The sequence below is a fragment of the Zingiber officinale genome, chromosome 1B (assembly GCF_018446385.1).
Source record: "Zingiber officinale cultivar Zhangliang chromosome 1B, Zo_v1.1, whole genome shotgun sequence".
NCBI classification, from domain to species: domain Eukaryota; kingdom Viridiplantae; phylum Streptophyta; class Magnoliopsida; order Zingiberales; family Zingiberaceae; genus Zingiber; species Zingiber officinale.
This window is the reverse complement of record NC_055986.1, coordinates 131,235,213-131,307,301: the sequence shown is the minus strand read 5'-3', so window position 1 is coordinate 131,307,301 and position 72,089 is coordinate 131,235,213. Positions and strand designations below refer to the sequence as shown.

Genomic DNA, 72,089 nt, shown 5'->3' with positions numbered 1-72,089 from the left:
ATAACCTAGCTTTAGACGCCAAAGATATAATTGGTTCATTTCCGAATGTTGCTTTCTCTTAAAATTAGAAGATGTGTTACTAATTTCCATTTGTTGCATCGTGGGAGTTATTGGATTATAAATTGTCAACCATCATACCAGAATAGATAACTTCCCTATTTTTCTTGATAACAACTTTGTTATCAAAATAGACACAATATCTATAATAGTTTAGAAACTGAAATCAGGTTCTTTCTAAACTTGGTACGTAAAGACAATTACTTAAAATCCATATTTTATTCTTATCAAAGGATAAACATCTCCCACTGCAACAACTACCACTTTTACAGTAGTGCCCATGTGGACGGTGATTTACCTTTCATTTAGTTGTCGGGTTTCCTGGAACCCTGCAATGAATTGCAGACATGATTAATGGCATCTTGTATCTACACTCCAGGTTCTGGTAGATAACACCACTAGACATGTTTCAACTAATGAATTAAATACACCTAAATTGTTCTTAGTTCTTAGAAGACAGTCTACCTTAATGTCCAAGTCCTATTTCCAATCATTACAATTGGGACTACTAAGTCTTTTCTATAGTATGACTACTAGGGAATTGACAAATATTTAAATCCTAAGAATCACAAAAAATATTTGGTCAAGATCAACTCCTTAAAAATCTCCATGAATTTTGTATGCCACGTTAGTGTGGACATATACAAAATCAAAGAGGAGATTTTATCCATTAATTTTATTATCTTGTCAACTTTACTTTATGACGAATAAATTAATAGTTGATCTGTCTTTGATCAAATATTTGGTCAAAAACTTTTGAATTTAAAAAATATTGATTCCTCAAACAATATTATTTAAATTCACCAACACCTCAAACACCGTGAATTTTGTATGCCACGTTAGTGTGGACGTATACAAATTCAACATTTGTAAAAGGAGGGTTTAAACCCATTAATTTTATTATCTTGTCAACCTAACTTTTTGACAAATAAAATTAATAGTTGGTATCATTTGGTCACACAAATAATAGCAGTGACTCCGATGGGGAGGATACTATTAAATGTGTCTAAGTGTATACCATTACTTGACACTAAGTCCATTAATAAGATTATGCCCCTTCCGTTGGGGAAGATCACACGCTCTTAATTAACTTCCTATAGTCATCCAAAAATGGAAGTCTGTTCTAGTGATCCACAAACAAGCTCATCCGTTATGGAGGAAGGCACTCAGAGCCAACGCGCAAGCTTGTTTGCATCACTTACAAACCAGTAATGGAGACCATGGGATTTACTTAAAAATCCCTCTCTCACTTAGTTATTTATAAATGAGGAATTTTAACTATGCTAGCCTACTAAATATGTAAACCAACATGCACACACAACACAATATAAAAGCAATAAATAGAAAATCTAATTTTCAACTATTATGGCTTTTATCTCTAGTTGTCCTCCGTGTGTTGTCATCCCAAGCTGCTGCCATATTTGGCCACCGCCACCGGATCTAGCTGTCGCATCCATCTTGCTCCTAGTTCCGCTGCGCCTCTGGTCCTAAGAAGGTTCCACGCTTTGCAAGATTCGATCCGTGACATAAATAGAATTTTACATTTTTGATCCTATATTCCATAAAAGGAATGTACATGTATCTAGATCAAAAATAAAATCCTAATAAAACTAAATACAGCTCCTGCTGTATTTTATAATACAATCATGCACACACAATAAAATGCCCTTGACATGTCCAAGGGTCCAATCACACACATAATAGTTGGATCCTGCATCCACAAAGTTAGCACATCCTACTATTATCCTGCCTAAATTATGTATGACATGTGCATAATTAAACTAATACCAAATACACAGAGGCAAAACCCTAGCTCTGATACCAATTGTTGGTTGCTACTCGGAAAATCTAGAGGTTCCACTGTACAAAAATTTTGTACAAAGGTCTGAACCTTTTCCTAGCTACCATGTGTTCTTTTAAATTAAATTTTGGATCGTCTACGGAACTTAACACGTTTGATCCAAAACTTAATCTATTTGTTCTTTTAGGTTTTGACTTGGATCTCCTGCGGAACTTAACACGTTCGACCCAAATCTCCTTAAGTTATTAATTCCATTAAATATTAATTTCCATAATTGGTTCCCAGTACTGACGTGGCGAGGCACATGGCCTTCTTGGATATGGGAGCAACCACCACCGACTAGACAAAACCTTTTATGGAAAGCTAATATTTAATTTCCTAAAATAACTTTAGGTTAACCGAAAAGAACAATCAAATCACAAGGGAAAGAAAAACAAAAGAACACTATATCGAAAACAAATTCGAAACTCTAGAATCGTATGCCTCTTGTATTTAGTATTATTTCCAAAAATAACTAGTATGATGCGGAAAGAAAAATTACTAGTTATACCTTTTAGAAAGACCTCTTGATCTTCTACCGTATTCCTCTTCTAACCTCGGACGTTGTGTGGGCAACGATCTTCCGAGATGAGAAACCACCAATCACCTTCTTCTTCCTTGCAAGTTTCGGCCATCAAAACATCTTCTAGGATGAAGAGGTTCGGCCACCACCACCATGCTCCAAGGGATGCTAGAAACGAGGCTTGCTTTCTCTCCTTCTTCTCCTTCCTTGATCCGGCCACTAACAAAAGCTCCACCAAGAGGTAAGTTTCGGCCAACAAGAGGAGAGGAGAGAAATAGGGCCGGCCACACCACCAAGGAAAAAAGAGGGAGAAAAATAGAATAGAGTCGTTAGCTTTGAAGCCTCCTCTACCCCCTCTTTTATAATCTTTGATCCTGGCGAATAAGGAAAATTTAATAAAAATTTCCTTAATTCTTTTTCCATTGAAAAGGAAAAATTATTTAATTAAAAACAATTTTCTTTCTCAATTTTATTTGGCCGGCCACACCAAAGCTACAAACAAGGAGAGTTTTAATTAATTAAAACTTCCTAATTTATCTCCAGAAATTTATAAAATTTCTCCAATAATTTAATCCCTTCATGATTGGTTTATAAAAAGGAAATTTAATAAATTAAAATCTTTCTTTTAAACATGTGGATAAAAAGAAAGTTATCTCTAAAAATTAAAATCTCTTTTAATCTACAAATAAAGAAAGATATCAAATCTTTTCTCAATCTTTTATAGAAACTAATAAAAGAGAATTATTAATTTTTAAACTTTTTTTTAAATCATGAACATGGTTAAAAAGGAAAGTTTTCTTAAAATTTAAAATCCTCCTTTAATCAACAAATAAGGAAAGATTTCAAATTTTAAACTCTCTTTTAAACATGTAGATGATTTACAAATAAGGAAAGTTTTTACCAAAAAGTAAAACCATCCTTTTAAACTACAAATAAGGAAAGAGATTAATCTCTTCTCTTAATCTTTTGTAGAAAGCTATAAAAGGAAATTTTTAATTTTTAAACTCTCTTTTAAAATCATGATATCCACATAAGAAATAATTTTAATAAAATCCTTTTAAATATTCTAGTGGCCGGCCACCTAAGCTTGGGACCCAAGCTTTGGCCGGCCACCTACATGGCTCATCCACTTGGTCTTGGCCGGCCCTAGCTTAGGTTCCAAGCTAGCTTGGCCGGCCCCATTAGATGGGTAAGAAGGTGGGTATGCGGTGGGTATAAATCTCTATATACTAGAGGCTACGATAGGGACCGAGAGGAGGAATTGGTTTTGGTCTCCCGATGAAATTAAGCATCCGTGTTCGCCGAACACACAACTTAATTTCATCAATAATAATTCATTCCACTAAAGAACTATTATTGAACTACGCACCAATCCCAAATTACATTTTGGGCTCCTTCTTATTATGAGTGTGTTAGTCTCCTGTATTTAAGATAACAATGTCCACTAATTAAGTAAGTTCTTGACAACTCACTTAATTAATATCTAGCTCAAGAGTAGTACCACTCAACTTCATCGTCATGTCGGACTAAGTCCACCTGCGAGGGTTTAACATGACAATCCTTATGAGCTCCTCTTGGGGACATTCTCAACCTAGTTCACTAGGACACGGTTTCCTTCTATAATCAACAACACACACTATAAGTGATATCATTTCCCAACTTATCGGGCTTATTGATTTATCGAACTAAATCTCACCCATTGATAAATTAAAGAAATAAATATCAAATATATGTGCTTGTTATTATATTAGGATTAAGAGCACACACTTCCATAATAACTGAGGTCTTTGTTCCTTCATAAAGTCAGTACAAAAGGAACGACCTCAAATGGTCCTACTCAATACACTCTAAGTGTACTAGTGTAATTATATAGTTAAGATAAACTAATACCTAATTATACTACGACCTTCCAATGGTTTGTTCCTTTCCATCTTGGTCGTGAGCTACTGTTTATAATTTATAAGGTACTGATAACATGATCTTCTGTGTGTGACACCACACACCATGTTATCTACAATATAAATTAATTGAACAACTACATTTATCATAAATGTAGACATTTGATCAATGTGATTCTTATAAATGTTTATACCAAAAGCTAGGCTTTTAGTATACACTCTAACAATTTTGTGTTCTTGGTTTGTTATTCCTTTCCAATGGAGTAAATCTTCCTTGTTCTAGAATTAGGGAGTAGTTGTGATGTGAATTGATGTAAAACTTTATTGATATGCCTATCTTTTTATTTCTATGATATGTTTATGCTTGGTTCTTATTCGATTGAATGTATGTGTGAATCATTATTGCTAACACTTGTTGTTTAATTATATGGATGTATGAGTTAGTTGTGCATAGCGGGAATACTTGAGATTGTATGACCAAGGGTCCCTTAGTGACAGAGGGTAACCATTAAACCGGACATCTCGGGCGTTCCCTCGAAATGGAGGTTGAATCCATACAAGGGAGACTCTAAGTAGTGTTTAATGGATTTTTTTCCCAATTCCATGCTAAGAGGTGATAGAGTAATTTAGATCATATGATCGGGGGTCTCTTGGTGACAAAGGGTAACCACTAAACTGGACCTTCTATGTTATCCTTTTTACTTGGTAGCATTGAATGTCAATGGGGAAAGCTTCGGTGAGACCATTATGAGGTGGCATTGGTATTCATTTAGGCTCCCTACGAGTCATAAACATAGAGGAATTGAGATTAGAAATTCATATTATATTAAGGAGTATCACAACAAAACTGAAATCCTAGAACTACCTTCCCAATCCAACCTTTCCCAAACCAACTCTCACTCTTTTCTCTCTCAACCTTCTCTCCCTCTCTTCAATCCCTCTCATTAGTTTGCAAGTGTCAAAGCCAACTTTCGACCATTTAGATAACTTACTTTGCGACATCTTTAGTGCATAATCAACAATCCCTATGGATTTAATAATCTTTTATATTGCTGACGATGATTCCATGCACTTGCAGATTTGTAACACTAGTCTCACATAATTAATGATGTTCAAATACATCAATTTATTAACTAGAAAATATTTCAATACATTCATAATTACATATGTAAAGGTGTTCACTAGTTGTGATTCAATCACAAGTTTTCTTATGCTATGAATTGTATTGCGGGCATTCAGTACATGAGTTTAAGGTCATTCAAACACATAAGTAATATGTACTCAAATAGTGAATCTTTATTTATAAAAATAAATAGAATAAATCATAAGGTGTTTGCCTTAGGACATCTCTCAAACATAGCATATATCTAACAGGAAGTTCAATTAGGTCCACAAGACCTGATAACTAGCTGAAATCCAGATGAGGCATCTGACATGAAATCATGATGGGTCAAGTATCAAGTAAGTATGTAATGGTAAATAAGGTAAGCACTAGATGAGAGTAATCCAGTGAGGATGAGTCCCGGTGGAATTGTAGGTGTTAGTCTAGTTTAGATCCATTTTGAAAGTATAAGCTGAGAATATGACTAGATCATAGTTTTGGTAAGACAAGGTATAATTAATAATATTATTTTATTTTATCGCGCTAACATTTTTTTTGTAGGGTACCTTTTTTATTTGAACTAATGTATTTTGCAAGAACTATATTACATAAGTAAGCCTCGAATGAACAGTACTTGAGGCATCTCAAAGCTGTGGGCAGAGACGGATTTATATTAGGGCAGTACTGGGTTGTAGCCCACCCCAAAGTCAAGCAAGTACCTTTTTCCGATTGAATTTTTCCTATGCATCGAGACATTGAAATGAGTCTGATTCATTTCCATACGTAACTTGCACTTTGAACATCAAATGGAAACAAATCACTTTGCATAATAAATTCTGAAAAAACAAATAAATCAATAAAACATATGATATTTTCATTATTGATTTTTTAACCGTCCTTTTAAATCATACTTTAAAATAATTTATTGACGATCTAAATGGTCAAATCACATAAAAATTTTATTACATGAATAATATAATAAAACATATATAATTTGGATGGATTGATTTTTATGGATCAGTATCCAACCATATAGAATAATGAGCTTTCTAATTAATTAATTATGTTTGTCGAATTTGACACGATATTGATGTGATATGTCAAGGTGTGAGTGGACGCAATCGGATACACTTACGTGTATGCTAGTGGATCCATCCTATTTTTTTCATCCTATGTTTCAGTACCAATATCAACCAAGAATTTTACTTAATATAATGAGTTTAATTATATAAACCCAATTTATTGAACGAGACTTAGTTAAGGATATAGATGTAAATTTTATTATAAATAATTTTTATATTTCAAAAACATGCAGTGACATTTTGTTGAATAAATAATAATTTTTTTTTCTGTTATATATATATATATATATATAAAATTTAATATATAAATTTGAGTCTTCCTAAGTTTAAGCCCAGTATATCTTTAATTTCTGGATTCGTCCCTAGCTGTGGGGAGGTGCCCTAGAGCTCATTGGAGGCGCCCTGGAGTGAATTGGAGTCACCTCAGAGCCATTGGAGGCACCCTCACGTGGATAAAAACTAGAGATAGCGGATTAGACAAGTACTATTAGAGGTGCCTCCAACACTGTTAAAAGAGGGCTTCGAGCAGAGGCTAAAATATCAATCTTCTACGCACTTACTTGATCATCCAGCTGCTCCAACTATGTGCAAAACTACTGTGCTACTACTTTATTACATCAGACCGCTATTGGCAGACCGACACCAACATACGAGCACTTCTACTTTGACATCATCGTGTTGGGTAACGATTTAATTCAAAGTTATTTACTTTATTGCTAAGGAAGTGTAGGGTTGTTATACTTTTTCTATTCTTCTCTTTGTACTTGATTACTCTATTAAGAGCTTAGCAGTAAAAATTATTAGTGGATTGTCCATCGATAGGTTTAAGGGGTCTCGATCTTGGAGTAGAAGTTGCCGAAGACTCCGAACCAAGTAAATCGTCATGTTCAGCTTTTCTTTCCTACTTATTTATCTTTTCTGCTGTGCACTTTTTTTTAAGTTTGAAAAAGAAACATTTTTAAAAACATGTGATTGGATTTATATTAGGGCAGTACTGGGTTGTAGCCCACCCCAAAGTCAAGCAAGTACCTTTTTCCGATTGAATTTTTCCTATGCATCGAGACATTGAAATGAGTCTGATTCATTTCCATACGTAACTTGCACTTTGAACATCAAATGGAAACAAATCACTTTGCATAATAAATTCTGAAAAAACAAATAAATCAATAAAACATATGATATTTTCATTATTGATTTTTTAACCGTCCTTTTAAATCATACTTTAAAATAATTTATTGACGATCTAAATGGTCAAATCACATAAAAATTTTATTACATGAATAATATAATAAAACATATATAATTTAGATGGATTGATTTTTATGGATCAGTATCCAACCATATAGAATAATGAGCTTTCTAATTAATTAATTATGTTTGTCGAATTTGACACGATATTGATGTGATATGTCAAGGTGTGAGTGGACGCAATCGGATACACTTACGTGTATGCTAGTGGATCCATCCTATTTTTTTTATCCTATGTTTCAGTACCAATATCAACCAAGAATTTTACTTAATATAATGAGTTTAATTATATAAACCCAATTTATTGAACGAGACTTAGTTAAGGATATAGATGTAAATTTTATTATAAATAATTTTTATATTTCAAAAACATGCAGTGACATTTTGTTGAATAAATAATAATTTTTTTTTCTGTTATATATATATATATATATAAAATTTAATATATAAATTTGAGTCTTCCTAAGTTTAAGCCCAGTATATCTTTAATTTCTGGATTCGTCCCTAGCTATGGGGAGGTGCCCTAGAGCTCATTGGAGGCGCCCTGGAGTGAATTGGAGTCACCTCAGAGCCATTGGAGGCACCCTCACGTGGATAAAAACTAGAGATAGCGGATTAGACAAGTACTATTAGAGGTGCCTCCAACACTGTTAAAAGAGGGCTTCGAGCAGAGGCTAAAATATCAATCTTCTACGCACTTACTTGATCATCCAGCTGCTCCAACTATGTGCAAAACTACTGTGCTACTACTTTATTACATCAGACCGCTATTGGCAGACCGACACCAACATACGAGCACTTCTACTTTGACATCATCGTGTTGGGTAACGATTTAATTCAAAGTTATTTACTTTATTGCTAAGGAAGTGTAGGGTTGTTATACTTTTTCTATTCTTCTCTTTGTACTTGATTACTCTATTAAGAGCTTAGCAGTAAAAATTATTAGTGGATTGTCCATCGATAGGTTTAAGGGGTCTCGATCTTGGAGTAGAAGTTGCCGAAGACTCCGAACCAAGTAAATCGTCATGTTCAGCTTTTCTTTCCTACTTATTTATCTTTTCTGCTGTGCACTTTTTTTTAAGTTTGAAAAAGAAACATTTTTAAAAACATGTGATTTACCCCCCCCCCCCCCCCCCCCCCCTCACATCCTAATGATCTTACAAGTGGGTCACTCTGAATTGGTGAAACCACCATAACAACATTATTTTTCTTTTTCAATTTTTTTCAAGCAAAATATATTTTCTTTTATATTTTTATTTTTTCACCATTAGTCAAAATCAGTGCAATCATCTCATCTGAATTTATCATTATTTTTATTTTTATTTATTTATTTTTCTAGAAATTGGTGTAACACCACTCGAACTATTTTTTACTTTATTCATTTTCTCCCGCACTACTTACCCCAAGACCTAGAATTGGATTTTCTTTTAAATTGTGTTGTGCAAGAAAAAAGATGTCTCATCCAGAAGGATGAAACATCCACAAACATCCACCATACGATCAAGAAGATCTCAATTATTAGATATGAGCAATGGAATATTTCTTAGGGAGTGAAAATTTCGACTACGTGTTGATATTGAAAAAGTCTTCTCAGGACTCAGAATTAAACAAAAAGGTTACAGAGTTAATTTGTAATATTTACTTAACAATGTTATATGCAAATTAGAAAAGTATAAGAATATATACGATCTTTGGACCCAGTTGATCAAGATTCATGAGGAGCCATTGAAGTTGGAGGATCAAGTCAAAGTTGAATCAAGACATAAATTTGAATCAACAGAAAAACCTACAGAATTGGGGGTTGTGCTTATGGTTAGTAACATTTACCAAACTACCTCTGTCAATAGCAATTTGAATGACATGCATGATAGTTTAGAGATTTTTTCAATAAATCTACGTGATAATTTAGTTATTTATCAAAATATCCTTGTAAACATATCAAATAATTTAGATATATTAATCAATTTTAATTAAAAATTCTTGATTAATTTTAGATTATTCAAGTTAGAATTTTTAATCAAAAATTAATTGAGAATCAAATTATTTCTACCTTAGACAAATCATGTTAAGCATCTCTCTAAACACATAAGGTTACCATATTTGAAAATCTAGAATGGTTGAAATGCTAAGAAAAGTAAATTTTCAAGATTAATTCATGATTAAGTGCAATTAGTTGTATAGTTTTCAAAAATATACACTTTTGATTATTGACTAACACTTAATGTCTAGATCCTTTAAGTCAACAATAAGCTTATAGACCCCTAGACACATAGGTATGTGATCCTTGTGATTAATAAAGATATATATATATATATATATATATATATATATATATATATATATATATATATATTAATCACAAGGATTACATACCTTCAAAAACTTCTAAATTACTTTTGAAAACTTTTAAAACTTTCTCAAAATATTTTTTTAAATAATACTTTAATTATCATTTTAATCTCGATCAATCCCTTAGACACTTAGATAGATTTTTTTGCAATTAACAAGGATAACTAAGATGTGTCAGGTTAAGGAGAGGTAGTATTGAAACATTTTGAAAAATTACTTTAAAAACAATTGAAAATGTTTTGAAAAATATCTTTTGAAAATTGTTTCAACAATTTATGAAAACTTACTTTGGGATCTCATGCATCATTTTAAAAATTGCTTGAAATATATATTATTGTCAAAATTTGTTAGATGTTTTTCAAAAATTATGAAAAGAAAAGAAAATTTTAAAATGTAAGACATTTAACCAAGGTCAAATAATAAATGATTATTTTTAAAGAAATATCAGGTTAAGGGGAAGATCTGTTTTGAAAATTGCTTAAATTTCTTTGATATATTTTGAAAATTTTCATTTAAATATATTGAAAATTGTTTTAGAAATTCTTTCAATTTCACTTAATACTTTATATTTTGAAACTCTCCCTAAAATAGATCTAAAAACTAAACTTATGTTTGCTACTTATAGTACATATTAACTGCTAACTGTGTATGTTATTCATTTATACTGTACATGCTTATTTTGATGAATGTCAAAGGGGGAGAGTAAGGATTTAAGTAAGAAAAATGTGAAACATCTTAAAATCATAACCCAACCATGATTAAGAGAATGAACAAAATGCTAATTTTTTTCTTTTCTCTTAAACATTATGTTATTTTTCTACATATTTTTTTAACTTTAACACATGATATCATTGTATCAAAAAGGGAGAGATTGTGAATACAGTTAGCACCAATGGTCAAACTCAAGTTTTGATGAATAATAAATACATTAAAATTAGATATTGTGTTTTCTAATACATTTATTAAGTGAGCAGTGTTGGTAATTTTGAGAGCATGAAAACTAAAGCGAAATAATGCGATAATTATAATCACTTACAGTGATCTCCCGAAGTTGCAACTGAAGACCCGTCGGAGACGTCGTTGCTTCTGTCGCCGAGAAGATCACCACACGGAATCTTCTCGAACTCTTCCACGAACCAAATCCCAGCCTCTGGGTGTTCCCTCTGCTCGCCGATCTCCTCGCAAAGCTCTCTGATCACCTCCACAGCGCTCGCTCGCTCTTCACCCCGATCACGATTGCTCTTGGACGCCATCTTATATAGCTAACAAAACATCGGTTACCAACCGATACTTTGATGGCTAGCTTTCAATGGAGGAAGATGAAGGATCGACACCCCTTCATCTTCCCGACGTTGCAACTGATGCAACGTCTAACATCTCCCACTCGTCCAAGTCAATCCATATGGTCACATAGACCATGTCAGTCACATAGACTACAAGGTGATCATGTCACGAAGACTAGAGCGAAATTAGTCACAAAGACTAAATAAGTCACGTAGACTTTATGAGGATCAAGTCACGAAGACCAGAGCAAAATTTAGTCACAAAGACCAAATAAGTCATGTAGACTTTATGAGGATCTAGTCACGAAGACCAGAGCAGAATTTAGTCACAAAGACCAAATAAGAACATCCATTCCATAGATTAGGGAAAATGGTTTGTGCGACAGCAAGCACAGTGAGCATTCAATTGCTAAGAAGATTGTCACACCTTACTTAGATGCTCCATAGAACAAATCAGAGACATAAATGTCCATAGAACGAATCAAAGACATAAATGGTTTGCTTTTACCCCAGATTAAATTATTTACACCATTATGAACATCTCTAATCCCTCATATTGACCATATGTCAAGAGCATATTCAATATCTCCAATCAAACAAATTATTCACAGTTACATTTTATGTACTAAACTAAAAATATAACTGGTACCAGTGAATAAATGTCACAGATGTAAATCAATCTTAATCTTCCTTTTTAGCTAGAATCTATTCATTCTAATCAGTCGCTTTCCTAGTTATGCTCTATAGACCGAATCATCCATAGCCAATAGGAAACATGCTAAAGTAGCAGACATTGATCAGAACTTCAAGTAGACAGCTAAATAGTCACTTAAGGTAAGATTGAGATTAACTTATAATCTCAAGGGTCTCACATAGTAGAGAAGCAGGGATCCATTCTCCTACTACCCTTCTTGTCGCCATAGCACATGTGGTATGAATCACATGCTACGATGTTATTCTCTTTATTAAAAAGAGCGTATGTTTTTCCCAAATTTAACATCGTACAGATTTCGATCTAGATATTCCCAATGTCTAATCCTAAATTCAACATATGAATTCTAATTTGGCCTCAAGCAGATTCAGTAAATGGTGGATGCATTTACTTCAATCATTACACAAATGATCTCATCTTGATACAAATACCAAGGCGACCTTAACTTATGGGTATGTCTCTATTCACAGCTACATAAGCTGTCCCATAAGCAATGATCTTACCCCTATTTGTACTTAACAAATAGAGATGATTGTCCATGTGAGTGGACCAATCTCAATCTGCCAACATGCTTATCGAGACTTTTATTCGAATGTAACCAAGACATATACACTGAATAGATCATGACATTTTTCATTTATCAAAATGTTTTTACAATTGTTACATTCTTCGAAGTCCCAAACACTTCACATGCCCATGAAATAACTCTTTAGTCAATGGCTTAGTAAAAGGATCAGTAAGCATATTTCGTGTAGGGATGTACTCAAGAATAATCTTTTTCTTGTCAACAATATTCCTTATAAAATTATATTTAATTTCTATATGCTTGCCTTTGCTATGGTATTTGGGATCCTTGGAAAAAGCTATCGCAGCTTGACTGTCATAGAACACAGTAACAGAACTCCCACTATCCTCAGCAATCCTCGGATGCTTCAGGAACCTTCTTAGCCAGACAGCCTCTTGCACAGCCGCTGCACAAGCTGCATACTCAGCTTCCATTGTCGACAAGGCTACACATGCCTGCTTCTTGCTGTTCCATGAGATGGCGCCACCATTCAGCAAGAAGACATAGCCAAATGTGGATTTCCTATCATCAAGGTCCCCTGCCCAATCTGCATCTGAGTAGCCACTTAGGCTCATATCTGATCCTTGGAAACAGAGGCAATAATCAGCTGTTCCTTTAAGATATCTGAATATCCTCTTCACCGCTTTCCAGTGTCTCGATCCTGGGTTTGACTGGAAACGACTAACTAAGCCAACAACATAGCTTATATCGGGACGAGTACACAACATAGTGTACATCAAACTACCAATAGCACTGGTATATGGTTTCTTCTTCATTTCGGTTATTTCCTCATGAGTCTTGGGATACATACTTTTGCTCAAGATAGTACCTTTCGCTATAGGCGTCTGTTCATTGTTGCAATCTGACATATTGAAGTGTTGTAGCATCTTAGTGATATAAGCTTCTTGAGACAAACCCAAAAGCCTCTTTGATCGGTCTTTAACGATCTTTACTCCTAAGATGTACTCTGCTTCTCCCATATCTATTATGTCAAATTATGATGAAAGCCAACTTTTGACTTCTATCACACACTTTTATGTCGCTTCCAGCTATTAGCATATTATCAACATATAATGATAAAATGATAAACTTTCCTTTTTCCTTTCTTAGGTAAACACAATGATCCTCATTGACCATTTCGAAACCATAAGACAATATTACTTCATTAAATCTTATGTTCCATTGTCTTGACGCTTGCTTTACCCCATATATAAACTTCCGAAGTCTTCAAACTCTTTTCTCTTGGCCTTCAGCAACATAACCTTATGGTTGTACCATATAGATTTCTTCGTCAAGATTATCATTAAGGAAAGCCGTTTTTACATCCATCTGATATAATTCCATATCATATTGTGCTACTATAGTTAGGATGATACGTATTGACACAAACTTTATAACTGGGGAGAATGCCTCTTCAAAGTCAATACCCTCCATTTGGGTATATCCTTTTGCAACTAATCGAGCTTTGTATCGATTAATCGATCCATCTGCTTTCCTCTTTACTTTGAGAATCCACTTATTCCCAATAACCCTTCGGCCTGGAGGAAGATCGACTAAATCCCAAACTTGATTCTTTCTCATTGACTCCATTTCTTCATCCATTGCAATTTTCCATTCTTTTCTAATTGAGCTTCTCAAAGCTTCCTCAATTGTTTGAGGTTCCTGATCGTCAACTGGGAGAACCATCAATGCCTCATTCTCAATATCAAACCTTCTCTGAGGAATAATCTGACGTCTACTTCTTCGAATGTTAGACTGTTGAGAAACTGACTCATTCAGTGGTAAATTACTCCCACTCGGTTGACTAGATTCAGGCATCTCCTGATCTGATGATAAAGGAACATTATCCTCTTCCTCTATCTCATATAGAGGAATTGTCTTATCAACTTCACCTCGTGTTGGGAACTCAGTTTCTAGAAAAGTAGCATCCCTTGACTCTATTTCAGAGATGGTTCCATCTTGTCGCTCACCAATAAAAACATAACCCTTAGAAGTCTCAGAATACCTTATAAAGATACACTTCTTACCTCTGGGTCCTAATTTTCCATATTCGTGAGTCTTATCATGAACGTAGGCAGCTGACCCCCAAGGTCTCAGATTACTCAAATCCAGCTTTCTGCCTATTCAACGTTCATGTGGGGTAGATGGAACTGACTTTGAAGACACTTTGTTAAGTATATAGGTCGCAACTAATAATGCATCTCCCCAAAAGGAGATTGACAAATTAGCCTGCGCCATCATAGACCTAACCATTTCAAGAAGAGTCCTATTTCTTCTTTCAGTAACCCCATTTTGCTGTGGAGTTCCAGGGATAGTTAGCTGTCTAATAATCCCTTTCTCATTACACATTGTCTTGAACTGATCAGACAAATATTCTCCTCCACGGTTAGTGCGCAAGGTTTTAACCTTACGTTCCAATTGATTCTCAACTTCGTTCAAGTAACGAATAAAGCAATCCAATGCTTCAGATTTGTGAGAAATCAAATACACATGACCAAAACGTGTGAAGTCATCGATAAATGTAATGAAATAAGAACTCCCATTTCTAGCCTTCATATTCATCGGACCACAGATATCCGAATGAATTAATTGCAATGGTGATTCAATCCTAATAGTCTTACCAAATGGTTTCCTAGTCGTCTTTCCAGCAAGACAATGCTCACATATAGATAAGTTAATCTTAGCATGAGTGTCTAAGAGACCCTCCTTAGCTAATCTATTCATTCGTTCTTTTCCTATATGTCCCAATCTAGCAAGTCAATTTCATCATTAACATCAGTATTACTAGTAAGAGCAATGTTTGAAAAACAACCATTATTATTTGGTTCTACATCAAGAACCATAAACTCATTTGTTACATAACCATATCCAATTAACACAAAGTTAATTCGAAGTTCCACACAACGGCTATAAAAATTTACATTGTAACCTAAATCAAGAAGACAAATAACGGAAACCAGATTCCGTCGAATCTCAGGAGCGTACAGGACATCATGTAGAAACAAGGTGCCTCCACCACGTAGGTTGAGCTTGCAAGTGTCAATTCCTTTGACTTCAATTCTTGCATTGTTTCCTACATATATCCATTTGTTGCCAGCTGGTACCCAACAGTACTCCACATATGTAGCTCGATCACGAGCTACGTGGTTTGTTGCTCCTGAATCTACAATCCACAAAGCATACGAATCAGCTAACAACACTGTACTTGTAACATATTGCTCGTGGAAAGAAGACAAAAATTGATCTACCTTTTTAGGCTCAGTACAATCCCGAGCAAAATGGCCCTTCTTGCCACAGTTGAAGCAAGTCAACCTGCTCTTAGGTTTTTGTCCATATTTCTTTCCTTTCTTCTTGATTTGGTTTTTCGCAGCAACAGCATTAGCCTCCTTTCCTTTCCCCTTTCCTTTCTTAAACCACTTGTTCTTATTCTTGGAACCAGAACCTTCAGGTACAAAAGCTTGACCCAAAATCCTTGCGGATTCAATCCTCTCCGCCTCAAGTTCCACATGGCGTGAGACATCAGTGAAAGTCTTGATACTCTCACTATAGGTCAGGTTCTGTTTCATCGTTTCCCAAGAATCAGGAAGGGAGCGGATAACTGTCTGAACCTGTTGTTCATCGGTCAACGTATAACCAGCAGTCTTAGGCTCTCGAATCATGTTACCCATCTCCTTGAGATATTGGGCCATGGTAACATTTGAGCACTTTTTACAACTATTAAACTTGATAGTTAGCTGGCGGAGCTTACTCAGACTGACTCCACTGTACTTCTCTCTAAAGGCTACCCAGACAACATAAGCTGATGGTAATAGCTCATATTCGAACACCAGGTCATCCACCATTGAACTAACCAATATTCTCTTAGCAATGGAGTCCTTCCTTTTCCATGCCTTATAGGCATCAAGGTCACGTCTGTGCTGTGCTGAAGAACCATCAACCGATTCCTCCATAATTTGGTTTACAACCTCTAGAACTTCTTGTTCTTCAAGAACATATTGTATCTTGAGGTGTCAGATTTTGTAGTTATCCTCATATAATTTCTCACCCTTATTGAGTTCAGCTATGATGTTTTTAGTTGCCATGATCTACATAAATAAACAAATTATTTATTATTTCAGTGTAATTCATATATGTGCAACTATTTATTGACTCGGTGTAAATTAGAGTTAGTTTACAAAATCAAGTGATAACATTATTTCCACTCATCATTTGTATGTTCTAATCTAATCAACACTGATCAATCATATTACACATATCCCATCTAATGAACGAATCATTATTAAAATGAACTAATCATTTTTCATATGAACTAATCATATGGATATATGAACAAATCATATTCACATGAACTAATCATGTCATGAAATGAACTAATCATTTCCAAGTTTGTTAACATATAACATAACTTCTCATTATTTAATTCTATTCATACATAACGACAGAAATTATTACATGACTCAAAAACTAGATGAACTTACACTGTTCATACATAACGACAGTAAACAGAACACTAGTAAACTAGATAAGCCAGCACTGGTCCCACTAGGACAAACACTAGTATAGCAGCCAACACTATCCCCATTAACCTGGACTCATTTGGGATAATCTCAGATGGGGCATCTTTAGGATTCTCCATCAGATTTATTTCTGGATCTTCCTTGAGCATCTCCTAGTCCTCTTTAGACTCTTCATGCTCTTCTTCACTCATATGGTGAAGTAGTTCCTTACATAGTACTGAATATGTGACTCGTCCTTCATGACGCCCCCATACATAGTCTGCTATTATCCTAGGATACTCTGGCAATGAATGCATCAATGCCCAGATCCTATAACTGTCCAGGACTGGAAACTCTTCTTGCTCAAGTTTCCAAAATAGTCTATCCAGCCGTCTAACATGTCCGTCGACTCCATAAGCAGACTTATACTCTATCTCATGAATCTCCTCTCGGAGCTGGTTTCGCCGCACTTCGCGACGAGTCAATGTGGTAATCATCCGTGCCATTTGAAAAATTAAATTTAAATAAGTTAGTACAAAACCGACTAACCAGTACAAAACCAGTCTAATTCAATTTATACAGGCATACCATCATTATAAATCAAGAAAAACAAATCTTCTCGATTTTCAGGAGTTTAAGTCGACTGACCCATTAGACCGGTCAATCAGAAGTCCGGATGTTAAACTTAGTCTATTGTCCTCATTAGAACTAATCTAATTGGACCTATGTTCTGTTATTGTTTAAGCCCATTCGAATCAATCACAGGCTTATTAATCAAACTCAGGTTCGTTTGATTCGTTCAATTGCCCATTGGATTAAGTCTAACTTATTAGAACAAATCTAATGTTTATGATCAAATCTAACACAACAGAACTAATCCGGCCATATTTGATCAAGCCAACTTCTGTAATCAAACTCACCCCAATTGATTCAATAAAAAACCGAACTGGTTAAACCAACAAATAATTTGAACCAGCTTTAGGTATTATTGAATCAAATTGGTCTGCTTAAATCAATCAATAATTTAAACCAGACCTGGGTTTGATCAGACAAGTTGATCTAGTTCTATTTTCAGTAAATTGAACCATAAATTAATTAAATATTTATTTATTAATTAATAATACATTTCTATGTGTATTTAATTAATTAATAAACATATTTAATTAACCTCCACTTTTCATGTGAAGAAGGAAAATTAAAAAACAACATGCATGCATGCATGCATTTTTTTCTTACACGTTTTTTTTTTAATCTTCAATCGATTCAAACTTGACATTGAATCGATTCAAATAAAAAAAACACTGTGCTTCGAAAAAAAACTACTGTGCACGCATTTAATCGATTCATGAATCGATTCAATGAGTTTTTCTCACTGTGCTTTGTCAAAAACTGTTCGTGTTTTTTTTTTATTTCCGATCGATCCGTGAATCGATCCAACAACTATGCGTGATTTTGAATCGATTGAAATGCAATTTTAATCGATTCAATTCAATTGAATCGATTGGTTAATTGATTCAATTGATGAACAGTATGCACTGTTCATCGTCTTCTTCGCGACAGAAGAGGAAAAACGCGAGTTTATTTTCGCGTCGATTTTCATGCTTTCAAAATCATGCTCTGATACCATTGTCGGTAATTTTGAGAGCATGAAAACTAAAGCGAAATAGTGTGGTAATTATAATCACTTACAGTTAGGGATGGCAATGGGTCGGGTTCGGGTCGGATTCTATATCCTCCGTACCCATACCCATCGGGTATAGGATATCCAATGGATATACCTATATCCATTAAAGGATCGGATATATTCTATACGTGTAATTTTTCTTCTTTCTATCGAGCTATTATCATTCAACAACAATATATTAAAATTAACATCCTATTAAAATATATATATAATTAAAAAAAAATAGATTAAACAACTATATAGGCCTACTAATATCAACAAAAAATAGTAAGTTGATTTTAGAAAAAGAAAATTTTCTTTAATATATGTATATATATTATTTAATCGGGTATTCGGGTCGGGTATCGGGTATTGATAGTCCCTCCATACCCTCCTCCATTCGGGTCGGATGTCGGATCCTCCATCGGGTTTGGGTGAAATTGCCATCCCTACTTACAGTGATCTCCCGAAGTCACAACTGAAGACCCGCCGGAGACGTCGCTGCTTCTGTCGCCGAGAAGATCACCACACGAAACCTTCTCGAACTCTTCCACGAACCAAATCCCAACCTCTGAGTGTTCCCTCTGCTCGCCGATCTCCTCGCAAAGCTCTCTGATCACCTCCATAGTGCTCGCTCGCTCTTCACCCCGATCACGATTGCTCTTGGATGCCATCTTATATAGCTAGCAAAACATCGGTTACCAACCGATGCTTTGATGGCTAGCTTTCAATGGAGGTAGATGAAGGATCGGCACCCCTTCTGTTAGAGTGTATACTAAAAGCCTAGCTTTTGGTATGAACATTTATCTAGAAATAAGAATCACATTGGTCAAATTTCTACATTTATGATAAATGTAATTGCTCAATTAATTTATATTGTAGATAACATGGTGTGTGGTGTCACACACAGAAGATCATGTTATCGGTTCCTTATAAATTATAAACAGTGGCTCACGACCATGATGGAAAGGAACAAACCATTGGAAGGTCGTAGTGTAATTAGGTGTTAGTTTATCTTAACTATATAATTACACTAGTACACTTAGAGTGTATTAAGTAGGACCATTTGAGGTCGTTTCTTTTATACTGACTTTATAAAGAAACAAAGACCTCGGTTATTATGGAAGTGTGTGCTCTTAATCCTAATATAATAACAAGCACATATATTTGATATTTATTTCTTTAATTTATCAATGGGTGAGATTTAGTTCGATGAATCAATAAGCTCGATAAGTTGGGAAATGATATCACTTATAGTGTGTGTTGTTGATTATAGAAGGAAACTGTGTCCTAGTAATCTAGGTTGAGAATGTCCCCAAGAGGAGCTCATAAGGATTGTCATGTTAAACCCTGCAGGTGGACTTAGTCCGACATGACGATGAAGTTGAGTGGTACTACTCTTGGAGCTAGATATTAATTAAGTGAGTTGTCAGTAACTTACTTAATTAGTGGACATTTGTTATCTTAAATACAGGGAGACTAACACACTCATAATAAGAAGGAGCCCAAAATGTAATTTGGGATTGGTGCGGTAGTTCAATAATAGTTCTCTAGTGGAATGAATTATTATTGATAAAATTAAGTTGTGTGTTCGGGGCGAGCAAGGGATGCTTAATTTTATCGGGAGACCAAAACCAATTCCTCCTCTCGGTCCCTATCGTAGCCTCTTAATTATAGAGTACTATACCCACCTATACCCACCTTCTTACCCATCCTATAGGGGTCGGCCAAGCTAGCTTGGAGACCAAGCTAGGACCGGCCATGGGTATGTTCATGGGTGAATTCATGTGGCCGTCCCTATTAAAATAAAAAGGAATTTTAAAATTTTTCTTATGTGGATAATATAATTTAAAAGAGAGTTTAAAAATTTAAATATTTCCTTTTATAAGATTCTACAAAAGATTAAGAGAAGAGTTAAAATCTCTTTCCTTATTTGTAGATTAAAAGGTTTATTTTAATTTTGGTAAAAACTTTCCTTTTAATTATATTCATGATTTAAAAGAAAGTTTAAAAATTAAAAATTCTCTTTTATTAGTTTCTACAAAAGAATAAGAAAAGATTTAATATCTTTCCTTATTTGTAGATTGAAAGGAGATTTTAATTTTTAGAGATAACTTTCCTTTTTGGAAATTATCCACATGTTTAAAAGAAAGATTTTAATTTATAAAATTTCTTTTTATTAACCAATCATGAAGGGATTAAAATTATTGGAGAAATTTTTATAAATTTCTAGAAACAAATTAGGAAGTTTTAATTTTTGTTTAATTAAAACTTTCCTTGTTTTGGGGAAAGAGTCGGCCATTATAATTTGAAAAGAGAAAATTATTTTAATTAAATAAATTTTCCTTTTCAATGGCAAAAGAATTAAGGAAGTTTTTATTAAATTTTCCTTATTTGCCAAGACCAAGGATTATAAAAGAGGGGGTAGAGGAGGCTTCAAGGCTAACGACTCTATTCTATTTTTCCTCTCTTTTCTCCTTGGGTGTGGCCGGCCCTTTCTTTCCTCTCCTCTCCTTTGTGTGGCCGAAACCTTCTCATGGTGGAGATAGCTTTGGTGGCCGGATCTAAGAAGGAGAAGAAGGAGAGAAAAGAAGCCTCTTTTCTAGCATCCCTTGGAGCATGGTGGTGGTGGCCGAACCTCTTCATCCTAGGAGATGTTTTGATGGCCGAAACTTGTAAGGAAGAAGAAGGTGCTTGGTGGTTCTCATCTCGGAAGATCGTTGCCCACACAACGTCTGAGGTTAGAAGAGGAATACGGTAGAAGATTAGAGGTCTTTCTAAAAGGTATAACTAGTAATTTTTGTTTCCGCATCATACTAGTTATTTTTGGAAATAATACTAAATACAAGAGGCATACGATTCTAGAGTTTCAAATTTATTTTCGATATAGTCTTCTTTTGTTTTTCTTTCCCTTGTGATTTGATTGTTCTTTTCGGTTAACCTAAAGTTATTTTAGGAAATTAAATATTAGCTTTCCATAAAAGGTTTTGTCTAGTCGGTGGTGGTTGCTCCCATATCCAAGAAGGTCATGTGCCTCGCCACGTCAGTACTGGGAACCAATTATGGAAATTAATATTTAATGGAATTAATAACTTAAGGTGATTTGGGTCGAACGTGTTAAGTTCCGCAGGAGACCCAAGTCAAAACCTAAAAGAACGAATAGATTAAGTTTTGGATCAAACGTGTTAAGTTCCGCAGGCGATCCAAAATTTAATTTAAAAGAACACATGGTAGCTAGGAAAAGGTTCAGACCTTTGTACAAAATTTTTGTACAGTGGAACCTCTAGGTTTTCTGAGTAGCAACCAACAATTGGTATCAGAGCTAGGGTTTTGCCTCTGTGTATTTGGTATTAGTTTAATTATGCACATGTCATACATAATTTAGGCAGGTTAATAGTAGGATGTGCTAACTTTGTGGATGCAGGATCCAACTATTATGGCTTATAGTTATTATGTGTGTGATTGGACCCTTGGACACGTCAAGGGCATTTTATTGTGTGTGCATGATTGTATTATAAAATACAGCAGGAGCTGTATTTAGTTTTATTAGGATTTTATTTTTGATCTAGTTATATGTACATTCCTTTTATGGAATATAGGATCGATGGATGTAAATTTTATTTTATGTTCGATCTAGTTTACATGTACATTCCTTCGAGGAATATAGGATCAAAATGTAAAATTCTATTTATGTCGCGGATCGAATCTTGCAAAGCGTGGAACCTTCTAAGGACCAGAGGCGCAGCGGAACTAGGAGCAAGATGGATGCGACAGCTAGACCCGGTGGCAGTGGCCAAATATGGCAGCAGCTTGGGATGACAACACACGGAGGACAACAAGAGACAAAAGCCATAATAGTTAAAAATTAGATTTTCTATTTATTGCTTTTATATTGTGCTGTGTGTGCATGTTAGTTTACATATTTAGTAGGCTAGCATAGTTAAAATTCCTCATTTATAAATAACTAAGTGGGAGAGGGATTTTTAAGTAAATCCCATGGTCTCCATTACTGGTTTGTAAGTGATGCAAACAAGCTTGCGCGTTGGCTCTGAGTGCCTTCCTCCATAACGGATGAGCTTGTTTGTGGATCACTAGAACAGACTTCCATTTTTGGATGACTATAGGAAGTTAATTAAGAGCGTGTGATCTTCCCCAACGGAAGGGGCATAATCTTATTAATGGACTTAGTGTCAAGTAACGGTATACACTTAGACACATCTAATAGTATCCTCCCCATCGGAGTCACTGCTATTATTTGTGTGACCAAATGATACCAACTATTAATTTTATTTGTCAAAAAGTTAGGTTGACAAGATAATAAAATTAATGGGTTAAAACCCTCCTTTTACAAATGTTGAATTTGTATACGTCCACACTAACGTGGCATGCAAAATTCACGGTGTTTGAGGTGTTGGTAAATTTAAATAATATTGTTTGAGGAATCAATATTTTTTTTTTAAATTCAAAAGTTTTTGACCAAATATTTGATCAAAGACAGATCAACTATTAATTTTATTCGTCATAAAGTAAAGTTGACGAGATAATAAAATTAATGAATAAAATCTCCTCTTCGATTTTATATACGTCCACACTATCGTGGCATACAAAATTCATGGGGATTTTTAAGGAGTTGATATTGACCAAGTATTTTTGTGATTCTTAGGATTTAAAATGTTTGTCAATCCCCTAGTAGTCATACTATAAGAAAGACTTAGTAATCCAAATTGTAATGATTAGAAATAGGACTTGGACATTAAGGTAAACTGTCTTCTTAGAACTAAGAGCAATATAGGTGTATTTAATTCATTAGTTGAAACATGTTTAGTGGTGTTATCTACCAGAACCTGGAGTGTAGATACAAATGTCATTAATCATGTCCGCAATTCATTGCAGGGTTCCAGGAAACCCGGCAACTAAATGAAAATTAAAACACTGTCTACATGGGCACTACTGTAAAAATGGTAGCTGTTGTAGTGTGAGATGTTTATCTTTTGATAAGAATAAAACATGGATTTTTGAATAATTATCTTTACGCACCAAGTTTAGAAAGAACTAGTTTTCAGTTTCTAAAATATTTAAAGAACTTGATATTCTGACTCTTTTAATAACAAAGTTGTTATTAAGAAAAAGAGGGAAGTTATCTGTTCTAGTACGTTGGTTGGCAATTTATAAATCCAATAACTCTCACGATGCAACAAATGGAAATTAGAAACACATCTTCTAACTTTAAGAGAAAGTAACCTTCGAAAATGAACCAATTATATCTTTAGCTTCTAAGACTAGGTTATATTAACTTGAGTAGGATTCATTGGTAGCTGATGAACTTTTGGGTTCATTAGTAGTGGAAATCTTTCCAACCTACGAGTCTTACTTGGAAGGAAAAATAACCAAGAAGTTTTTAAGTCTAAGGGGTATGGAGTCAAAGATATATTGGAATTAGTTCATTCTGATTTGTGTGATCCAATGAGCATCCAGGCAAGAGGTTGTTTCAAATATTTCATCTATTTTATAGACAACTATTTGAGATACGGATATATTTACTTGATGTGCCGCAAGTCTAAGTGTTTTGATTAGTTCAAAGAGTACGAGGCTAATGTGGAGAAACAACAAAGTAAAAGTCACTATGGTAAGAACATAGTGGCAAGTACCTCTTGGGAGAATTTAGGAGTCATTTATCAGAAGTAGGGATTCAATCCCAACTAACTGCACCTGGTACACCCCAACAGAATGGTGAAGAAAAAGGAAGGTATAGGACTCTTATGGAAATAAGTAGATTGATGAGTTATTTAGAATATTACCAAAATCATTTTTAGGATATACTCTGGAAACGGAAGTGAATATAGTACCTTCCAAAGTCAGAACTCTCTACTCATATAGAATTGCTGAATAGGCGTAAGCCTATTTCGAAGCATATTCGGATTCGGGTAATCCAGCACATATGCAGAAGAGAGACAATGATAAGTTGGACAGGAATTCACTTGTTTGTGGGTTATCCTAGTGAAATGAAAATAGGTTTATAGTCTTAAAAATCAGAAGGTCATTGTTAGCATCAATGACCGATTTTTAGAAAAGGACTATGTAATAAACCATGTGCCCATAAGAAAATTTGTTCTTAAGGAAATATCAAAAGGCATGTCTAATCTAGTACCAACTGTACAAGATGAGATATCACAAGGAAACTGCAACACGTATCACAAATGATACACAATTGCAGAAAGTGCCTTGTCGTAGTGGGAGGGTTGTTTAGCAACCTAAAAAGATTCATGTTTTGGGAGAGTTTTTGGACTCGATCCCTGGAGGACATGAACCTGATCTCCGGACATATGATGAAACACTCCAAGATAAAGATGCAATATCTTGGCAAAGAGTAATGAATAACAGAATTAGAATATATGTATTCTAATAAAATCTGGAAGCTTGTAGAACCACCAAATGGTGTAAAAGCCTTTGGGTATAAAAAGGTCTATAATAGGAAAAGAGGGATAGACAGGAAGGTAGAAACTTTCAAAGCAAGGCTAGATGAAAAAGGAAACTTTTTCACTGGTAGCCATGCTTAAGTCTATCCGGATTCTTTTATCTATTTGGTAAGTGGATGTCAAGACAGCATTCCTTAATGGAAGTCTTGAAGAAAGCATCCATATAAAGCAACCAGAAGGGTTCATTGCAAAGGGCTAAGAGCATCTTGTGTGCAAGCTCAATCAGTCTATGGACTGATACAAAGCTTCAAGGTCTTGGAACATCCAGTTTATCAAAGTAATCCAGACCTTTGGATTCATTTAGTAACTGGATAAGTCTTGTGTATACAAAAGGTGTGATGGAAGCGTGGTGGTATTTCTTGTACTATATGTAGATAACATTTTTGGTAGTTGGAAACAATATCAAAATGTTGTCAGAAGTAAGGGTATGGTTGTCCAAACAATTCGATATAAAGGACTTGGAAGAATGTATATATTCTTGAGATCAAAGTAATAAGGGATCGCAAGAAAAGAATATTTTACTTATTCCAAGCTTCATACATCGGAAAAATCCTTGCTCGTTTTAAGCATGCAAAACTCCAAGAAAGGTTTCTTACTTTTAGGATGGAGTAACTTTATCTAAAGATATGTCTCTGTAGACATCAAAGGAGATAAAGGAAATAAAGGCAGTTCTTTATGCTTCGGCTATCGGAAGCCTAATGTATGCTATGCACGAGATCAGAAATCTATTTTACCAAGGGCATAGTTAGCAGATATCAAAGTAACCCTAGACAAGGACATTGGACTGCAGTAAAGCATATATTAAAGTACCTTAGAGGCGCTAGAGATTATATGCTAGCTTACAAGGCAGTTAATTTGGTCCCTGTGGGTTACACGGATTTTGACTTCCAATCGGATAGGGACAATAATAAGTCGACCTCGGGGTTTTGTGTTTACTTTAGGAGGAAAAGTCATAACTATGGAAGAGTGATAAGCATAGGTGTTTTTTCTGGACTCCACCATAGAAGCTGAGTATATGGCAAGCCTCTGAGGTAGCCATAAAAGCTGAATGACTTAATTACCTCAAGATAGACTTAGATATGATTTCTAGTTTATCCAAAGACTATTACAATTTATTGTAATAATAATGGTGCAGTAAAAAACTCGAAGAAACCATGAGTCTATAAGGCAAGAAAACACAATAGAGCGCAAGTACTACCCAATACAAGAAATTGTATAACGAGGAGAAGTTGTTGCCGCCTAGATTGCATCAGATGATAACCTAAGGTCCTTAAGGCAAGAGCTTTTTGAAAGGCTTGGGAATCAGATGTATGGCAGCAGATATGGCAGCTTAGTCTTTTAGTAGAAGTGGGAGATTGTTAGAGTGTATACTAAAAGCCAAGCTTTTGGTATGAACATTTATCTAGAAATAAGAATCACATTGGTCAAATATCTACATTTATGATAAATGTAATTGCTCAATTAATTTATATTGTAGATAACATGGTGTGTGGTGTCACACACAGAAGATCATGTTATCGGTTCCTTATAAATTATAAACAGTGGCTCACGACCATGATGGAAAGGAACAAACCATTGGAAGGTCGTAGTGTAATTAGGTGTTAGTTTATCTTAACTATATAATTACACTAGTACACTTAGAGTGTATTAAGTAGGACCATTTGAGGTCGTTTCTTTTATACTGACTTTATAAAGAAATAAAGACCTCGGTTATTATGGAAGTGTGTGCTCTTAATCCTAATATAATAACAAGCACATATATTTGATATTTATTTCTTTAATTTATCAATGGGTGAGATTTAGTTCGATGAATCAATAAGCTCGATAAGTTGGGAAATGATATCACTTATAGTGTGTGTTGTTGATTATAGAAGGAAACTATGTCCTAGTAATCTAGGTTGAGAATGTCCCCAAGAGGATTGTCATGTTAAACCCTGCAGGTGGACTTAGTCCGACATGACGATGAAGTTGAGTGGTACTACTCTTGGAGCTAGATATTAATTAAGTGAGTTGTCAGTAACTTACTTAATTAGTGGACATTTGTTATCTTAAATACAGGGAGACTAACACACTCATAATAAGAAGGAGTCCAAAATGTAATTTGGGATTGGTGCGGTAGTTCAATAATAGTTCTCTAGTGGAATGAATTATTATTGATAAAATTAAGTTGTGTGTTCGGGGCGAGCACGGGATGCTTAATTTTATCGGGAGACCAAAACCAATTCCTCCTCTCGGTCCCTATCGTAGCCTCTTAATTATAGAGTACTATACCCACCTATACCCACCTTCTTACCCATCCTATAGGGGCCGGCCAAGCTAGCTTGGAGACCAAGCTAGGGCCGGCCATGGGTATGTTCATGGGTGAATTCATGTGGCCGTCCCTATTAAAATAAAAAGGAATTTTAAAATTTTTCTTATGTGGATAATATAATTTAAAAGAGAGTTTAAAATTTTAAATATTTCCTTTTATAAGATTCTACAAAAGATTAAGAGAAGAGTTAAAATTTCTTTCCTTATTTGTAGATTAAAAGGTTGATTTTAATTTTGGTAAAAACTTTCCTTTTAATTATATTCATGATTTAAAAGAAAGTTTAAAAATTAAAAATTCTCTTTTATTAGTTTCTACAAAAGAATAAGAAAAGATTTAATATCTTTCCTTATTTGTAGATTGAAAGGAGATTTTAATTTTTAGAGATAACTTTCCTTTTTGGAAATTATCCACATGTTTAAAAGAAAGATTTTAATTTATAAAATTTCTTTTTATTAACCAATCATGAAGGGATTAAAATTATTGGAGAAATTTTTATAAATTTCTAGAAACAAATTAGGAAGTTTTAATTTTTGTTTTAATTAAAACTCTCCTTGTTTTGGGGAGAAGAGTGACCGACCATTATAATTTGAAAAGAGAAAATTATTTTAATTAAATAAATTTTCCTTTTCAATGGCAAAAGAATTAAGGAAGTTTTTATTAAATTTTCCTTATTTGCCAAGACCAAGGATTATAAAAGAGGGGGTAGAGGAGGCTTCAAGGCTAACGACTCTATTCTATTTTTCCTCTCTTTTCTTCTTGGGTGTGGCCGGCCCTTTCTTTCCTCTCCTCTCCTTTGTGTGGCCGAAACCTTCTCATGGTGGAGATAGCTTTGGTGGCCGGATCTAAGAAGGAGAAGAAGGAGAGAAAAGAAGCCTCTTTTCTAGCATCCCTTGGAGCATGGTGGTGGTGGCCGAACCTCTTCATCCTAGGAGAAGTTTTGATGGCCGAAACTTGTAAGGAAGAAGAAGGTGCTTGGTGGTTCTCATCTCGGAAGATCGTTGCCCACACAACGTCTGAGGTTAGAAGAGGAATACGGTAGAAGATTAAGAGGTCTTTCTAAAAGGTATAACTAGTAATTTTTGTTTCCGCATCATACTAGTTATTTTTGGAAATAATACTAAATACAAGAGGCATACGATTCTAGAGTTTCAAAATTGTTTTCGATATAGTGTTCTTTTGTTTTTCTTTCCCTTGTGATTTGATTGTTCTTTTCGGTTAACCTAAAGTTATTTTAGGAAATTAAATATTAGCTTTCCATAAAAGGTTTTGTCTAGTCGGTGGTGGTTGCTCCCATATCCAAGAAGGCCATGTGCCTCGCCACGTCTGTACTGGGAACCAATTATGGAAATTAATATTTAATGGAATTAATAACTTAAGGTGATTTGGGTCGAACGTGTTAAGTTCCGCAGGAGACCCAAGTCAAAACCTAAAAGAACGAATAGATTAAGTTTTGGATCAAACGTGTTAAGTTCCGCAGGCGATCCAAAATTTAATTTAAAAGAACACATGGTAGCTAGGAAAAGGTTCAGACCTTTGTACAAAATTTTTGTACAGTGGAACCTCTAGGTTTTCTGAGTAGCAACCAACACCTTCATCTTCCCAACGTTGCAACTGATGCAACGTCTAACAAGCAGGACTGAAAAACTTGATGAGACCTGACATCAGACTTAAGTCTAGTTAGGTCTGGAGGACTTGATAACTGGCACCGGAAGACTAGATAGGTTAATATCTAGTAGGAAGTCTAGTTGAGTCCGCAGGATCTGACAACTGCTGAAGTCCAAATGGGACATCTGGCATGAAGTCCTGGGGGTCAAATGTCAAGTAAGTATGGCATGGTAAGTCAGGTAAGGACTAGAGGAGAGTGATCCAGTGAGAACGAGTCCTAGTGGCACTGTCGACGCTGGTCCAACTTAGATCCATTTTAGAAGTCTAAGCTGAGAATATGACTAGATCTTGGTCCTAGTAAGATAGGACCTAATTAATAATATTATTTTATTTTTATTATGCTAATTCTGTTTTACAGGGTATCTTTATTGTTTGGACTAACATATTTTACAGAAGCTAAAATACATAAGTGTGCCTCGAATAAATAGTGTTCAAGGTGCCTCGGAGCTAAGAGGAGGTGCCTCGAAGCTGCGAGGAGGTGCCTCGAAGCTGCGAGGAGGTGCCTCAGAGCTGTGAGGAGGTGCCTCGGAGCTATGAGGAGGTGCCTCAGAGCTGTGAGGAGGTGCCTCGGAGCTATGAGGAGGTGCCTCGGAGCGAGATGGAGGCGCTTTGGATAGGGCGGAGGTGCTCTGGATAGGGCGGAGGCACCCTCACAAAGATAATATTTGAGGATAATGTTTCGCTACGGGGAGGAACCTTGGAGCTCATTGGAAGTGCCCTGGAGCCAATTAGAGATGTCTCACAGCCATTGGAGGCACCCTCGAATGAATAAAGACCGGAGATAGCGGATAGGATAAGCGTTATTGGAGGCACCATGGACCCTTGGAGGCACCTCGATACTGTTTAGAAGAGGGCTTCAAGCAGAGGCTAAAATATCAATCTTCTATGCACTTACTCGATTATCCGGCTGCTCCAACTACGTGCAAAACTACTGTGCTATTGTTGTGCTACTACTCTATTACATCAAACCGCTATTGGCAAACTGACACCAACACACAAGCACTTCCACTTCAACTTAATCATGTTGGATAATGATTTAATTTAAAATCATTTACTTTATTATTAAAGAAGTGTAAGGTTGTTACACTTTCCTATTCTTATCTTTGTACTCGATTACTCTATAGGAGTTTTTTGGTTGAGAATATTAGTGGATTATCCATCAATAGGTCCAATGGGCCTAGGTCTTAGAGTAGGAGTCGCAGAAAGCTCTGAATCAAGTAAATTATTGTGTTTAGTTTTTCTTTCCTACTTATTTGTCTTTTCCGCTGGGCACTTATTTTTAAGTTCGAAAAAGAAACATTTTTAAAATCACGTGATTCACACCCCCCCCCCCCTCCTCCCTCCTCTCAAGTTCTAACGGTCCTACAAGTTTCATCTGTAAATCTCTACATGCCAGTTCTTGTTTAAGTTTGTTTCCTTCCCTGTAAATTTCTATGATAAATAAAGGAACTTTGTTTATATGCTGAACTAAATCCCTTGACTTGGTCAAGAGGGATCTACCTTATTACTCCCACCTACTCGTTGCTCTTCCTTTCTTCCTCAGTCCTTTTCTAAGTAACCAATGGTTGAATAATAACTATGTCGGGAATAGCCGAGATATTAGCTGTATAAGTCTTGTGTAGGCTAAGTAAGAAAGGTTTCCTACTTGAAAAGTTTACAACATAGCCAGGGCAATGGTTCAATGGCAAGGTCTTGTACAACTGAGGCTCCTTGGAAGAAAAACATAGTAAGTTGTAGGGAAGATAAACAAGATACCCTATCTCTTAACCTAGTCTCTCACTAAGTATCTTAAACCAACCCCTTCTCCAACCCTAGGCAACCTATGACCTAGTCTCTCTCTAAGCATCTTTAACCAACCCCTTCTCCAACCCTAGACAACCGAAAAAAACTACGAAAGCATAAAACCACCTATAACTTAGAGAACCAACTTCTACGAAAGCATAAAAAAAAATTGGTATCATGACTTTTATTTGTCATATGTTTAAGCTTGTATTGAAATCTTTGGTTGTAAATAATCTATGAATTGTATAGCAAAAATTAAGGATGTTATTTTTTGGGGAAGCAATTCTTGTTACTTCTTCAAGATAATTAATTTTGTAGGCTTCTCATGCTACTCAAGCTACATCGCCTAAGTAATTTTCCTCTACTCTGATCATGACTTCACTCGATTTTATATCTAATTTATGTCTAGCTTCATAATATTTTTTCACATATACTATCCATTATTCTAAGTATGTATCGTACATTTGAGGATCATCACATTCCCTAATATTTAATAATAAGACTAAATTTTTGCCAAAATAAATTATTTCATGTTGTCTTCTTTTGACTATAATTTTAAGTAACGAATTATTATTTGTATAAGGGAGAATCTTAGTTCTTGAAAGATGGCCTTTGCCATAATCCATAGTTCTCATGGAACTTTCTGGATAACGTACTTGTAATGGTTGTGGATTATTAGTACAACTAGATTCAAATAGGATATAGACATATTCTTCTAAGTCATCATAAAATTTATTATCAGTGTGGTAAAGGAACATATTCAAGATTCATGAGATTCATATCATAATCATTTTCTTCCTCTTGTGAAGTAGAAGGTTGTAATTGTGAAATCTTATTATAGAACTACCATGTCGATTTTTATAAATAATAGATTCTATTATGGCTTTCATCAAAACCTTTTGTTGTAAGTGTAGGATCGAAAATAATTTAGATATCTCCACAATGACATGATATTGTCCACTTTGGGCATAAGCCCTCATGATTTTACTCTTGGGCTCTACCCAAAAGGCCTCATTCCAATGGAGATATATTTTCTCTTATAAACCCATGATCTTTTCCATGTATTTTCAATATGGGACTATGTGTTGGTGCAGCGGAGGCCGGCAAGAGGGGGGTGAATTGTTGAAAACAACAAGTAACTATACCCTCCTCGTACTTTCAACTCAGTTAGTGCAATAGTTAACAAAATAATAAAACAGTAAAAAAAAGACACAGAAGAATTAACCTGGTTACAACCAAGGAGGTTGTTAATCCAGGACAGTAGAAGCGCACTAAAAGAAACTCTCCTTTGCTGAAGGCGGAGAAGCCTTTTACACTTTCAAAAGCTCAGAACTATTGCTAGGAAACACTACAGATTGAATGCTTGAGTTGTTGTCCAATTCCTAGCTCCAGGGGCCTTTATATAGGTCCTGGAAATCTTATCCCGAGAGTCCAAGGTGCCTCCAACAGGGTTCAAGGCGCCTCCAACTCGATCTGCGGATAAAACTTTATCTGCAGCGCAAACGGTCAAACTGGCCTGCTCAAGGAGCCTTGAACAGGCTTAAAGGCGCCTTCAAGGGCGCCTTCAAGCTACAGTAACTTTCTGCTACAGTAATTTCCAGCTTCTTTTGACTCCTTTTCTTCTTCGCTTTGGCTTCCGAAGCTCCGTTCTTTTGGGTGATTGCGGCCAACCGGAATAGGGCTCACCCGAACCCAATTCCCGGTCTTCTCCTCGAGCAGCCTTCCGTCCCGGCTTAACGTCCCTCGAACGCCGCGCATGCTCTTCACGCCCACCGGAGTACTCTTCCGCATCTCTCTCGTCCTTCGGACGCACCGAGCCCGTCGGCTCCCTTCCCGTGCCGTCCTTCTCGCTAGCTGTGTCTTCCGCTCGACTTCCTGTGCTCCTCAGCTCATGCACACTCAGACACAGGGATCAAACACAGCAGGACCTAACTAACTTGGTTGATCACATCAAAACTATCACGGGGTCCAACAATCTCCCCCTTTTTGATGTGCATCAACCCAAGTTCAAGTTAGGGTTTAAAATAGACATAAAGAGTAATTTTAAAGAAAAAATTACTAAACTAACAAGTTAAGCATAATTTTTGCAATTAGTAAAATTGTAACACTTTTTATAAAAATAATAACAGAAATTTTAAAATTTTCTAACTCCCCCTAAACTTGTACTTTTCTCTCCCCCTTTGATCACAGCAAAAATGGGGTCTTAAGTAAAATGTTTTCAAGTAATGTTAAATCTTTGAAAAAAAATGAATTTTTGAAAAAAAAATTCGAAGTTAAATTGAATTTTCCAAAAAAAAAAATTCTAAGTAAAAAAAATCCTAAGTAAAATTTTTAACTGTTCCCAAAAAAAAGTTAAGTCATATGAAGTTTTTCAGAAAAAAATTTCTAACCAAAAATAAAGTAGAATTTTTCAAGAGAAAATTTCTAAGAATTTTTCTTTTTGTTTATTTTAATAAATATTTGATAAACTTTCAAAACATTATTTAATTTTTGTTTAATGTTTTTTCAGAAAGTTAATTAAACATTTTCTTTCAATATTTTAGCTTCCAGGTCGTGGCGAGGCACTAGGCCTTCTTGGTTATTGGAGCAACAACCACTTCCTTAGACAAAGCTTCCATAAAGAATTTCAATGTTTAATTTTCTCACTGTTAGCTTTTAATTTTTGAAAGATTAATTAAGCACAGATTTTGAAATTTTCTTTAAGCATGCATCATTTTTCAATTTTTCAATTTCTAATTTTAAATTTTCATTTTATAATTTCAAATTTTCATTTTCTTTTTCTAAGTTATCTAATTCTCTAGAAAGAGCTTTAATAAATCTAAAGGATTGATTTGGGGTTAGGTTGCGTACCTTACTTACCTGATCTGGTGACGCTCCCCCTTCATTAGTGCTTTCTTCTTCTGAGGTTGCTCCCCCTTCATCTATGCTCATTTCTGAGCTAGACGTTTCTTCTAGCTGATGGTCGGCCATCAGTGCTAATCCCGAGAATTCTTCGACTTCGGATTCGGAGGACGATGAGTCATCCCACGTGGCCTTTAGGTTGTGTTTGGGTCGAGCTGGCTTCTTGTATTTTGACTTTTCTCTTTCTTTCTCCTTTTTCTTTAGTTTTGGGCAGTCATCTTTGATGTGCCCCTCTTCGTTGCAATTGTAGCAGCGAACCGTCCTCTTCTTTCGATGATGCCTCTGCGATTTAAATTTATTAGAACTGAAAAACTTATTGAAGCGTCTTACCAGTAGTGCCGCTTCGGATTCGTCGACTGAGGCTTCGGAGTCAGAACTGTTTACTTTTGCCTTTAGAGCTATGGTCTGACTGGTCTTCTCTGCTCCATTGAGTTCTAAAACTCGAGATTCGTGAAGTTCGAAAGTGGAAAATAATTGTTCTAAAGTACTTACCTCGAGGTCCTTAGAGATGTAATACGCATCTACTAAGGAGGCCCACTCTGGAGTTCTCGGGAAGGCATTGAGCGCGTATCGGATGGAATCCCGATTGGTTACCTCTTCTCCAAGGTTCGTTAGTTGCATTATCAGTTCCTTGATTCTCGCTTGGAGTTGCGCTACCTTCTCGCCTTGGTTCATCCGGAGGTTCGTTAACTGGTTCCTGAGGATGTCACGCTTCGCTAGCTTCGCTAGCTTCGCTTCGGAAGTACCTTCATGTAGCTCCAGGAATTTTTCCCAGAGATCTTTCGCTGAGTCATAGCTTCCGATCCGATTTACTTCTTGTGGTGGCAGCACACTGAGCCTTTCCGTTGGCGACGAAATCGGCTTGCTCCTTCTTGCTCCATGTGTTTTCTTCTTTGTTTTTCGGCGCTGCAAAACCATATTTCATTGTAATAAGAATATCAAAATCCGTTTTAAAAAATACCTCCATTTTGTGCTTCCATGTGGCGAAGTCTCCGTCGAACTTCGGGGGATGGATGTTCGCTCCTGCCATCATCTTGATCGTAGTGCTTCAGTTGGCGGTTAGTCCTTCTGAGGCGATCAGGCTCTGATACCACTTGTTGGTGCAACGGAGGCCGGCAAGAGGGGGGTGAATTGCTGAAAACAACAAGTAACTATACCCTCCTCGTACTTTCAACTCAGTTAATGCAATAGTTAACAAAATAATAAAACAGTAAAAGAAAGACACAGAAGAATTAACCTGGTTACAACCAAGGAGGTTGTTAATCCAGGGCAGTAGAAGCGCACTAAAAGAAACTCTCCTTTGCTGAAGGCGGAGAAGCCTTTTACACTTTCAAAAGCTCAGAACTATTGCTAGGAAACACTACAGATTGAATGCTTGAGTTGTTGTCCAATTCCTAGCTCCAGGGGCCTTTATATAGGTCTTGGAAATCTTATCCCGAGAGTCCAAGGTGCCTCCAACTCGATCTGCAGATAAAACTTTATCCACAGCGCAAACGGTCAAACTGGCCTGCTCAAGGCGCCTTGAACAGGCTTGAAGGCGCCTTCAAGCTTGTTTAAGGCGCCTTTAAGCTACAGTAACTTCTGCTACAGTAACTTTCTGCTACAGTAATTTCCAGCTTCTTTTGACTCATTTTCTTCTTCGCTTTGGCTTCCGAAGCTCCGTTCTTTTGGGTGATTGCGGCCAACCGGAATAGGGCTCACCCGAACCCAATTCCCGGTCTTCTCCTCGAGCAGCCTTCCGTCCCGGCTTAACGTCCCTCGAACGCCGCGCACGCTCTTCACGCCCACCGGAGTACTCTTCCGCAGCTCTCTCGTCCTTCGGACGCACCGAGCCCGTCGGCTCCCTTCCCGTGCCGTCCTTCTCGCTAGCTGCGTCTTCCGCTCGACTTCCTGTGCTCCTAAGCTTATGCACACTCAGACACAGGGATCAAACACAGCAGGACCTAACTAACTTGGTTGATCACATCAAAACTATCACGGGGTCCAACACTATGTTTACAACCTTGCAACCCCAACAATCCCCCCCTCAAACAAAGGACCATAGGCTTCCTACGTCCGATCATCGACCCACCAGGTCTTCCTAGCCCTCGGTCCACCCGACCTACTAGGACTTCCTGCCTGGTGTCTGGTCCTCTTGATCCGAACATAGGAGCCCCCACTTTCTTTGTTCGAGGTCAATATTCACATGACTCAATCAAACCATAGCTCTTATGCATAGTCGGCGGTTAAACCTTCTGGAAATCCGGGCTCTGATACCAATTGTAGGATCGAAAAGAATTTAGATATCTTCACAATGGCATGATATTGTCCACTTTGGGCATAAGCCCTCATGGTTTTGCTCTTGGGCTCTACCCAAAAGGCTTCATTCCAATGGAGCTATCTTTTCTCTTATAAACTCATGATCTTTTTCATGTGTTTTCAATATGGGACCATGTTTGTAACCTTGCAACCCCAACAGTAAGAGTTTCATTAATATTGTTTATTTGTACTTTAAAACTATTGTTAATATGTCATTATTTTTCCTAAAAAAATTATATCAATTTGGATATTATGTCTTTGGAAATCTCCATAACCTCTTGCTTGGACTGAAATTTTAATGTGTTCTATAAAATCATGTATGATCATATTAAAGTTTGGGTAGAAATAAGTGATGCCTAGATTGTTATTCATATCAACTTCAATAAGTCCACTAACTGCTTTGTCATTATTAGAAAACCTAGAGTCATAGAGAACTAAAAAGACTTTAGCTCCTATATTTTTTCTGGTAAGTGCTCTAAGGTCGAACACAATTAATCCTAAATGGATATAATTATATTTGTGTTGCAAGAGTATTCTGGTTGATTCTTTAGTCATAAGTGTAAAATATTATTTAACTCCATCTGGTAAATGAAGTAGTTATGTTCTTTGATGTCGATAAAAATGTTATAGAAAATGATAACAATTCTTGATTGTATATCTTTCTTGGATTAAGAGTATTTAATTATTTATTAAAAAAAGTATCTAAATTTTGTTCAATGCCAATAAGTCATTCTAATTAGTAAGTAGCAACATGACTTTTTGTCTTCTAGGTAGAGTAGTAAAGTTCTATCTGGTTGTCTTAATATTTGTGAAGGTTCTACAAAAGGCTCAATTTGGGTTTGAGATTGTGTGGATTCATTGGCGGAATTTTTGGTTTGTTCTTTTATATATATAAGAAACTTGCAAGTACTAGGTAATTTTTTGATTTGTTTTGGTGTATATATATACCAAAACTTTGGTGTTTAATATATTTTTATTGAATACCAATAAATTAAACTTTTTTAATTATGTTTTTTTATTTTGATGTTAATTGTAATATATTTATTTTTTTGAATGACGGTAATTAAATGAAATAAAGAAAAATAATAATATAAAAGGTATCCGATCCTGACTCTCGAATGCCTCCCTAAATCTCGTCCAGGTAATATGTTGCTCGTCTATAATCGAGCGCTGTGTGTCCCACCATATCTCTACCTCATCTCGTACCTCAAGTACGCAGTAGTAGACACGACTGGAGGGGGTGTCGTGTATACTGAAGGTGATATCACTAGTGGTACAGTCGAGGTATGTACCTCTGAAGTCGGAACTATCGGGATCTGATACGCAGACGTACCCACAATGACCTGAGGAGTCTGCCTCTGACGAACTGACTCAGCCCTAGCAGACCTCTCTGAAGACTCTGTCTCAGGAGAATCTATCAGCCTCTTACGTGGTCGCCCACGTCTCGGTACCGGAACACGCGTAGGTGTCATATCTGTAAACAAAATGTTACCCAGATATCACTACAGGTATAAAAACTATAAAGTTACCTAGTTTACCTATTTGCCGTCTGGAGATATCCTGTCGCTGCTTAGCCCCAAATAGAACCTCGTCAAAATACCTCGAAATTTCGAAACAAGAAAATCGACGGAAATCCGTACCATCCAAAAATACCCAGATAAACTTGTAAACTCTAGAACACGAGAAACAAGTATCAGAAATCCGCTCTGATACCAAATAAATTGGTATCAGATAAAATCCCGAAAATCCAGAATACCTAGCAAGACTCGTGACCTGCTCTGATACCAAATAAATTAGTATCAAATAAAATCCCAAAAAATCCAGATACGCTAACAAACTCCAGGACACAAAAATCCGAAATCAGAGCCTAGCTCTGATACCAAATAAATTGGTATCAGATAAACCTCGAAAATCCAAAACGAAGAGCAAGTATCACCTTGCTCTGATACCAAATAAATTGTCACGCCCCAGGTAGTTCCTGTCTGAAGAAATTTCGGCAGCATCTCCCCTGTACGGGTGACAATATGAATCCAGAATACATATATCTATACCTCGGCCACACACGGCCGGAACAATACAATACAAATAAGAAACAAACCACGCAGTTTATATCAACATTCCACACAATTCAACATATAATCAATCCACGCAGTTTAATAAGCAAGGACGATATAGAATCCTCGAAGATATATGTAAACATCCTACTCCACTACAATGAAGAAAACAAAATCCACGAAGTAGTGAGAAAATCCGCAGCGGAAAACAAAAGTAGTAAACCCGAATGTTCAATGTCCACAATACAAACCCACAATATAAGTGTATAAGATGCAAAAGCAAAATACTATCCGACAAAGAAAATCCTCACGATAATGGGGCTAGCGACTGGAACCTCTCCTGACGGCCTCAATCTGAAAAATAGTAACAACGGGGTGAGTTCAAAGAACTCAGCAGGTAATCCAATAGATATGTACAGCAATATATAACCACCAGTAACATCCTATGGTACAGTACACTAAACCATAGAGCCTACAGTACAGTTTCCTAACAGTACAACCTACGGTACAGTCTCCTAACAGTATAACAGATATGCATAGCTGAAATAAACTGTAATAACCAGCAATAGGCATAAAATACAGTCTATAGCAAGAATAATAAGAAAATGCATAACTGAAATAAATCAACCTCAAAGAAAAGGAGGTGCGTCGGTAATCTAGGGCAGAGACAAGAAAGTAAAGAAGAAAGGATCGGTCGAGGTTTCTTACCCTCGAAGCCCTAAAGACCCTCCCACGCCGACGATCGGGTGGATCTGGATCGATCCAGTGGTGTCGGATAGGGGCTAGAAGGATTGTTGCTTGATTTGTGATCTACACTGGTTGATCACTTCTCTTGATTCGATCAGTGAGGTGAGTTTTGATTACTATGATGTTCTAGTGTTGTTGTGATCCGATTGAATCCAATAAGGTGAGGTGAGGTTCTGTTCTAAGATTGATTTAGGATATTGAGATGATTGTGTGACCGATTCTTCCTTTCCCTTGCTCACCAGAGGTATCCGGTTGGTGGACAGCAGCTACATTAGGGCTGTGAGGTTCTGTTCTGTTCTTGCTGTGGTGTTTCCTTGCCGGCAGCACTCAAACCAGCATCAACAGTAGCTTGATTGAGGTATGTGTAGGAGTAATTGATACATGAGCAGGTTGTGGATGGATTATACTAGTTGTTGATTGTGTGTAGGTTTTTGATCTTGGATGTAGATCCTATTAAATTAGGGATAATTGGATTTCATGATCATGTGTAGATTTAGATGGTGATTTGTATGATTGGTTAGTATATGATTAACTGATACGTGATGTATTGGTTTAGGGTTAAATTGTATTACTATATGAATTAGGTTTATGTGTTGATAGGATTTCCTAATCTAATGGGTGATTAGGGATTAGGTAACTAATCCTAATCGACCATTGGATTTAGTTAAGTAAGTTGTGATTGTGGTGATTAGGGTTTTGCCCTAATTTAGTTTTGGGAATTTTATTTAGCTATTTCATTTGGATTTAGCTAAATAAAATATATATGTTGTTTGACACAGGATTCTGATTCGAGACAGGCGTCTCGACGTTGACTTCGGATTTGGGATTGTACCTTCTATTTGAGGCGGGTACCCTTTGACTTATCTTTTTGATAATGTCTTATGATATGTGTAGTTTATATATAATTACTAGTGGTAGATGGTAGATTATCTCTTCCCTGGTCTTGGCTTAGTTGATACCTATCACATGCTTCTTCTGATAGTTGCTTTACTTTAGAACTGGATGTTTTTATCTTTTGCCATGTGTATATATGTTCATAGAGATGGATATTTATGATGCTTATCTACACTTGACTAGTTGCTGGAGATACTTGTTATATGTTGTTGGATTTGCGTTGCTTATATCATTGTTATACATATGCGTTTGTTTTATTGGCACCTACGCATACGGAGGAGGATATGTTCAGGTATGACATACTGTAGCCGCATGCACCATATTGCATGATTGCATGCTGGGCGATTGACAACTCCATTATTGTTGAGCTCGTCGGCCGGCTACATGAGGGTCTGCACACAGCGTGACCACTGCATGGGTAGTGGCACAACACTCAGGGTGTGTATGGCAGGTTGCTCGGTGGTGCACCGCCGAGGTGCTCATGGGTAGCACGATACAGCGGGGGTTGCAGCCGGGATCCCTCCCCGTCATTGTGTACCAGGAGATGAGAGCATTGCGCTCCCTCACTATGTTTGAGGCAGGAGGATAGGTGTACTCCGACAACATCTCGTCCACTCGGTCACTCATCAGGGGTAGTGACGGCAGAGTGCACGGTTGTCACAGCCCTACCCACTCGGTCTCACCATTGTGTGTGAGATGGCTGAGCATGGCAGTAGGGGTGACCAGGACATGTCATTTGCATCATATGCACAGATTGCATTATTTGTGATTGATGCATTTTGGTGATTGCATATGATTGACATGCATACAGGTTATATGCTTTTGCTCTGACTATTTTTATTTGTGTATGTTCACAGTCAGTTGTACAAGCCTCGCAGGTGAGTACAGTTTATTTCAGTTATGCATTTTCTTATTATTCTTGATATAGACTGTACTTTATGTCTATTGCTGGTTATTACAGTTTATTTCAGCTATGCATATCTGCTATATTGTTAGGAGACTGTACCGTAGGTTGTACTGTTAGGAAACTGTACTGTAGGCTCTATGGTTTAGTGTACTGTACCATAGGATGTTACTGGTGGTTATATATTGCTGTACATATCTATTGGATTACCTGCTGAGTTCTTTGAACTTACCCCGTTGTTACTATTTTTCAGGTTGAGGCCGTCGGGAGATATTCCAGTCGCTAGCCCCATTATCGCGAGGATTTTCTTTGTCAGATTATATTTTGCTTTTGTATCCTATATACTTGTATTGTGGGTTTGTATTGTGGATATTGAACATTCGGGTTTACTACTTTTGTTTTCCATTGCGGATTTTCTCACTACTTCGTGAATTTGTTTTCTTCGTTGTAGTGGAGTAGGATGTTTACATATATCTTCGAGGATTCTATATCGTTTTTCCTTATTAAACTGCGTGGATTGATTATATGTTGAGCTGTGTGGAATGTTGATATAAACTGCGTGGTTTGTTTCGTATTTGTATTGTATTGTTCCGGCCGTATGTGGCCGAGGTATAGATATATGTATTCTGGATTTATATTGTCACCCGTACAGAGGAGATGTTGCCGAAATTTCTTCGAACGGGGACTACCTGGGACGTGACAATTTATTTGGTATCTAATATATATGAGTATAAAGATGTATATATGATTTTTGATGAAGATGAGGATGTATATATAATCTTTGATAGGGATGGGGATGGAGATGAGGATGAAAATAGAAATGTGAATAAAAGTTAAAAAAATCTAATGAGGATGGAAATAGTATGAACACAAACAATATTAAATCCGATCTACATCCCTATTGTATACCTCTAAAACCAATGACTACCTGCATTAGAACATTACCAACCTCAGCCTGGATTAAGCAATCAATCAAACAACCAAATGAATAAATTCACTAGCTTTTTCCTATTCTCTGAATGCAAACACACCAAATAAGTCAATTTTCGCTTTATCCTCGAAACTCGTTTTTTCGTCGGACTCCGATCATGTCAATTCCAGTGGCAAAAAAACGTCAGCAGTATGTTTCAAATTTTTGTTATTTTACACATTTAGCATGCAACGTGGAGACTATTACTTAGTTGGTCTCAAAAAATCGAACTTAGTGGTTGGTTCAAGGTTGGTATATCTTTTTTCGATCTGATTTCTGTTTTATTATTATTATTATTTTCGGAATCAAAAATATTGCATCAGTCTCCACCACGGAACATGGCCTCGTGGCTCACGCCACGCAATCTTCTTGTATTCGCGCTGGCCAATTAGACCAATCCTGATCGTTTTCTAATCCTCCTACTATGATTTGTATATCAGATTAGGTTCGAAATCTTATCAAAATTGATTACGATATATGATGTAAAGTAGAGATGGTTCGTTCATCGTCGATGACCTCTAATTATCTTGACTCAATTTAAAATTATAATCTAGATAAAAAAATAAAACAGGAGAAATCATAACCATTTGATCTGATATATAAATTATGAAAGACATCAAGATAAAATCGTAAATTATAGACCAGTTCTTATCTCTATGTTGTTTAACTAAATTTAGCTATCAACGTCTGATCAAATAATTGAGTTGATGATTCTAAATCTGGACGCATTCTAATTTCTATAATTCCCCGTAAAATGTGTGTCTGTTTGTCCCCTGGAATTTGCGGTGTTAAGAGACACGACTCATTCTCATAATGTTGGACATTTTCAAAGGCTCGCCAAATTTGAACCAACCATTAATGGCACTTGGTACTTTATCCCTATTGATTTGCTCTTTTTAAATTTATTTGATAAATCGCCCACCTCTCGCTCTACTGGGTGTCTAATCTTTGTATATAAAGGGCGCTGTAATGGACAAATCTATAAAAGTGCGGTGCTGGGCTCTAGTCTAGCCCCTTTTTTTAATTGTTAAATATATGTATTAGAGTAAGGCGGGTTGAATAGGGACTCGTTCTAATTTATCTTTCTTCCTCCTAGATAATAGTAGTAATAGGATGATAGATCCTCTGGTACAAAAAAAAAATTTTGAATCAAAAGAGGCTTTCTCTATTTATTAGTGGGATGAATTGGATCCTACCTGTTAAACAGGTGGAAATCAGTTCATCCAACTAATGAATGAACAAGGGACCAGGGGTGATCCAGGGATCCTGGACCAGAGGATCCTTGCTTGTAGTAACGGAAAAATAAAATAAATAAGATAAAGAAAATACAAATAAACTCTAATATATCTATTTAATGTGGTTCAAAATAAAACCCGTACTCTACAATGTGTTCTTAAAATGAACAGTCTTCAGTAAACTCTTTCTCGATAGAGTAAACTTCCCATAAAATACTCATTTTCTTTATAAAATGGAGAATAAGTTTAGAAAGAAGAGTATAGACTTGAAAACTATATGACGATGTCTTAAGAGTATTCAATATTAATTAGTAATCTCCTTCAAACCTCAAACTTCCTTTAAATAGAAAGAAAACAGTTGATCTCGAATTAACTCATTTTCTATGCATCGGTCAACTAACATATCTATCAGTCTACTAGTATTATCGTTGGGCATAGCCAACGAGCTCCCATAAAATTTAAAATTCTATTTAACGAGTCTCTATCAGTCAACTGATGCTCTACTATTGGTTGCTATGAGAAACAATAGATATAAAACCGAGTACCAAGTCAAAGAAAAAAAATAACATTGAGCGTCAATCTTATGTTTTAAAAAAATTAAAATAAAAATTTTTAATTGAGAGACCAATTCTTGGATCCATATCTCCGTATATTTTACAAGATCTCCACGTATAATTTTATTTTTAATTTAATTATATATTTATTTAATTAACTATTGTAATTATAAATACGGACCATTCAAATTGAACTTGTCACCTTTTATACCTACTATTTCCTTAGCTATTATCCAATTGCGCCTATGGATGAGAGCCCTTGCTCTTCTACTATGAGATCATGCTTCAATTCTCCTTCAATTTTAACTTATTCATCGACCTTCTCTGCCCATCCTCCCTCGATACTCATCCCCATGTACTTTGCTGGTCACGCTTGTGGCCACAATCACTCTCTTCATGCCAAAGCTCTTGCCCACAAAGGTGTAATTGTCGATATGGCCACCCTCAGCCGCAGTTGTCTCTACCGAATCAACATATCTTCCACATCAGCATACCCTTATAGTTACACCAACGGTGGGAGCGAGCAACTCTAGATTAATCTCTTGCACGAGATGCTCGAGTATGGTGCCACGCCAAGCCCGTGGACCGACTACTTATGTTGGTGCAGTTTGCACGTTATATACAATCCTATAACTTCTACCTCACCGTTGATGACACGCTCTAGCATCTAGGTATTCCACCATGGCCCCTAAATTTTTAGCGTCTACAAATTACTGATAAATTGAAAAATCTAATAAAAATTTAAAATATAAAATTCAATAAAAATATATAGGAAAATGAGTTGATAATGTGCTCATATGAAGTGAACTTAGACCTTATGGACTAGACCAATTCGGACCTCTTCTATGGTAGACTAGATCAACTCGGAATTAGCTAAGTCCATTTTTAATTATTAGATCAGTCCCTAGATACTGTATTAGATAAAATATTTCTATAATTTATCTTTTAAGCTGATGATATTTGACATAGAGTTATCAGTTTTACTATTATAATAATACTAATAAAAAAAAATAAAAAACACGTCTGTCGAAAATAAAGACCAAATAAAAGGCGTGTCAAAATAAACACCGACCAAATCTAGTGGGGGCAGGGGGATCGCATGGTGCAATGTAATGGAAGGAAGAATCAGGAGCCGTCACGGCTGCCTAGCGCGTCGGTTCATTGGGTTGCGTGTAGCAGCGAAAGCAGACCCATTCCTTTGAAAAAAACTAGGGCAAAGAGAAAAGTAATTTCAAGGAGCCAAATTGCTGGCTGTGTAATTTATATTTATTTCAGCAATTGGTATGGACAAGCAATTAATGTCCCAGCAATGGGAAGGGAAGTGATGGAGAGTATTCAAATCTCATTACATTTTGAAAAACTTTATGATGCTGATTGTTACCGATTGATGGAAAATTTTCTGGGGCCCAGTAGCCGGTCCGGATGATTAGACAGACGAATAAATTAAAAATTACATTTGCGAAAATTTTAACAATCATTTCTCTTCCAATTTCTGGGTTTCTTTTGCCCACCCCCACTTTCCGTTCAAAGAACCCATAAAGGATTTCGTGGATCCGTTCCAAGTTGCATTTCAAATGCAGGAGACGATGTACCTTTCATTTTGCGGGTCCCACTAATATTCACGGCGACGATTTGGGATTTTTCGTGTTGAATTTGGAGAAGAATTGGATGGGATCCGTGAAAGACAAACCGTCGGGACAAGTGAAACGAGGGATAAAAAGGCGAGGAATAAAGAAAGCCAGAGATACTTGCTTGCACGGAAGAAGAAGAAGAAGAAGAAGAAGAGGAGGAGGAGGAGAAAGGATTGGTGAATAAGGGCGAAGAGTTCGTTTTCTTCCTCCTAGTCTGCCCGCTCCCCTCCCTTCTTCTCTAAAGGAGGTAAAAATTCAATCTTGGTTGCCGCCGAGGAATTTGACCTCGATCAGTCGATAAAGCCGTCTGTTCGGAGGATAATTTCTGAGCTTCCTTGTGATGGGGTTCGAGGAGGGGATAGGGAAGGAGAGAGGGGGCGTCGGTGTGGGGTACCAGTTCCTGACGAGGCGCAAGCAGGTGGATTCTAAACGCGCGAGGGCGGACGTGGGGCACCAGCTCGCCAAAGCATTGTCGGTGTCGCAGCTTGTGGCCATAGGTAGTGACGTCGATTTGCTTAAGTTCGCAGTTGCCTTCATTGTTCTCTCCTGTTCATATTAGTAGTTTGCAAGTTACAATCAATGTTTTCATCGTTACCGCTCTTAGATTCATTGTGGGTTGAGTTATTTGTTCTTAGGATATTTCTATGTTTTTGCAAAGCTTATTTTCATCCTACAATATTCTTTTGCTTCCATACCCCAGGAAGGATTCCTGGATTTTATAGTAACATAGCCCCTTATAAATATTTTTCTTTCTTTCTAGGTGTTGGCACAACAATAGGTGCTGGAGTTTATGTTCTTGTTGGAACTGTTGCCAGAGAACATACTGGGCCAGCACTCACCATCTCTTTTCTGATAGCTGGGATAGCAGCTGCTCTTTCAGCTTTCTGCTATGCGGAGCTTGCGAGCCGATGCCCTTCTGCAGGAAGCGCCTATCACTATTCCTACATTTGTGTTGGAGAAGGGTAATCATTTAGACAAGTACAGTAACAATGTTAGGCTGTTAGTGTCATTATCAAATGACATAACCCATTAGAAAATGTTCTAAAAAAATTAGTTTTATTAAAGGATGGTGGATATAGGGCATATTAGTGATTGAGATTGACTATCATATTTAATGAACTGTAGCATTATGTAACCTGCAGTGTAATAAGGTTCGTGTTGATATAGAGCACATTATGTAATATGTGTCTTGTTATTGCTGTTTTGGAATTATGTTGATAAAAAATTTCACTAAATATAAAGTAGTTAATTTCCAAAGTTTGTTGTCTTTTTCAGGGTTGCTTGGATAATTGGTTGGGCTCTAATTCTTGAATACACAATTGGAGGGTCAGCAGTTGCACGTGGAATATCACCAAATTTGGTCTGTGTCTCTCACATATAATTGTAGATCTTTTTAAAAAAAAAAAAAAAAAAATTAAGCACCTACTTCAAGACCTTATTGTACATCATGCTTGTGTTGGTACTTGATAGTTCTTTGTGTTCATATCTTGGAACATTATATTGCACTCTGTACTTGTATATCTTAGTTCAATTCAGATGATTTCCTATCAATCTTCAACAACTTGAAAGTGGAAAATGCATTACTTTTGACTTGTAGTATATCTTCTTGTAGTAATTCTGTCACACTGCATTTCTATCTCAGGTGTTTGAGCTTCTTCATGGATACTATGTTCTCTATTTTTTGTTATTGACTTTTATCTTTTGCAATTTTTTCCTTTGGCATTGTCATTTACGATCTCATGACATGAATAATTTTTGAGGTCAATGGCCTGATGGTTTTTTTTTTAAAAAAAAAGATGGTACTAATGTGCACATCATAATTCTTCTTAAGATGTGACACATCTCTTTTTTCTCTCTATTTAGATGCAATTCTTGTCTTATGTTATGCAATTGAAATTAGAAATTGAAATTCCTTTCCTCCATTTCTAAGTGTCTTTCTTCCAAAATTTGTAAACAGCATTATGTGAATTTGGTTGAACATATAAAATGAATAATTTGTAACATGGAAAAGTTGTTGTTGACAACTGATGTTCCTAGAACAGCGACAAAATGACAGTAACTTAACAAGACTGTAGCTTGACACCCTTAAATTTGATTTCAGGCATTGGTTTTTGGAGGACCTGAAAGTCTGCCTTCATATTTACAACGAATTCATATTCCAGGGATTGATATTATTGTGGATCCATGTGCTGCTATTCTTGTACTGTTTGTAACTGGATTGCTCTGTTTGGGGATAAAGGAGGTATGCCACCAAGTGCAAAGCTTTTCATGTCAGAGTTGATTGCTTGGTACATTTTTGACATTGGTTGGTTTATCATGCAGAGCACATTTATACAGGCAATCATCACGGCATTAAATGTCTGTGTCTTATTATTTGTCATTATTGCTGGTGGCTATATTGGTTTCAAGACTGGATGGGTTGGGTATACTGTATCTGGCGGGTAATTTTGTGACTTAAAATTCTGTACAAGGATTAGATTTGTTCTTGGAAGTTGATCATTCTGTACTCTAATCTTTCAGATATTTCCCTTATGGAATAAATGGAGTTCTTGCTGGTTCAGCAACTGTGTTCTTTGCGTATATAGGGTTTGATTCTGTTGCTAGCACTGCTGAAGAGGTTAGATTGTATTTATTTGTTTTTGCTTCAATGGAATTCTGAGTGCACCTGCTGTTTCTTAAAAGAAATTTTCGCAAGAACTATGAGATTGGTGACTGTGACTATGGAATTTTGAAAAAATGATGAGATGAAATTTCTCATTTGTTATTAGCCAGTCTATTTTATGTTGCTGACAGTTAGCTATTTCAGGTTAAGAATCCTCAAAGAGATTTGCCATTAGGAATAGCAACTGCTTTATCTGTATGTTGCTTATTGTATATGGCAGTTTCTGCTGTGGTTGTTGGCTTGGTTCCATATTTTGCTATGGACCCCGACACTCCAATATCATCTGCATTTACTAGGAATGATGTTCAATGGGCAGTGTAAGTAGGTCGCTATGCATTTGAGCTCTTGCATTCTTGGTCGTTATCTAATTCTTCTTTGACATTATGAATACAGATACTTAGTCACATCAGGTGCAATTCTTGCACTTTGCTCAGCTTTGATGGGTTCACTTCTCCCGCAGGTACAAAAATCCTGATGCCTTTTCCTCGCTTTCAGAAGATTTCACACTATTTATGATTATTTTGTTCTTTATGTTATTGCAAGGGAATGTTGTATATCAAATTTACCTTGCAATGCAAGATCCTATCTGCAAACAGTCATTGGATACCTGTATAAATGATAATGTCAGTCAATGCAAACATGATGAAAATGGTAAACTGATTTTATAAAACAAGTGCATCAGTACAATGTATCGACATGTCTTGTGTTTACTACGTAAGCTGGAACTTGTTGATAACAGGAAAAAGGATTGACCTTGGTTGTTTATCTGTATTATTTATTTATTCAACTTAATATAGTTACAAACCTCGTCATCTATTTTTCTCTGAGTAGCACAACAATTGCAATCTTTCTGAGTAGCTATAATAATGGTCCTCAAACACGAGCAAGGTACCTTACCATGCTTCATTAGAGCAGTATCTATCAATATCTACAAGATCAAGAACTTGAGACAAGAAAATAGGGAATTTTTGTTTTGTGAATAATCTTGAACTATAAGATCTATTTCTTTGTGTGCTCTCCGGTTATTTACAAGATAATACTTGGTGATCGTTTCATTTAGCTATGTCTGGATAATTATTTGTGATAAAGCAATTTACTAATGTTTGGATTTGTTTGCTTCTTTTGCCAGCCTAGAATACTGATGGCAATGGCTAGAGATGGATTGCTACCATCATTTTTCTCTGATGTTAACGAGCGCACACAAGTTCCTGTCAAGAGCACAATTCTAACTGGAATCTTTGCTGCTTCCCTAGCATTCTTTATGGACGTTTCACAACTAGCTGGAATGGTAAGATCACTTTAGGATATAGCGTGCTCTTCGAAGATTTGAGCATACTTATTTTGCTGCCAATTCATTCTGAGAATTTGGATAAGATCATAGAATCGATCGCCAACTATTTATGTTTTTTCTCTCTTTTGTATAGGTCAGTGTTGGCACACTGCTTGCATTTACCATAGTCGCAGTTTCGATTTTGATACTGAGATATGTTCCTCCACGTGAGGTCCCACTGCCAGCATCTCTCCATGAATCAATTGAGTCAGTTTCTTTCCGCTATAGCAGTAATCAACGCCACGATGATGGTACATCACAAGCAATTCCTAAGGAATCAGCTGACTCTCCTCTTATCGTGAAGGAAATTAACAAAGGTACCAAGCTGATGGTACATCACAAGCAATTCTGTTTTGGTTACCGATTGGAGATTTCCTATGTCACTTTCGAATTATGCATAGCTTCTAGTAGCACATACATCAAGTCTCATGGTTAGGTTATGAACTTCAAAATGCTTTTTCATTTTCATATTGAAGTCATCGATATATCAATTGATCTTTGTAGAGAATTTGAGTGAAACAACTAGGCGTCAGAGAGCAGCTTGGAGCATAGCATCGGTTTGTGTTGGAGTGCTGATCCTCACCACATCAGCTTCTTATTCATTTTTACCCAGGTAATTCTTCCTAACTTTCAGTGAATATTTCCTGGTCAGCTGCATGCATAAAACAATCTTGAAATCTTGCAGGGATTTTTTTCCAACATCTTTTGTTGGTTGATTCCTAGATTTTGAGCTTCATTTTTCAGATTCATTTGATGTTCTTTCCAATTATGTTTCTTGATAGTGTCCTACGCTATACCACATGTTCTGCTGGAGGTTTGCTTCTCGTGGTTGGTTTGTCTGTGCTGTCCTGGATAGATCAAGATGATGCTCGCCATACCTTCGGGCACACGGGAGGTACTGTCTAATCTGTTCCTTTTGGAAATGGCACGAGTTCTAACGTTTCAGCGACAACTTAGTAACGATGAAGGCTGGCTCTTTTCAGGTTTCATTTGTCCCTTTGTCCCATTTCTTCCCATTTGTTGCATCCTTGTTAATGCTTATCTGCTGGTAAATCTCGGGTAAGTTGTGATAACTGCCAAGCTGGTAACCCTTTCCTAGCCTCCAAATATCGAAACTGCCTCTGCTTTCATAAATAGGCAAACTCTAAACTCATACTTCGATTGTCTTTTGATATCAGTGCTGGGACATGGTTTCGTGTTTCGCTGTGGTTGCTTCTTGGAGTTTTTGTATACTTGTTCTACGGACGAACACACAGCTCGCTAACTGACGTAGTATACGTCCCCACGGCGCATGTCAAAGAAATATACAGAACCTCAGAATGCGTAGCTTAGATGCCATCACACAGTCGTGTACCAATTCAACGCATCCTTATTTATTTCATCACGGCACGCACAGTCCTCGCAATGTTCGTGTGCCGGAGCTGGTGTTGTAAACAAATGTACCGCTGCCTTACGAGCAAGTAAATAATATGAAAAAGAATGCATGGAGATGAATTTTATGCTTTCTTGTTTCCTTGTTTTGCTGGCTATAGATTGTAAACGGGTGCGTGAGAAGTGGGCCCGCCGCCTACAGAAGGCGAAGCGGGTGCGGTGGCGCCTTTTTTGTCCCGGGAAAAATTTGAATGCTTTTAATTCGCTACGCCGACGATGGCGGAGCCAACGCTGCCATGTCGCAGTAGCAGGAAGGGTAGGATTCCGGGTAGGCAAGAAATTCTAATTGAACTGGAAGAGATAAACGGGGGGAGCGGCAACGGCCTCGCTCTCGTGACCAAGCTGCTGGCCCGCCGCCCTCTCCCGGGCCGCAAGTGGCACTGTGGGTGATTTGTCTTCCCGAAGAAGAGAAAGATGCCAAGCAACATCGTCGAGATTTCTACCGACGAGGAGACGGGTTCGAGGGAGAATGGTAGGTTTAATTCCATCACGCGATTCAATCAGATTGCGCCGACGACGACGCAGGTAAGAAACTCATTTAGCTATCTTATTCTTATTTTTTTTGTTTGGTATTTTACATGATTCCCATATCTGTTATTGGTTTATGGTCTTCTGTTCGTTCTTAGTTGGAGGTTTTTGATTCGGGATGTTAAGAGTGGACATAGGTATGACGTGATAGTCAAAGTCAAGTTGACGTGGAGGTCAAGGTCAAAGGAGTAGTAGTTAGCGTGTCACTAGCGTTAAGGCCTTCATAATGAAGATGACCGGCCTAGAAGCCGATCGGACTTAGGAAACCTAGCGCCTCATTCTTATATTGAGACTATATCATATACTCGAGCAGTCTATATCTGATCGAATTTAAGGGATATTTGGTCCAGCCGGTCATAAGTCCGGCTAGAATAAGGGGGCCAAATTCCCACTCAGTACAAGTTGTACAACATATGACTGGTCGACCTTATGGGCTCTTTCACATGTCAGCCCTCCTTTATATAACCGATTAAAATAACTCGGGTCAGATTCACACAGCTCAGCATGCCCTTCTCTTACACATATAGAAAAGCAGTTCCCCTTATAAACTCGGCTGAATTTCCATATATCAGATTCTCGCTTCAAAGACAAGTCTTCTCTCATGTGGACGATCAACTTAAAGTATCGATTGAATTTTCAGGGACTCGGTTTTCCATTCCTTAGAGGCAAGTATCCAGATATATGACCAGTTGACTAAAGAATCAACCGAACATAATGTTCCTGAATAAATCTCTGGCACTGCTTAGTACATAACCGAGTAGCTTAAGGGAAGAATGGATATGCAGTCGATCGGTTTAAAGACTGTCAGAATATACTCAACAGATAAAATGGTTAGGGAATCACAACAGCCTGTCAGAATAACAACAGTTTGTCAGAGAATATTTCTTTATTGTTATATGCGTATTCAATGGAATTTTCTCCGAAGGTGACTTTACACTTTCCCTCAGCTGACACATTATGACAGAATATTTCTTCAACCACCTCATTAATAGCGTATGTTACAAAAGACAAAAGAGGTGCATATATGGGTAACGAAAGATTCTTCGTATGGTTACTACACATCGTCCCAAGCTGTATGTCTTCTTTTACTTGACAACCTCTGACATTCTCTCTCACCTCATGATCGTAAAGATTATGAAAGATGATATACAAAGGGGATTGCTCTTGGTTGGTAAGGTATGCGATGCATTCTTGCATACACATATTTTGATAGTAGTCACACGAGCCATTCTTGTATACGCATATTTTGATAACAGTCACGCGACTTTACATACTGAATGCATCTGCTGTTGATCTTCACAATTTTCACTCAAAAACTCCACTGATTTGAGAATCGGAGGGCTTTCACTAAGGACCCCTTATATGGTTTTTAGGCACTGACATTTTGTCTGCTTTCTTGAGTGTGTGCAGAGGAGAGAAAGACGTTCTAAGTTTTCTTTCTGTTTTAATTCATCATCTTTTTCTCTTTCACAAAATCTTCTGTCAGTCAATCACATCACTATCTTCCTATCGTGTCATCGCTCCAATTTTTAAACAGGATCACTTATGTAGTTTGGATCGATTAGGTTTAGTTGGAATCTTTACCAGATTTGTAAGTAATTACACACATAAAACAACAACCTTTTGTTTGGTACATTGATTTAAAAATGCTTCAGGAATTGATTTTCCCTACATATTTTTTAGGAACTAATTTTATGTAAATTTCATAGGTTGATGCTGCTCAATTAAACTATAGAATGAGACTGGTCGGTAGCTTCGTCGATAGGCTTGCCGCATCCTTTTTTTCACCCACCTCCTTGCCATCATAATCCTCAACATCTACTAAGCGGCCCACAACCTCCCCCTCCAGCACCCATCCTTTCACCCAGTCCACTGGTTCCCTCCCCTCCTCACCTTTGTCGCTGCCTCCGTCCAGATTGTTCTCCTCTAGTTCCTAATCACGCTTCGCCACTGATCCTGTCTGAAAACTAAAGAGATGGCACGCTGGGCACGGTGACTTGGTTGTTGACTGAGAGAAAACTTTTTACGTCACAGCAATGTTCGAAATTGCGCCCTAGGCGGCCGCCTAGGCGCCGCCTAGGCGCTGTGCGGCAGAATGCCGCGCCGGAAACCAGCGAGGCGGAAGCCCTAGGCGGCTGGGCCGCCTAGGCGGTCCTCGGCGGTCCTCCGTGGGCTTTGGCGGCCTTCGGCGGCCTTCGGCGGGCTCGGCGGGCCAAGTTTTTTAAGGCATGTTAAATCTGAGTTTTAGGTATTTGCCAGGCGTTCGTAGGCGTTCATTTGTTTCATCGCCCCGGCTGTTCGTCTTCCCTGATCTCTCCTGATCGCGTTGCTTCCGGTAAGTTTTTGTTTCCGTTCATTTTTGTTTCATCGCCCGTTTTTTGTTTCTCAAATCTGCGTCGCGGCAACACCCGATGCATCGCAGGTGTCAGACGCTGCCGGAAGCTTCGCCGGACGCGCCGTACGCCGGACTTCGCCGGACGCATCGGACTCGTCCGGCGAAGCCTCCGACTCGTCCGGCGAAGCCTCCGACTCGTCCGGCGAAGCTTCCGACAGCGTCGGAGCCCTCCCGCGAGCCGCCGGTGGCGGCCTGTGGCGTCCGCGCCGTCGAGCGAGTCGCGAGACTCGCGACGGAGACGCGTTTTTAGCGTTTTATTTTTCTTTTTTAAATTTTTTTTAGATTTAATAAATTAAAACAATTCCTAACTCCTAACAGGGATAATTTTAATAATAGGGTTGAGTTCATAAAACCTAATAAAATTAAAATCCCAATTAAATATATTTAAAATTTATCTTTTTTATAATAAATATTATTAATTTATATAAAACTAATTTAAATATATAAAATTATATATAAAATTCTAATAACCATTATTAATTTATATAATCATATTTAAATATATAAATAATATATTTAATTTTTTTAAATAAATAATATTAAATATTAATTTATATATTAACAGATTTAAAAAATTATAATAAATATTATCATTTATCACTTTATCAGATTTAAAAATATAAAAATATTTAAAATTAAAAAACATATAATACATATTAATAAATTAATAAATCATATTTAATTATTTATAAATTATATTAAAATTTTTAATAAATATTATTAATTTATATAAATCATATTTATAAATTTTATATATTATAAATGTATATTAATCGGATTTATAAATATTAATTATTAAAATTTTTAAAATTCTAATAAATATTATTAATTTATATAAATCAGTTTTAAAAATATGAAAATTAAATTAAAATTTTAAAAATTCTAATAAATATTATTAAAATTCTAATAAATATTATTAATTTATATAAATCAGTTTTAAAAATATAAAAATTAAATTAAAATTTTAAAAATTCTAATAAATATTATTAATTTATATATAAGTATATAACAGATTTAATAATATAAAAAATATATTTAAAATTAAATTTATTTAAATAAATATCTAATAAATTTTATTAATTAGATTAAGATATATAAAAAAATATTCTCAAACTTGTTAATGACTTAATGTTATATTTCATATTTTCATTATTTTGTATTGTATATTTGTATGGTATAATTAAATTTTATTATCATATTATGTCTTGTTATATATAATTTTTTTTTCCTTCAGATTATCTGTTATCAATGGCAAGCAATCCATTTTCGACAGCATCTGTCACTCAACCCGAATCCGGAATTCTTAGAAGAAAATCAAATGACATCGGATGGGAGTTTGGAATATTGATTGATCCTAAGAACCTCGACAAAATTAAATGTAAGTTATGTGGAAAAGCAATGTCAGGAGGAGTGTATAGGATAAAGGAGTACATTGGAAATATACCTGGAAATGTATCGGGTTGTCGAAAAGCATCTCAAGAAGACAAAAATAAGTGCAAACAGGCTATTTTAGAAGGGAGGAACAGAAAGAAGAACAAAATAATGGAAGAACAAAGTTGTAGAGCAGAGGTGGCTATTTCCATAGATGAAGAAGAAAGTCTTGAAATTGAAGGGATGGATGGAGTTAAAAAACCTCTTCCACTTGGCCCCATGGACAGATATGCATCGGCAATTGCTCCAGAAAATGCAGGCTCTAGTGGAAGTAAAGTACTTCGGTAAAAAAATATAAATGAGGCTCTTTTCAAAGAGAGAACTCAACAAGTTCAACAATATGTTGGGAGATGGGTTTATGAAAATGGAATCTCATTCAATGCTGTTGATAATGATAGCTTCAAGCAATTAATGGAGGCAGTGGGTCAATTTGGACCAGGATTCAAGCCTCCAACTCAATATCAACTTAGGGAGCCACTATTGAAAGCCGAAGTTGAAAGAACAAAACAATTGCTGAAGAAACATGAAGAAGAATGGGCAAAGAATGGATGCTCGATCATGACAGATGCATGGAGTGATAGAAAAAGAAGAAGCATCTTAAATTTGTGTGTTAATTGCAAGGAGGGTACTACATTTTTAGAGTCTAAGGAGTCTTCAGAAGAGGCACATACAGCTGAACTTATTTTTGAGTATGTTGACAAGTGTGTTGAACAAGTAGGAGCTCAGAATATTGTTCAGATTGTTACAGACAATGCCACCAACAATATGGCTGCAGCTAAATTGATGAGAGAAAAACGACCCGGGATCTTTTGGAGTTCATGTGCAACTCACACTATTAATCTCATGCTTGAAAGTATTGGCAAACTTCCACGATATAAAAAGGTGATTGAGCAATCCAAGGCTTTTACCATTTTCATCTATGCTCACCATAAGACTTTATCATTGATGAGAAGTTTCACGAAGAAGAGAGACATAGTCCGACCAGGAGTTACCAGGTTTGCATCAAATTTCCTCACATTGCAAAGTTTGATTGAAAAAAAAGCTAGTTTAAGAGCCATGTTTACAAGTGATATGTGGGAGAAATGTAAATGGTCAAAAACAAACAAAGGAAAATTGGCTTACTCTACAGTGATGAGCATGAGTTTTTGGAATGGTGTGACACTTTGTTTGAAAATATTTGCTCCTTTGGTAAGAGTTCTTCAATTGGTAGATGGAGATAGAAAGCCATCGATGGGGTTTCTATATGGGGAGCTTCTTCAAGCTAAAGAAGATATCAAGGTGGCTCTGAATAACGTGGAATCAAATTATCAGCCTATCATAGTCATTATTGAGTCAAAAATGAAGGATAGACTTGATACATCATTGCATACCATTGCTTTTTTGTTGAATCCTTATTTTTACTACAAAGATAGTTCTATTGCTCTTTATGAGGAAGTCGCAATGGGGATTTTTGAATGCATGGAAACTTTGCATGCCAATGAGTTAGATCTACAAGATACAATTATTAACAAGGAATTTCCAAAATATAGAAATAAGACTGGGTTGTTTGGAAAAACATTGGCAGCAAAAGCATGTGAAAAAAATGATGATACATTTGATCCATGTGCATGGTGGAGTACATACGGTGCTCACACACCTAACTTGCTAAGAGTGGCATTGAGGATACTTTCATTAACTACAAGTTCATCTGGGTGTGAAAGAAATTGGAGTACATTTGAAGGAGTAAGTTTTAAACTTTCAGTCTACTCTTTAATTAAATTAGTTATAATTTTTAATGTCTACTCTATATTCAGGTACTAACTATAATATTTACTTTCTCTGATTTTTTAGATTCATACAAAGAAAAGAAATAGGTTGGATGCCAACAGGTTGAACAATCTAGTATTTGTCCAATTTAATGCTAGATTGTTGAACAAACAAAAAAGAGAAAAAGAAAGAAATGTTGATGTCCTTCTTGCAAAAGATGCTTCAAATGCACAAGGTTGGATTGTGGACGGTGGGGAAGATGATGAAGTTGAACTAGGTTCTGGGCTCACTTGGCAAATGGTTGATGAAGCAAGTGGAGCGGATGAAAATCTACAACCCCGAAGAAGCTCTAGAGTGAGAGAACTTCATGAAGATGATTTTGAATCTGAAGAAGAAGACGAGGATCACAATAATGATATTGAGTTTGTGTCCGATGAAGAACAAGTTATTGAAAATTATGGAGAAGAGGAAGCAGAATAAATACGAGTTTATGAGATATTATTAGTTGTGTAATTTTGAACTCATTTTGTTAAGACATGATTTACGTTATTTAACAATTATATTTTGCTTAGTGGTTACTGGTTACTGATTCACAATGCATTGTAATCTTGAATTGAACTATTGCTACTATTTTCCAATGTTCTACTGTTTGCTATATGATTATGATAACTTACTGCATGTTCTATTGTTTAACTATTTTTTTTAACTCATATTTACTAAGTCTAGTATATTTCCTTTGCACAAAACTATTAATTTTCTTTTATAGTTTTTCATTTTTTGGTATTGGAAAGTATGTATTTATTTCAGCATACATAGTTAGATCTCCATTGCTATGAAATTGTTTAAGACAACATTTAGATTTGTATATGACATTATCCACAGTCCACATGAAACAAGGAATACCGAGGAATCCGCCTAGCGCCGCCTAGGCGGCCTAGGCGCTAGGCGCTGGTCCGCCGCCCGACTAGCACCTAGCGAATTTTAGAACCTTGCGTCACAGGGAGGCTTCCTTTCGATCTTGCGGACACGGAGATGAGCAAACAAAACGTTTGCTTCTAAAAATCAAGGGGAGTCCCTGGCGAAGGCCCTCCAATGCTTAAGTCAGTACAATTTCGAACGGGTGAATGAAGAACAATAGAGAACGTGTGTGCGAGAGTAAGTTTGAGATGTTCAAAAAATATACCATGCCAACGGAGAGGACCCCGCCTTTATATACCACCTCTCATAACCTCCACAATCATGAGGTGGCGAAGTATGTCAAAGGTTGTTAGGTAAAGGAAAGTGTACAACCTAGGTAATGTGCAATAATTGTCCAAGAAATCTTCCATTTACCCATATGTATACATCTTTTATCGTTTATAGTTTATGCCATTATTGAGGTTGTTGAAGGAATTGTTGGAATCCCAAGGTTGTTTTGGTGTGATCAACAAGTTAAGTTAGGTCCTGTGTGTTTCTAACCTTGTGTCTAAGTGTGCATGAGCTTAGGAGCACAGGTAGTCGAGTGGAAGACGCAGCTAGCGAGAAGGACGGCACGCGGTGCGTCTGAGGGACGAGGCGCTGCGAAAGAGTATACCGGCGGACGAGAAAGAAGCATGCGGTGGTTCCGAGGGACGAAAGCCAGAGCGGAAGACTGCTCGAGGAGCAAGAGACGCAGCTAGCGAGAAGGACGACATGCGGTGTGTCCGAGGGACGAAGACTGCGGATGAGTATGCTGGTAGACGAGAAGGAAACACGCGGCGATTCCGAGGGACGAGAAGCCGGAGCGGAAGCCCACTCGAGAAGACCAGAAGTTGGGTTCGGGTGAGCCATTTTCCGGATGGTCGAGATCACCCAAGCGAGCGGAGCCAGAGTAGGACCCGGACCGAGGCAAGCTGAACCGGAGCAGAGGGCCCGGACCAAAAGTCAACTGGAGTTGACTTAGGGGTCTGGGCGCCCGGAAGTCAATATTTGACTAGATCACCTTTTAGGCAATCTAAACGTTGTGGGATAAAATTTTATTCCCCCAGGGCGCCTTGAACCCTTCTAGGCGTCCCGACCAAGGCTATAAATATAGCCTTGGTCCAGAAGCTTAAAACAACTCAGAAATTGTAATTCCAACACTTGTGCGCTCTCAGTTGTAGTTTAACTTATTTCTTTTGTGCTTCATCGTTGTACGAGGCTTCTCCGCCTGAAGGAGTTTCTTTAAGTACGATCATCTTCCTTGGATTAACAATCTCCCCGATTGTAACCAAGTAATCCCGGTGTGCCTCATTTTTCTTATTTACTTTCTGCTTACTTTAATTTACAAGTGTTAGTTTAAGAGTTCGAGAAGAGTATTTTTGTTTTTGTTTTACAGGGCTATTCATCACCCCCTTCTAGCCGGCCGCAATGGTCCAACAGGAATATGTTGTCATAAGTGATCAGTTGATAAGAGACATAATAATCCTTGAAGAAGATTCTAGTAGAATATTCTCTGACACATAATTGTTATTCTAACAGGTTATTAAGATTCTCTTCTTATGTTGTCGGGTGAGTATATCCCGGTCGACCCATAAGGCTGGTCGTATTTATGCCTGTCCTCATATTAAGATGCTCAGTTATGTTCTGCATAATATTAGAGATCTGTTCGAAAAATAATATAATACATTGGGCATATTGGAAATTCATTCAAAAGTCATATGATAAACTGTGTGTGCTGGAAATCCGTTTGGGAATCAATATGAAACTAAGTGTCTTAGGGCGACCGACCTTTTATCTAGTCGGGCATACATAGAGAGATTTATGATAATTGGGGAGACCCACCTCATTCTAACCGGACCTATAGGTGGTCGATTGTGAGGTGGGTCGAACATTCCGGCAGACCTATAAGGCCAACCATCTTTAGACCTGGTCGGACATGCTATCTTTTCAGTTCAAGAGTAAAGTATTAAACTCCTTAGGTTCGACTGACTTAAAGGCGGGTTGGCCCTCTCCTGAACGGTCTATAATCTGGTCGGGCTGGACCTGAGAGCCTTAGCTAGGCGAACAACCAAGTCAGGTGGGGAATGCTATCTTCCCTTGACTTTGATCGCCACGTCATCTTGACTTTGACTATCACATCATCTTCTGGTTTTGCTCGTTACATCCCATATCACTAGCCTCTCCTTCAAGTCTAGTCGAAGAAGGTGTAGTCAATTGACTGGACCCAAGTCTAACTCTCGTCTGTTCACCCCTTTTACTAAGGTCGTCTGGAAATTTATATTTTCATTTGCACCTAGGGCACTTAGTAATATTTTTTCAAAAACTGCCTATTAGCGGCTGGCTATTCAGAAAAGAGTATCGAGGATGCACGGAAAGGCACTTTGGCAGCGGAATGATTTGACTGTCACCTCCATTATAAATGTCCATTTATGGGTGACTGCCACATAGCTCCACTCGCTTTTTGAAAAGACTCCTGACACACGCTTCTTCGTACTGACCAATGACCTCTCTCCTCTTGCAGATCAACGATCTGCTGTGTGCCCATGATTTTGATCGAATGACGATAATTAGGTTATACTTTGTAAATGTTGGGACACTTCGGAGCTAAAGGGGGGTGAATAGCTCATTGCGCTCATTCGCTTGCTTCGTAGATGATGTGTAGCAGAATAAACTCTAAGCCAAGCTTTCTAATGCTAACAAATAGATTTACTTGGTATCCACTTCAAGATGAGGTGACTAATCTAAGGATCCACACTCGAGCACATTCTCCACTATGTAAACACTCCTTCTCGGAAACACTCCGAAGGTGGATAAACCTCATACAAACTCTCAATACAACATGAAGAAGAAAGAAGCAAATACAAAGAATGTCTTACAAGATTTATACAAATGAAACCCTAGCTAGCTTATTCTTCTTATTTGGGAATGCCTCTTGAACTTGGAAGTACAGTAACACTTGCCTCCAAGAAGCTTCAAGAACTGGAGAGCTCGATGATGAGAGTGGATAAGAGATTTGTGAGCGCTACTGAGAACTGTCCATGCGAATGCCTTTTATCGGGCTGATAACGGCTAGTTTTTCAAGCTTAATCAACTACCCTAATTGATTAAATCTTTCCTAATCGATTATCATAATCGATTAGGAAACTTTTTGTTCATGCTAAAACAGGTCGTAAGCGATTAAGCTTCCCTGCTTAATCGCTTACTAAACTCTCTGTGCATTCGCAAAATCCATGCTTAATTAATTGTCATAATCGATTAAGCATTCGTAATCGATTGACCTAATCGATTACGAACCTCTCTGTGCACTTCGAGAAAACTGCTCAATTGATTAAGCTTTGATAATTGACTAACCTAGTCGATTACCAAGCCCTAACTTTCAAACTGAAGTCTAGAGTTTCTTTACCCAATATCCAATCAACCGTGACCTGTTAGGACTCCTTATTACCTAGCATCTTATCAACCTTGATCTGTTGAGATTTCTTCACAAAGTGTCCGGTCAATCCTTTGACCTACTAAGACTTTTCTCCTTACGCCAAGTATCCATCAAACCTTTAACCTACTTAGACTTCTCTCTTTGTGCCGAGTATCCGGTCAAACCTTTGACCTACTTGGACTCCCAATCACCAGGTGTTCGGTCAACCTTGACCAACCTGGATTTCCACTGCTTGGCTTCACTCACCAGGACTTCCTCACTGTCTAGCTTCACTCACTAGAGCTTTTACTCACCAGGATTTTCCTTCTATCTAACTTTACTCACTAGGGATTTCCAACTGTCTGGATTCACTCACCAGGACTTTCACCTGGCTTCACTCATCAAGATTTTTCTTCTACATAGTTTCACTCACTAGGGATTTTCAACTACCCGACTTTACTCACCAGGACTTTCACTTGGCTTCACTCACCAGGATTTCCCACACCAAGTGTCTAGTCTGTTGGTTGCTACTCGGAAAACCTAATGGTTCCACTGTACAAAAATTTTGTACAAAGGTCTGAACCTTTTCCTAGCTACCATGTGTTCTTTTAAATTAAACTTGGATCGCCTGTGGAACTTAACACGTTTGATCCAAAGTTTAATTTATTTGTTCTTTTAGGTTTAGACTTGGATCTCCTGCGGAACTTAACACGTTCGATCCAAATCACCTAGGTTATTAATTCCATTAAATATTAATTTCCAAAATTGGCTTCCAGGACTGCATGGCGAGGCACATGACCTTCTTGGATATGGGAACAACCACCACTGCCTAGATAAAGCCTTTTAAGGAAAGCTAATATTTAATTTCCTTAAATAACTTTAGGTCAACCAAAAAGAACAATCAAATCACAAGGAAAAGAAAAACAAAAGAACACAATATCGAAAATAAATTCGAAATACTAGAATCGCATACCTCTTGTATTTGGTATTTTTACATGAAGATAAAACTAGTATGATGAGGAAATTAAATACTAGTATATCTTTTCTTTTGCAAGCAAAAACCTCTAGGTCTTCTACCGTATTCCTCTTCTAACCTCGGACATTGTGTGGGCAACGATCTTCCGAGATGAGAAACCACCAAAGCACCTTCTTCTCCTTTCTTCAAGTTTCGGCCAAGCACTAATATGCTTCCAAAAGATGAAGATCTTTTTCCACCAACCAAGCTCCAAGGGATGTAAGCTTTCTCTCCTTCTTCTCCAAGCTAAAATCCGGCCACCACTTGATCTCCAAGGAGGAAGAGAGATTCGGCCACAAGATGGAGAGAAGAGAAAGGAAGGAGGCCGGTCACACCAAGGAAGAAAAGAGGGAGAAAATAATAGAGGTTGTTTACCTTGAAGGCTCCCAAAACCCCCTCTTTTATAATCCTTAGCTTTGGCAAATAAGGAAATTTAATTACAACAAAATTTCCTTAACTTTCCTTGACATGAATTAATTAATAAAAATTAAACAAAATTTCCTAATCCCTCATGTCATGGCCGGCCACCTCATGGAGAGCAAACAAGGCAATTTTCAATCAACAATTAAAATTCCTTATTTGTCTTCAGAAATTTTAAAAAATAAAATTTCCCTTTAAAATCCCTTCATGGTTGATAAAAAGAAATTTTTATAATTTTAATTTTTCAACATGTGAATAGTTTACAAGGAGAAAAAAATAAAATATCTTTCCAATCTACAAATAAGGAAAGAGATTTAATCTCTTTCTTTAATCTTTTGAAGAACCTTATAAAAGAGATATTTTAATTTTTAATCTCTCCAATAAATTATATCTTTCACATAAGAAAAATTTAAAATTAAAATTCTTTTCTAATTTAATAGGGCCGGCCACCTAAGCTTGGGTTCAAGCTAGGGCCGGCCACCCATAGACCAAGGTTTGGCCGACCCTAGCTTGATCCACAAGCTAGCTTGGCCGACCCCTACACCATGGGTATGAAGGTGGGTATAGTACTCTATAAATAAGAGGCTACGATAGGGACCGAGAGAAGGAATTGGTTTTGGTCTCCCGATAAAATTAAGCATCCCGTGTTCGCCCCGAATACACAACTTAATTTTATCAATAATAATTCATTCCACTAAAGAACTATTATTGAACTACCGCACCAACCCCAAATTACATTTTTGGGCTCCTTCTTATTATGAGTGTGTTAGTCTCCCTGTGTTTAAGATGTCGAATGTCCACTAATTAAGTGAGTTACTGACAACTCATTTAATTAATATCTTAGTCCAAAAATAGTACCACTCAACCTTATCGTCATGTCGGACTAAGTCCACCTGCAGGGTTTAACATGACAATCCTTATGAGCTCTTCTTGGGGACATTATCAACCTAGATCACTAGGATACAGTTTCCTTCTATAATCAGCAACCCACACTATAAGTGATATCATTTCCCAACTTATCGGGCTTATTGATTCATCAAACTAAATCTCACCCATTGATAAATTAAAGAAATAAATATCAAATATATGTGCTTGTTATTATATTAGGATTAAGAGCACACACTTCCATAATAACTGAGGTCTTTGTTCCTTTATAAAGTCAGTATAAAAGAAAACGACCTCTGATGGTCCTACTCAATACACTCTAAGTGTACTAGTGTAATTATATAGTTAAGATAAACTAATACCTAATTACACTACGACCTTCTAATGGTTTATTTCTTTCCATTTTGGTCGTGAGCTACTGTTTATAATGTATAAGGTACTGATAACATTATCTTCTGTATGTGATACCACATACTATGTTATCTACAATATAAATTAATTGAACAACTACAAACAAATGTAGATAATTTGACCAAATGTGATTCTTTATTCAAAAAAAAAAAATGTTTACAAAAGCTTAGGCTTTTAGTATACACTCTAACAATCTCCCACTTATACTAATGACTAAGCTGTCATATCTGCTGCCATACATCTGATTCTCATTCCCTCCACATGCCGATCGAAAGCTTTTGCTGGAAGGGCCTTAGTGAAAGGATCTGCCAGGTTATCTGCTGATGCAATCTTGGCGATGACAAATTCTCCTCGCTTCACGATATCTCGTATCAGGTGGTACTTGCACTCTATATGTTTACTTGCCTTATGGGCTCGTGGTTCCTTCGAGTTTGCAACTGCACCGCTATTATCACAATAAATTGTGATGATTTTGGGCAAACCAGAAATCACATCTAAGTCCATTAGAAAGTTCCTGAGCCATATTGCTTCTTTAGCTGCCTCAGAGGCTGCTACATACTCAGCTTCCATGGTTGAGTCCGAAACGCATTTCTGCTTAACACTCCTCCATGCAATGACTCCACCTCCTAAAGTAAACACATAGCCTGATGTAGACTTACTATTGTCCCTATCCGATTGAAAATCTGAATCTGTGTAGCCCACAGGGAGGAAATCGTCTGCTTGGTAAACTAGTATATAATCTCTAGTCCTTCTCAGGTACTTTAATATATGCTTTACCGTAGTCCAATGTCCTTGTCCAGGGTTACTCTGATATCTGCTAACCATGCCCACAATAAAACAGATATCAGGTCTCGTACATAGCATTGCATACATAAGGCTTCCTACAGCCGAAGCATAAGGAACTGCTTTCATGTCCTCTATCTCCTTTGATGTCTTTGGAGACATATCTTTAGATAGAGCTACTCCATGCCTAAAAGGTAACAAACCTTTCTTGGAATTCTGCATGCTAAAATGAGCAAGGATTGTATCTATATATGAAGTTTGGGATAGACACAACATTCTTTTCTTGCGATCCCTTATAACTTTGATCCCAAGAATGTGTGCACAATCTCCTAAGTCCTTCATATCAAATTGTTTGGACAACCATTCCCTTACGTCTGATAATACCTTGACATTGTTGCCAATTAACAAAATATCATCTACGTATAGTACAAGAAATACCACCACGTTTCCGTTACACTTCTTGTATACACAAGACTCATCCGGACACTGAATAAATCCATATGACTGGATTACTTCATTAAACCGGATGTTCCAAGACCTTGAAGCTTGCTTCAGTCCATAAATGGACCGATTGAGCTTGCACACTAGATGCTCTTTGCCTTTTTCAATGAACCCTTCTGGTTGCTTGATATGAATGTTTTCTTCAAGACTTCCATTAAGGAAAGCTGTCTTGACATCCATTTGCCAAATCTCATAATCCATATGAGCAGCAATGGACAAGAGTATCCGGATAGACTTAAGCATGGCTACCGGTGAAAAGGTCTCCTCATAATCGATTCCCTCTTTCTGAGTGTACCCTTTCGCAACAAGCTTAGCTTTGAAGGTTTCTACCTTCCCATCTGTCCCTCTTTTCCTTTTGTAGATCCACTTGCATCCGACGGCTTTTACACCATCAGGTGGTTCTACAAGCTCCCAGACCTTATTAGAGTACATAGACTCTATTTCAGAATTCATTGTCTTTTGCCAAGATACTGCATCTATATCTTGGAGTGCTTCGTCATATGTTCGGGGATCAGGTTCATGTTTACCCAGGATCGAATCCGAAGACTCTCCAAAAAGCATGAATCTCTCAGGTTCCCTCACAACTCTCCCACTACGACGAGACACTGTCTGTGGTTGTGTATCATGTGTGACACGTGTTGCAGTCTCTTGTGGTACTTCATCTTGTACTATTGGTACTAAAGTAGACGTGTCCTCTCTAAGTTCTTCTAGAACAACTTTACTACTGGGCTTGTGATCCATTATATAGTCTTCTTCTAAAAACTGGACATTGGTGCAAACAATAACCTTCTGGTCTTTAGGACTATAAAATAAACCACCTTTCGTTTCTCTGGGATAACCTACGAACACGCGAACTTCTGTACGAGATTCTAACTTATCAGCATCTGGTTTCAGCACATGTGCTGGACTACCCCAAATCCGAATATGTCTTAGACTGGGTTTTCGCCCATTCCACAATTCTGTGGGAGTAGAAGAAACTGATTTAGAAGGTACTAAGTTCAGAATGTACACGTTTCCAGAGCGTATCCCCAAAACAAATTTGGTAATTCTGAATAACTCATCATTGATCTAACCATCTCCATAAGAGTCCTATTCCTTCGTTCTGCCACACCATTCTGTTGGGGTGTACCAGGTGCAGACAGTTGGGATAGAATCCCGACTTCTGATAAGTAATTCCTAAACTCTCCTAAGAGGTATTCACCACCACGATCAGACCATAGTGTCTTGATACTTTTACCTAGTCGTTTCTCCACATCAGCCTTGTACTCTTTGAACTTATCAAAGCACTCGGACTTGTGACACATTAGGTAAATGTATCCGTATCTTGAATAATCGTCTATAAAAGAGACAAAATATTCAAAACCACCTCTCGCCTGGATAAACATAGGACCACACAAATCAGAATGAACAAATTCTAACACTTCTTTGGCTCTATACCCCTTGGCCTTAAAAGGCCTCTTGGTCATTTTACCTTCCAAGCAAGATTCACAAGTTGGAAAATTTTCCAACTCTAATGAACCCAAGAGTCCATCGACTATAAGCCTTTGAATCCTACTTAAGTTAATATGACCAAGCCTTAGATGCCAAAGATATGCTTGGTTCATTTCCGAAGGTTCTTTTCTCTTATTTGAGTTAGAAGATGTGTTATTAATTTCCATATTTTGCTTTGTGGGAGAAATTGGATTTAAAGTATATAAATTGTCAACCAATGCACCAGAACAGATAATCACTTTATTTCTCTTAATAACCACATCGTTACTAAAGGAAACTGAATATCCATCCAAAAATAGTTTAGAAACTGAAATTAAATTCTTTCTAAAACTGGGTACATAAAGACAATTTCTTAAAACTAAATTTCTATTTCTATTAAAAGATAAGTAGACGTCTCCCACTGCAACAGCCGCCACCTTAGTAGCATTGCCCATGTAGACGGTAATCTCTCCTTCAGTTAGTCGTCGGGTTTCCTGGAACCCCTGCAAGGAATTGCAGACATGATCAGTGGCTCCCGTATCTACACACCAGGTGCTGGTAGATAACACCGCTAAACATGTTTCAACAACCAGAGCATGAGATATACCTTTGTTGTTTTGATTCCTACGAGGACAGTCCGCCTTCTAATGCCCTGACAGCTTGCAGATGAAGCACTTGCCCTTCAGCTTCTTCATTCCAGCTTTAGGTCCTGTACTCTGAGATTTATTCACTTTCTTTGCTGAGCTAACTTGTTTCTTCTTCTTCTTTCCTTTCGGTTTAGAAGTAGAACTATTTTCAGCATAGTGAATATGAGAATTATGACGGAACAAACCTTCTGCTGCCTGAAGTTCTGTCAGTAGTTCCGCCAATGAATATACCCTTTTATTCATATTGTAATTCAGGCGGAATTGCTCAAAACATCTAGGTAGCGTTTGGAGGATCATATCGATCTGGGTTTCCCCATCAATTTCTCCTCCAAGGATTTGTATTTCATTCAGATAAGCCATCATCTTTAGGATATGATCCCTCACAGGAGTACCCTCTTGCATGGTGGCTGTCATTATCTTTCTCATGGCTTCTTGCCTAGAGGCCCGATCCTGGTGACCAAAGAGTTCCTTGAGATTGTTCATAATATCATAGGCTGTTGGTAAATCTTGATGCTGATGTTGCAATACATTTGACATTGAAGCCAAAATGTAACACCGCGTCATCTCATCTGCTTTTACCCATTTCCTATGATACTCAATCTCCTCTTGGGTAGATTCACCATTGGGTGTATCAGGGCAAGGTTCAGTCAGTACAAACTTATAGCTTTCAGCAGTAAGAACAATGTCCAGGTTCCTTTTCCAATCTATGTAATTAGGACCAGTAAATCTGTTTTCTTTTAGTATGATGGTCAGTGGGTTGAAAGTCATCCTAAGAATCACAAATAACTTTTGGTCAGAACTCTAAATTTAGAATAATATTGATTCCTCAAACAATACTATTTTAAATTAACCAACACCTCAAAGCACCGTGAATTTTGTATGCCACGATAGTGTGGACGTATACAAATTCAACATTTGTAAAAGGAGGGTTTAATCCATTAATTTTATTATCTTGTCAACCTAACTTTTTTGACAAATAAAATTAATAGTTGGTTTCTTTTGGTCACACGAATAATAGCAGTGACTCCAATGGGGAGGATACTATTAGACGTGCCTAAGTGTATACCATTACTTGACACTAAGTTCATTAATAAGATTGTGCCCCTTCCGATGGGGAAGATTACACGCTCTTAATTAACTTCCTATAGTCATCCAAAATGAAAGTTTAATCTAGTGATATGCAAACAAGCTCATCTGATATGGAGGAAGGCACTCAGAGCCAACGCGCAAGCTTGCTGCATCACTTATAAACCAGTAATGGAGACCGTGGAATTTATTTAAAAATAAATCTCTCTCCCACTTAGTTATTTAAAGTGAGGAATTTTGACTATGCTAGTCTACTTAACATGCATACTAACAAGCACACGCAGTCATAGCATAAAAAGAAATAAACAGAAAAAACTAATTTTCAACTATTATGGCTTTTATCTATTGCTGTCCTCCGTGTGTCGCCAACCCTAGCTGTTGCCATCTTTGGCCACTGCCACTGGGTCTAGTTTTCGCATCCATCTTGCTCCTTGTTCCGTTGCGCCTATGGTCCTCAAAAGGTTCCACGCCTTGCAAGTTTCGATCCGCGACATAAATAGAATTTTACATTTTTTGATCCTATATTCCTCGAAGGAATGTACATGTAAACTAGATCGAACATAAAATAAAATTTACATCCATCGATCCTATATTCCATAAAAGGAATGTACATGTAACTAGATCAAAAATAAAATCTAAATAAAACTAAATACAGCTCCTGCTGTATTTTATAATACAATCATGCACACACAACAAAATGCCCTTGACATGTCCAAGGGTCCAATCACACACATAATAACTATAAGCCATAATAGTTGGATCCTGCATCCACAAAGTTAGCACATCCTACTATTAACCTGCCTAAATTATATATGACATGTGCATAATTAAACTAATACCAAATACACAGAGGCAAAACCCTAGCTCTGATACCAATTGTTGGTTGCTACTCGAAAAACCTAATGGTTCAACTGTACAAAAATTTTGTACAAAGGTCTGAACCTTTTCCTAGCTACCATGTGTTCTTTTAAATTAAACTTGGATCGTCTGCGGAACTTAAAACGTTTGATCCAAAGTTTAATTTATTTGTTCTTTTAGGTTTAGACTTGGATCTCCTGCGGAACTTAACACGTTCGATCCAAATCACCTAGGTTATTAATTCCATTAAATATTAATTTCCAAAATTGGCTTCCAGGACTGCATGGCGAGGCACATAGCCTTCTTGGATATAGGAACAACCACCACCGCCTAGACAAAGCCTTTTAAGGAAAGCTAATATTTAATTTCCTTAAATAACTTTAGGTCAACCGAAAAGAGCAATCAAATCACAAGGAAAAGAAAAACAAAAGAACACAAAATCGAAAATAAATTCGAAATACTAGAATCGCATGCCTCTTGTATTTGGTATTTTTACATGAAGATAAAACTAGTATGATGCGGAAATTAAATACTAGTATACCTTTTCTTTTGCAAGCAAACACCTCTAGGTCTTCTACCCTATTCCTCTTCTAACCTCGGACGTTGTGTGGGCAACGATCTTCCGAGATGAGAAACCACCAAAGCACCTTTTTCTCCTTTCTTCAAGTTTCGGCCAAGCACTAATATGCTTCCAAAAGATGAAGATCTTTTTCCACCAACCAAGCTCCAAGGGATGTAAGCTTTCTCTCCATCTTCTCTAAGCTAAAATCCGGCCACCACTTGATCTCCACGGAGGAAGAGAGATTCGGCCACAAGATGGAGAGAAGAGAAAGGAAGGAGGCCGGCCACACCAAGGAAGAAAAGAGGGAGAAAATAATAGAGGTTGTTCACCTTGAAGACTCCCAAAACCCCCTCTTTTATAATCCTTAGCTTTGGCAAATAAGGAAATTTAATTACAATAAAATTTCCTTAACTTTCCTTGGCATGAATTAATTAAGAAAAATTAAACAAAATTTCCTAATCCCTCATGTCATGGCCGACCACCTCATGGAGAGCAAACAAGGCAATTTTCAATCAACAATTAAAATTCCTTATTTGTCTTCGGAAATTTTAAAAAATAAAATTTCCCTTTAAAATCCCTTCATGGTTGATAAAAAGAAATTTCTATAATTTTAATTTTTCAACATGTGAATAATTTACAAGGAGAAAAAATAAAATATCTTTCCAATCTACAAATCAGGAAAGAGATTTAATATCTTTTTTTAATCTTTTGTAGAACCTTATAAAAGAGATATTTTAATTTTTAATCTCTCCAATAAATTATATCTTTCACATAAGAAAATTTTAAAATTAAAATTCTTTTCTAATTTAATAGGGTTGGCCACCTAAGCTTGGGTTCAAGCTAGGGCCGGTCACCCATAGACCAAGGTTTGACCGGCCCTAGCTTGATCCACAAGCTAGCTTGGCCGACCCCTACACCATGGGTATGAAGGTGGGTATAGGTGGGTATAGTACTCTATAAATAAGAGGCTACGATAGGGACCGAGAGGAGGAATTGGTTTTGGTCTCCCGATAAAATTAAGCATCCCATGTTTGCCCCGAACACACAACTTAATTTTATCAATAATAATTCATTCCACTAGAAAACTATTATTGAACTACCGCACCAACCCCAAATTACATTTTTGGGCTCCTTCTTATTATGAGTGTGTTAGTCTCCCTGTGTTTAAGATGTCGAATACCCACTAATTAAATGAGTTACTGACAACTCACTTCATTAATATCTTAGTCCAAGAGTAGTACCACTCAACCTCATCGTCATGTCGGACTAAGTCCACCTGCAGGGTTTAACATGACAATCCTTATAAAATCCTCTTGGGGACATTATCAACCTAAATCACTAGGACACAATTTTCTTCTATAATCAACAACACACACTATAAGTGATATCATTTCCCAACTTATCGGGCTTATTGATTCATCAAACTAAATCTCACCCATTGATAAATTAAAGAAATAAATATCAAATCTATGTGCTTGTTATTATATTAGGATTAAGAGCACACACTTCCATAATAACTGAGGTCTTTGTTCCTTTATAAAGTCAGTATAAAAGAAAACGACCTCTGATGGTCCTACTCAATACACTCTAAGTGTACTAGTGTAATTATATAGTTAAGATAAACTAATACCTAATTACACTACGACCTTCTAATGGTTTATTTCTTTCCATTTTGGTCGTGAGCTACTGTTTATAATTTATAAGGTACTGATAACATTATCTTCTGTATGTGACACCACATACTATGTTATCTACAATATAAATTAATTGAACAACTACAAACAAATGCAGATAATTTGACCAAATGTGATTCTTTATTCAAAAAAAAATATTTACAAAAGCTTAGACTTTTAGTATACACTCTAATATAGTCAACACTGACCTACCTGGATTTTCTTCTTCTATCAACCTTCCCGTTGACCTTTCCCTTACCTAACTTCCAATTAGGACTTTTCCAATCAAATAGCCGATCAACCTTGACCTACTTGTCTCTTCTTCTCATTAAATTGGTCAAACCTTGACCAGAGGAGAATTGCATCAACAATTTCCCCACACAGACAATTACAACTGTAATCTTCATATATTATCAAACATCAAAACTCAAACATCAAGACTTAAATTTGAGCCAACTCAAGCTTAGTCAAACTGGTCAACCTTGATTTAGGGATATTGCACCAACAATCTTCCCTTTTTTGATGTTTGACAATATGTTTAAGTTAGGTTAATCTCATAGCTTTAACTTCTTCTTCATGCCAAAACATGAATGAGGGTTTCCTTCATTCTCTCCCTTTCCAAGAGGGTAGCCTCCCCCTTTGGGTAATGAAGGTTTCCTAACTT

General features: G+C 36.9%; 1 protein-coding gene across 1 annotated transcript; it reads left to right on the top strand.

The window, feature by feature from the left end:
• The first annotated feature begins 45,358 nt into the window (after positions 1-45,358).
• LOC121979576 (cationic amino acid transporter 2, vacuolar-like) lies at positions 45,359-50,726 on the top strand. Its single transcript, XM_042531576.1, has 14 exons — positions 45,359-45,737; positions 46,001-46,202; positions 46,516-46,600; positions 47,342-47,482; positions 47,563-47,681; positions 47,761-47,857; positions 48,047-48,219; positions 48,296-48,362; positions 49,032-49,190; positions 49,327-49,549; positions 49,737-49,845; positions 50,015-50,127; positions 50,216-50,291; positions 50,411-50,726. Exons 1-14 carry the CDS (start codon positions 45,581-45,583, stop codon positions 50,562-50,564), a joined length of 1,875 nt encoding a protein of 624 aa, XP_042387510.1. The 5' UTR covers positions 45,359-45,580; the 3' UTR covers positions 50,565-50,726.
• The last annotated feature ends 21,363 nt before the right edge of the window (positions 50,727-72,089 follow it).

Excerpts from the sequence above, each read along its gene's own strand:
- LOC121979576 (XM_042531576.1), top strand. The coding sequence starts at position 45,581 with ATGGGGTTCGAGGAGGGGATAGGGAAGGAGAGAGGGGGCGTCGGTGTG. Across the intron at positions 46,601-47,341 it reads GTGGAATATCACCAAATTTG|GCATTGGTTTTTGGAGGACC; the intron begins GTCTGTGTCTCT and ends ATTTGATTTCAG. Across the intron at positions 47,858-48,046 it reads TTGCTAGCACTGCTGAAGAG|GTTAAGAATCCTCAAAGAGA; the intron begins GTTAGATTGTAT and ends TAGCTATTTCAG.